This window comes from Echiichthys vipera (assembly GCF_963691815.1).
Source record: "Echiichthys vipera genome assembly, chromosome: 8".
NCBI classification, from domain to species: domain Eukaryota; kingdom Metazoa; phylum Chordata; class Actinopteri; order Perciformes; family Trachinidae; genus Echiichthys; species Echiichthys vipera.
The window spans coordinates 10,077,241-10,148,326 of record NC_139833.1 but is presented as its reverse complement, the minus strand read 5'-3'; the positions used below and the strand labels follow the sequence as shown (position 1 = coordinate 10,148,326).

General features: G+C 40.6%; 5 protein-coding genes across 8 annotated transcripts in view; 1 reads left to right on the top strand and 4 right to left on the bottom strand.

Moving 5' to 3' along the window:
• cadm4 (cell adhesion molecule 4) overlaps positions 1-11,035 on the bottom strand; it is a 151,980-nt gene extending 140,945 nt beyond the window's left edge. Inside the window, exon 1 of the mRNA XM_083918408.1 lies at positions 10,764-11,035. Within this exon, the coding sequence (XP_083774534.1) occupies positions 10,764-10,836 (73 nt within the window). The 5' untranslated portion in view covers positions 10,837-11,035. The remainder of the gene's footprint in view (positions 1-10,763) is intronic.
• A 3,213-nt stretch (positions 11,036-14,248) lies between these two features.
• Positions 14,249-24,980, bottom strand: LOC310951115 (uncharacterized protein). Its single transcript, XM_083919207.1, has 7 exons — positions 24,849-24,980; positions 24,030-24,151; positions 23,125-23,317; positions 21,841-21,986; positions 19,613-19,757; positions 16,449-16,593; positions 14,249-15,027 (listed from the first exon to the last, which is right to left on the bottom strand). Exons 1-7 carry the CDS (start codon positions 24,895-24,897, stop codon positions 14,940-14,942), a joined length of 888 nt encoding a protein of 295 aa, XP_083775333.1. The 5' UTR covers positions 24,898-24,980; the 3' UTR covers positions 14,249-14,939.
• A 3,551-nt stretch (positions 24,981-28,531) lies between these two features.
• taf12 (TAF12 RNA polymerase II, TATA box binding protein (TBP)-associated factor) lies at positions 28,532-33,315 on the top strand. Its single transcript, XM_083918734.1, has 6 exons — positions 28,532-28,667; positions 29,576-29,810; positions 31,046-31,123; positions 31,585-31,699; positions 32,532-32,620; positions 32,790-33,315. The coding sequence occupies exons 2-6, from the start codon at positions 29,733-29,735 to the stop codon at positions 32,823-32,825; spliced, it is 396 nt and encodes a 131-aa protein (XP_083774860.1). The 5' UTR covers positions 28,532-28,667; positions 29,576-29,732; the 3' UTR covers positions 32,826-33,315.
• Positions 33,316-33,427: 112 nt separating this feature from the next.
• Positions 33,428-40,292, bottom strand: rab42b (RAB42, member RAS oncogene family). 3 transcript variants are annotated; one of them, XM_083918733.1, is made up of 3 exons: positions 40,186-40,292; positions 36,272-36,494; positions 33,428-35,485 (listed from the first exon to the last, which is right to left on the bottom strand). In XM_083918733.1, the coding sequence occupies exons 2-3, from the start codon at positions 36,487-36,489 to the stop codon at positions 35,038-35,040; spliced, it is 666 nt and encodes a 221-aa protein (XP_083774859.1). In that variant the 5' UTR covers positions 36,490-36,494; positions 40,186-40,292; the 3' UTR covers positions 33,428-35,037. The 3 variants fall into 3 exon arrangements, with proteins under 3 accessions (XP_083774859.1, XP_083774857.1, XP_083774858.1); XM_083918731.1 differs by lacking the exon at positions 40,186-40,292 and adding an exon at positions 36,712-37,097; XM_083918732.1 differs by lacking the exon at positions 40,186-40,292 and adding an exon at positions 36,725-36,864.
• Positions 40,293-40,546: 254 nt separating this feature from the next.
• On the bottom strand, positions 40,547-52,736 carry LOC310950750 (CTP synthase 1-like). 2 transcript variants are annotated; one of them, XM_083918730.1, is made up of 18 exons: positions 52,640-52,736; positions 51,275-51,455; positions 50,845-51,015; positions 50,255-50,355; positions 49,252-49,368; positions 48,439-48,522; positions 48,115-48,195; positions 46,946-47,097; positions 46,582-46,714; positions 46,306-46,394; positions 45,344-45,438; positions 43,538-43,600; positions 43,360-43,403; positions 42,108-42,204; positions 41,972-42,027; positions 41,664-41,760; positions 41,186-41,330; positions 40,547-40,686 (listed from the first exon to the last, which is right to left on the bottom strand). In XM_083918730.1, exons 2-18 carry the CDS (start codon positions 51,438-51,440, stop codon positions 40,602-40,604), a joined length of 1,776 nt encoding a protein of 591 aa, XP_083774856.1. In that variant the 5' UTR covers positions 51,441-51,455; positions 52,640-52,736; the 3' UTR covers positions 40,547-40,601. The 2 variants fall into 2 exon arrangements, with proteins under 2 accessions (XP_083774856.1, XP_083774855.1); XM_083918729.1 differs by having other exon boundaries at positions 52,644-52,733.
• Positions 52,737-71,086: the final 18,350 nt, after the last annotated feature.

Sequence of the window (71,086 nt, the reverse complement as noted above, 5' to 3'; positions counted from 1 at the left end):
GAAGCAGTATAGTGATCAAGAGTTAAACCAGGTTTTGTTTGAGAACAAAGGGCAGTAAAGGGTGTTATATGGATAAAAGAAAGAAGTCTAAAAACAGTGTCTTTTGGCATTTGTGAATATGTGTGTGTACAATCACCAGGGCCCTGTACTACAAAGCAAGTTCGACATACCCAGGATGTCTTTTGGTATCTGGCTTCACTAACGCTAACAACCGCAGTGGTCACATAAAGGTGGTTATGAACTCAGTCAGTCAAACGGGGTTTCCAAATCTAGAGCTGAACACATTCACATGAAAGGAGCGGGGTTTGCAACATTTTATTGAATTCTGCAGACAAGCACACAACAAACAATATAACAGTTGTAGAGTGTGTCTGCTTTAAGGTCAAAAAACACACAGACAAAAACAAAAACCAAGCATGAACCCCTCTATCCCTCCCAACAACACATGCCAGAGACAGTCACAATAACCAACCAAGTACCTGAATGACATGTAACATAAGTAGATAGGTAAAGTAAAAACAAACAAAAAAAACTAATATCAAAAAAAGTAAATAAAGTAATTCAAGAAAGAAAAAAAAACAACCACACTAAAGGGGGGGGGGGGGGGTTCTCTCCTTCCAGGCACTAGGAAGTGTCCTCAGCATCATCAGGAGTAACAGTAAGACTATTACTAATAAATGCCAGCAGTGGGTCCCAAGTTTTATGGAATGCTGTCAAAGGAATGCCCTGTGTAAACTAACTAACTAACTAACTTCTCTAACCTTAGACATTGTTAAATTTCACATATCCAACTATTATGAGTCATTTAAGGAGAATGTTACGTCTGGCGAGCAGGGTGGTAAAGGCCATGACACGCTATGTGTTAAAGGGCAGATTTTAGACGGAGGGAGCCCAAAAAGAGCAGTCAGGGAATTTGGTTCGAAATTTGTGTTAAGAGCCTGTTCGAGGATTTGAAATATATCGCACCAAAATTCAGCAATCTTTGTGCACGTCCAGAACATGTGCGCATGGTCGGCTTGGGGCTGCTTACAGTGGTTACAAGAATCGCTGTGACTAGGGTATATCTTAGCCAATTTAGCACTGGCTCAAGCAGCTGACACATATCCCTACGACAACAATCTATACAATTAATCAATCTAATAAATATACACATATCTCTCTGCCCTCCTCTTTCATGATCAGTAGGTGGTGCTTTATACAGGTTGATTTATCTCCAACATGACCTGCTCCCGCTTCGCAGTACAGGCCTCTGGTGTGTCACTCTAATTGTCAACACTATCCTGGGGAAGCTCATATAAAAGGAGGCCAGAGAGGGTACATGGCATTTAAAAAAGGCACAGAGCATCAAGACCCAACTCTGCAGTAAATAAGTTTGGAGACTACAAAAGGTCTCTACAGTCTCCAGTGTACAATGTAATGTTTGCAACCATGCATATTCAATTTTGAGTGCATATATAGGTGTGTATATATATATATAAACATACATGTATGTGTGTGTGTGTTCGTGTGTGTGTGTGTGTGTGTGTGTGTGTGTGTGTGTGTGTGTGTGTGTGTGTGTGTGTGTGTGTGTGTGTGTGTGTGCGTGTGTGTGTCTGAGCCTGTAACACGGCCAGAGATTTATATACAAGTCATCATTTGGGATCAACCTTCTTTTTTAATTACCTATGGTTTATGTTTGTTTTTAATTTCCCTATAAGCTCATAAATCACTTTCCCCACAGCACCACTCAAATTCATCTTCATGGTAAATAAGCATCAGTTATAATTGCATATACAAGTAGTTGACACCCCCCACCCTAGCCAGATAAAATATGTATAAATAAGTGATGATAAATAAATAAATATATGATAACGTTTATTTATTATACTACACACTGCTAATCTAATCAGAATTTTAGCTTCGGGATTCTGAACCTAAAAGCCGTTGAGGCAGTTAAGGATGTGATTTGCTAATGTGTTACTTTCCTGACTCATAGCATCAAAGTTGACAGAATTAGCTGAAGTCATCTAGACCGAAACTGATTAAAATATATGGCACATTTATCATGATTTTTAATAAAGAATTGCATTCACAAGCATGACCTTTATTCAAGTTAACGATAAAATAATAATGAGAAAGTCAGCATTAAGTGTAATCGAGATACAATGTTGAAATTGGTCTTTTTATGCAGTTGGAAAACTATTTCTGAATATGTGATTAAACTTTCAATTATCCAGAGTAAAAAATATTCAGGAAAGTTGTGCAAAATGTCTAATTGTTCTTTGTGACACATTTGGCAGCGCTATCTAACCGGTGAAACATGAACCAGATATGGGCAACGTCTCTTCCGTTATCTCAGTTGATCAAATCCTGACATTGATAAATTAGCTTCTGGTCATTTCTGCAGACTCAAACTTCCTCATATAATCTTCCCTCAGATTGTTGAGCCTTCATCTTTGTTGGCAGCCTCAATTTCCTGCCTTACGAAGCATATATCAAGTTTCGCTTCATAGTGCTTTGACAAAACCTCCAACCTCATACCGGCTGCCCCTTTTAGACAAGCATCTAATAAAAAAAACATATATCGTTATTGTATTGTACGCTTTAATGACAAGAAAAGCCCATTCCAAAAAAAAGCAGAATCATGGGTCATTTTGGATCAGATATAGAGTAAACTGGAAGCTTGATGATTTAAAAATGAACAAAACTTCTCCGATCAATGGGGGGACAGATGGCAGCCATCTTGGCCCTTAGGAAGAGAAAAAAATAATCAAGAATGAAAGAACATCCCCCCACAGCTTTCTTTTATTAGTTTCTCAAGCAATAAAGTGTGTTACTGTATATGCGGTTAAGAGGCAACAGTGTCGTGCTGTGTGTACCGCACAGCTCTCAAAACTGTAGGATCTATATTAGAGACACAAAAACCCCTTGCTGCCCATGGCTACAGAGGCCACAAAAGCGAAAAATGACTTGGGTACTGACCACCGAACCCCACTGGCCTCTGCAAGTAGCTTCACAGCTCAGTTCACCAGCGGGTGACAGTTGCTATGAACCACCGTTTCTCCGCAACGGCACCCAATGCCCAAGGCTTGTGTCAAACTCATTCAGTATCACAGACTGTACGGGTGTTCCCATCCTCTACCGCAATGGCCAGGAAGAAGAGACACGGACCGTCTGCAGTCCATGATAACATTATTCAGCCAACAGATGGACACGGAGATAGGAACATGTCTGTAGACATGAGTCAAAGCACCGCTTCAGTCTGCTGGTGCTCTATTATGGGAGGGGGAGAAGGGGTGTACCTGTTAACGGCCATAAGGTGAATCAGCAGTCATGCACTTCATTGCCCCTTCAGCCGCACAGGAGAAAATGAATCCTGGGAGAGAATCAGCCAGAGCTTTCCTCAAGGTCGTTGGTGCTTGGCCACTTTTTAAGTGGCCTTGCCAACTGTAACAATCTCTGCAGAAACAATCGCAGCTCCAATCCAATTTGGCCCGGCTTCTTTTCTTCTCTCTTTACTTCAGTGCAGGCGACTGCATAGCTTCACTTTTGTTTTGCCCTGTTGAAAGCAGAGCATGAATTGATGACCTTATGAATCTCAAAAGAGCCCTGCGAATCATTGCGGTAAATCTCACCCCAGCACATTAAGCATGACCGCAGGCTTATTCCTCTCATTTTTCCCCTTTCTTTCTTCTTTCTTTGTCCATCCCTCTCTCTCTCTCGCTCACTTTTTTGCCTCCTACGGGCGCCTGGGGGTCTTTAAGAGCAGACAACGTCTCAAGGATTGTTTTCATGTGCTTCTAATTAATTACCTATAATTAATGGTTGTTTACGGTTTGCTAATGAAGTGGAACAAAGCTTACTTCTCCTGATGGTGAAGCGCTTGTCTCAGGCCTGAGAAAGAGATCAAGTTTAGCCAGGTAAAGTCAAGGGACAGCTAGCGTACAGGGGTGTCTGGGAAGTATCATGAAAGCTGCAGTAGGTTTTTTTTTTTTCCAACAAATCACAACAATCACTTGGCATTTGTCCAGAATGGAGTTGGGGGCAATCTGAGTTGGATCTATTGGCAGCTGCTGTTATCACTTGTCTTTCATTGAGTGACAGAAAGCGTTTTTAAAGAGCATACAGTGAAGCAGAATGAAAGGTTTTCTGTAAAATAATCTTGTGTTCTGTAACACAAGATAATGTGACAATCTTTTGCTTCTAAATACATTCTTTGTATGCAGTCTGCTTTTTTCTCCCAACTTGAAATATTCTTACAAACTGCTTTAAAGATCAATTCTAATGATCTAATCAGGTCTGATTAGAAAATAAAACAATTTACCCCCCAAAAAATATGCCCTTGCTGAGGTTTCTGCAAGTGACACTTCCACTCTACCATTGGCAGATGTGATTATAGCTCAAATGAATTCGCCACTCATGGGAGAGACATTTTGAGTATGCTAAGATAGAAAAACTCATCTGAAACCTCTTCAGCATTGTTGTGTCCGCCTTCGGAAAAACTATCTGATTTCCCAGTAGATAGTGCACTGCTTTGACTAGCAATTTTCAGCATCCTACAATCTCATCAAAGCCAACCTATTAATGGCGTTGATACGAAGAAGGATTCTAAATGGCAGACAAATGAATAGCCCTGTGCGTATGTGTGGGTGTTTAATTCTCTGAGTTGAAGCACCGCATAGCTTCTCTCAAGGTGGGAGGACTGGCCGTGAGCTGCTGTGAAACAATTTCAATACTTGTTTGCTGGTGTCTGTGCGTGCACGTGTGTGTGTGTGTGTGGGGGGGGGGGGCGTGAGGGTGTGTGTGCATAATACTGTGACCTCATCGATCAAGACACCTTGTCTCTCTGGTGTGGTCACCTACACAGTGCTTGCCCTCTCTCTGTCTTTATCTCTGTGTATCACCATCCATCTTTCTGTCTCCTCCTCCTCCTTCTCACCTGCATCCTCTTCTCACTTAAGCAACCTGTACTTTTCTGCTTTGGCCCCACCTTCTTAATCTCATCATTCCCTCCTTCCTCACTTTTTTTGGCCTTCTAAAACTGTCATTCGGCACAGCAGGAGTTTTCTCTTTCTGCCTCGGCTTGCGTGTGTGTGCGTGTATGTGTGTGTGTTTACACCCTCCCATTTCAGAGCTGGAATCCTGCAATCATTCGCTTGTTTGTTGGACTCCTCTCTGCCTGACTTTCTCCGCAACTCTGCTCCTCTCTGCTTCACTAGTCTATGACGCATGCCAGTGGAGCCCCCCTCCTCCTCCTCCTCCTCCTTCCTACACTGTGCAGCCAGCCATCTCTCCCCCTCTCTGTTTCACTCTACCTCTCTGACCCCATCAGTCCCTCTGTGCCCCAGCTAAGCCTGGTCACTCTTCATCAGCTAGCCTTCACTGGACACACAGACCTCCCAAGGGTAGAGGGAAATGGGGTCTTGTTGGCAACCTCCATGCCCAGCCTTGACAGTTTCACCTGTGTTTAAGTCTTTTACTGATCCTCCTTACCCCTGGACCGGCAACTTATTACCAGCCGTCCCCTCTTGTCTCCACACCAAGTCTTCCAGATGGGATGTGTATTAGCCTCCACACTGGCAGAGTACACAGTTTCACAGCTCTTCAATTTTAGGCATATGCCCTTTTCAGCTCAATCAGCCTCTCTCGTCCAATCACAGCTAGTAAGGGGCTCCGCCGCAGCGCCTGAGTGGGGATAATCACCTTGGTTACCGGCGCTACTGGAAGCCCCTGTCTGGCCAAGTTAGCGCTTGGCCCTGCGGGAGCTTCGGAGACAGGTGTCACCGCAACGGGTGTTAAACTAGCCCAGGGCCAAGCAGGAGGTATAAACGTTTACTCTTAGTCATGGAAACTGTGGCAACAATAGCAAGGAATGCTCACCCCATGCCGTTAGTGTTTTTTTTTTCAGTTTTAGGATCCCCTCTCTCTCTCCCCCCATCTCTGTTCCCTGGACCGCAATTCAACTTTGACTGGCTTAAAACATTAGTACACCATGTACCCCAGTAGGAAGAATACATAGCAACTGCCTTTGTGTGGAGTGCCAAGTAGCTGAGCGGAGGGGATCGCTGTTTACTGATTTCACACTCCCGTGGCAAAGACAAATATACAGCAAGAGGGGTCAGTGGCTGGAGAAAAAGCTGCTGGCTCAGGGGACATCAGGTCACAGTATGGGAAGCTGCACCCTCGGAGGGCGTTTCTCTGTAACACTGAGCCAATCAGATCAGATGAAGTTAACAGCCCTGGATTGATTGGCAGGCTTCTGATGCCAGCAAATGGATGAGATGTCCTTGGCATCCTGCTCAGCATTAAAAAACTTTAGCTTCAAAGTTGGTGAAACGCCAGTTGTTCTCAGAGAACGACACATAAGGACGACATAGATCACCATTATGATAATCACAAGCGGCACTGTCTGGGGAATAGTAATGGGAAGGAGATGAGGTGGCAGCCATAAAGAGTGTTTCTACATTAGCGCGGGCCTGATTAGATTGATAGAAAGTTTCACTAATGGACAATTAAACAAATGGTCAAATGAGATATAAGGCTTCAATTACCAATTGGTGTCTTCATGTGCCCCTTTCAATCATTATGCCTCGTGCAATCTGTTTATACATAAACCTCTTTGTGAGGACAAAACATAAACTGAAACAGTGCAGCAAACAGGAAGTGAAAAGGGATGTGTGACGGCCACGTCAAATAATGTGTCCTTGAAGTGGACGAGACTTCGAGTCGAGTTTCATTTCCCCTTTATTTCCCTTTCTAAGTCGAAGTTAAAATAACATAATTCCTGGACCTAGTCTATAATGCTGGAGGGGGTTATTGAGATGCAATCACTGTGTGAAACAACAGCAGCTCAAAACAGGGAGTTATGGATCGCACTGAAGACTGGAGGGTAGATTGGGAGATAATTACTGTAAAATACATCACCTGCACTAAACGGTGAGCCTAGGAACTTCTTCTGCTTCTGAGTAATGGACCTATAAAAGCCTAGGGAAGAATAAAACCAGTCCACACTAATCTCCGTAACTCTCTCAGTCATGACTTGCCCAAAAAGCGACACAGTCCAATTTGTTTATGGAGCTTATGTTGGAGCAGTTGCTCAGCTGAGATAGTGGGCCGCCCTGTCAGGACCCTTTACGACTGGATCGGGTGATCAAACAGTGCCTTGCACGACAGTAGTAGGCAGCAGTTTGTTTTTAAGGCTAATTTCAGCTTCTCTTGTGTTGACGGGCATGCCAGCACCGACTGCCAAGTTCAGCTCATCCAATTATTTAGACCTACAAAAGACAGGCAAACGCAGAAGAGAGAGAGAAAAAAAAGGATGGACGGAAATCTGATTGTGCGCTGAGCTCAAATACTGTATACACCGTGAACCAGCAGATGGCAGGGCAGAGAGCAAGGAAGGGAGGTCTCGCTCTTTTTAATTAAACTGTCGACAAGTTTATTTTATTTTGGGGGTGAATTATCCTCCAAGGTTTGGATCAAAGGATAAAACTTGGCTTATGCTGTGAAGACTTTTTCAGCGCATTAGAGAACAAAGCAAGATGCTGAAATAGCAATGTGGAAGAAAGTAAAAAGGTAATCTTAACTCTAGCATGATGCAAACGGCGTCTGACAAGCATCAAAAACTGCAATTGGGCTCAGACAAACTCTTGCATTAGCAGTCCTCTTCCTCTGTTCAAAAGAAACCAATGTACTGTGTGTGAGCTGTCTGTAGGCTAGGTGTACGTGTATGTGTACACCTGTGTTTCTGTACCTTTGTGTGTGCTCATGCGCGTCCATATTTTTTGTTTTTTGTCTGTACAGCATTTCCCTTGATGTTTGTGTTTACACGCCAGTCCTCGCTTCTGTGACTCACAGCGACACTGATTTATGCCTGGCCTCTGCGTGTGCGTGTGCGTGTGTGTGCGCGGGTGTGTGTGTGTGTGTGTGTGTGTGTGTGTGTGTGTGTGTGTGTGTGTGTGTGTGTGTGTGTGTGTGTGTGTGTGTGGTCTTGCACACATATACCAGCTATAATTGGTATTCAAATCTCTTCCCACAAGTACGTCCAACTGCTGCCGTTTTTCAACCTCCAGAGCCCCAGCCAAGGTCCAAACAGCATGATGGGGAACAAGCTCAAAACGGATGGCTCTCATTGCACACAATCAAATAAACAAATGGAGGTGATTTAATGCATTCAGTGATAAGGCAGATGGTAATGGAGGCATAGGAGAAGAATAGGGAGGAGGTGGAAGAATGGAAGAATGTCAGAGATGGAGGAGTGCGTGGAAGCGATTATGGGTGGGCAACCAGCAGAGGTGGAGTTAACAGCATTTGTTACTGTACGTGGGGTTTAAGTTTGGCCCACAGCTGTGAGGATCAGCCACCCCCACAAAGCCATGCACTCAGTGCACTAACACACAGTGCTGAATCTGTGTGTGAGCGATTGTGTATGTGTGTGTCCCTCAGGCCTGCCCGTCAGACACACTGTGAAGTCTTTCTGCCTTTCTTCTACTCTTTCTCTCTCCCTCGCTCTTTTCTGCCTTTCTTGGTCCCTCCATCTTTCCATCTCTCCATCTCTCCTTCATTCTTCAAAGGAGGGCCAAGTCTCCCAGCCCGGCCATCTTCACAGCACCCTCTAAATCTAATCGTCTGCTCATCCGTCTATCTGCCCAATCAATCTGTCCATCTCCATTCTGGCATAATAACAACCCCCATCGCCGCCCACCATTTCTCTCCTTTTCCCTTTCTGCTGGATTGGTTTTGCCATTTTTCTCTGTGGAAGGAAAAATGACCAAGACATGCCGATTTGTTATCAGAAATACATTTTTTAAACGCATGCATAATATATGTGCATCCGTACAGGGTGTTCAGAAACAGACCATCTCTATACTTCCTTCTCTCCCTTCTTCTTCCTCCTTCCATCCCCCTGCCTGTAACAACGCTCCACCCCCTGGGCCCCCTGTCTCTCCCGGCCCCTGTCAGTGGCTAGATTTATGACAGTGATCAGCGAGCAGCCCCCAGCTGAGGTTGCCTGCAGCTCAGGAAAAACCCGGCACTGTAAGCAGCAAACACACACACAGAGACATAAAACACACACACACACACACAGAGACATAACACACACACACACACACACACACACACACACACACACACACACACACACACACACACACACACACACACACACACACACACACACACACACACACACACACACACACACACACACACACACACACACACACACACACACACACACACACACACACACACACACACACACACACACACACACACACACACACACACACACACACACTTTAGCTAGACTGACATACAAACTCCAACACGCTTATGCATAAATCAACCCTCCACTGATATAGGAGCAGACATACAAATAGATCCATACAAAAACACACAAGAGAAGAAATCAATACACAGGCCAATGTGAGGTTGGCATCAGTGCAGCCAGTGCAATTGCTATGTGGAGCTATGTGGTGATCTCTAAGTAAAAAGAGACATCATCACAACAGCACAGCACAGGTCTGACAGTGACAATGTCCAACCCAGCACTTAACCCTTTCACTTTCTGAGGTCAATGTAAACAAAGGTGCCAGAGAGCACCACAACCACAGCACACAAACCAATGAGGAGACACCCATCCATGTGCACTTTCTTGTTGTCATTCCTGCTCAGTCAGAATCACTGAAGCTTTGGGTGGGATTTAATAAGGTTTGTTACGAGACAATATTTTAGCACATCCAAGCAGATGGCACTAAATACCATGAGGCTAAAGTCGCTCAGAGTCATGATTGAGCCAAATCCCTATTTTTGCAGCAGATGCACTTGTTACAGGGTAGTGACCATGAAATATATTGTGCCTATAAGGGAGCAACACAGGACTATCCCAGGCTGAAGGGTTCCAGTGGGGAGAGTTAAAGCAACAGAGGCACTGCAGGTGACATTACAAGGCTTTGCAATTGATTGTTAGATGTTATTGCATCTGATAAGAGGAGGGCTTAGAGGTCCTTTCACTACTGCAGAATAGCAAAGCAGCAACAAACACCACTGCTAGGTCTAGTGTGTGTGTGTGTGTGTGTGTGTGTGTGTGTGTGTGTGTGACACAAGCGTCTGGTCCACTGCGGGCATTTGTAAGAAGCTCTCATGTGGCTGTCATGATATTCAATCGGTGCTCTCTACGTGCTTGCCATGGCTGTATGCACATGTCTCCGAGTCCGAAGAGGTCCGGTCCGGTCTCTCACACAGCAGCTATGATTCAATAACTCCAAACAAATAAGGTCTGTCCAGAGAAAATCATTAAAAATGCCGTTAAGCACGGGTCAACAGTGCACGGGATGACTTCATAAAACAATCTTTGCGATGGCAAAAAAAAAGTGACAGCGAGCCTGCGCCTTTCACTTTTGTTTCATTATGGAGGTGTTTTGGAGTCTTTCCGTAATCGAGAAGTGGTCAACACATGACTCATACCCCAATTAGCTATAGGCTATGGCTGTAGCCTTGTGCAATGGGCTTCGAGTCCAATCACCCTGTGGTGAATACTAACAGTAGTCCGCAGTATGGTTGTAAACTGGTTAAGACTGCACGTGTTTGTCCCGCGTAGAGCGCCTCTTTCCATTTTCGCTGCCTGACAGGTCAGAATCAGCCCGGTGCTTTGTTAAGCGTTATTCACCTTCTTCTTAGAGGACTTGGGGCAAACTTACACGGGCAAGCCAACACACAAGGGCGGCTTGACACTCTTTTCATTCACATCACACTCATCCACTCGCTCCTTCGAGTCTTACCAGTGCGCACCAGGCAGGCGACGGTGATGATGGTGAGGGGGAAGCAGTAGTTCCACACGGTCCCGAAAGCCATCGTCGCTGATATTCCCCTCTCTGATCTGTTCCTCAGTATTCCTCTTCCTTGGAGAAATCAGAGTGACATGAACCCGCAGGTTCACTCTCCGACTGCGCCTTCAGCGTCTGTGTTGAGTGCGCGCGCGTGCGGACTGTGCGTGAACGAGTGTGTGTTTTGTCAAGCGCTCAGTGCGTAGTGACAGGTCTTTACATAGTAGGCTAACGCTCCCTCTCACAAAAACACACACACACACACTTTCTCTCTCTGAATGCCTGTTTATGGTGGCCTGGCCGGTTTTTCTTGATTACTTTACATTGTAAATATATTTAAAGCGTGCCGTTAGGGCGGGCACTGTGTGTGTTTGCGACCAATTGCAGAGAGCAGGAGCAGGTGGAGGGGGTGTGCGGATGAGAAAGAGGGGTTGGGCTTTTAAAAGAGAGGAGAGAAGGGGAGGGATGAAGGGACGCATCTTCCAATTAATTGAAATCAATTTGCTCTAAATGTGATTGATAACCAACATTAATTTCCCGACGCAAATAACCAATTTATTTCAAATTCAGACTTATGGACCTAAAAGGATGCGTGGCACAGTGATTAAGATGATGAAAATGAATCTAATTTGTATTGTTTGAAGAGACACTAGTGTTGCATTCATTTATTGTATTCAGAAGTCGAAATTATTAATCAGTACATAGGTTTGTATTAGGTCTTTATTATGTGTGCTGATGCATGTCAGCAGTTAGGCGGGCTCACCTCTCCCACATTTTAAGGCTGACACGTTGGCAAACAATGTCTTATTATTATTGTTATTATTGAAACTGGAGGAAAGGTAGGCTACATATTGACTCACTGCCAAATCAGAATATGTGCAGCAGTCTTTAGGAGACACTCTCTTGCAGAAGCTGCTTTGTCTTCAAAATGTGTATGTGACTCATCAAGGAGAGCAGAGAGCAGACCTGAGTGTATTCGGTTAAATCACCATTTACAATGACGGTAATGGCCCTGAACAAAAACTTAAGCCACTGTTCTGCTCATCTGTAGTCAGGGCCTATTAGGACCCGCTAAAGGGGCTCTTTAACTTTACCCTCATGCTGTGGCCACAGTTTGCCCATAATTGTGTTTTCCAGTCAGGCAGTGCTGCTCCATTATGAAAATTGTTTCTCTTTCCACATCTCTTCCCCCGCCCCCTCTAATCTAGTGTTGTATATTGGGTCTGGAGCATTCAGTCTATGGTTTGTAGCCTCCGAGTTTGAAGGCATCTTTTTTTAAACCATCTTTGGCGCCCCCCTCAGGTAGTTTTAGGGATAGCACTTCATGGTTCCCAAATCTGCGTCGGCCCCTTTCTCATCTGACAGGAATCCTGACACTTAGGTCAGTTTGGTTCCAGTCAAACAATCAGCCAAAAAATGTTCAGACAATAAAGCATCAAATAATTAATATTAATGTTTTTACTGTCTTGACCTCCATAAAGAAGCTTTGAACTCTCACCTCTGATCTGACCTCTTTTGCGTGGACCAATGTGCAATCTTAAAATCTCAGCTTCAGGCTCTCTTGGCTCCCTGGATTTCTTGTTCGACACAAGTGTTAACCTTGTTGTTTTGGCGAGGATAGTATCAGCCCAACTCATTCCCCAATTCCCATCCCATCCCATTTTTCCATGTCAGCCCCTCGCCGAGTGTTTGTTCCCCAGTTGGCAGGGAGTCTGTGGCAGCAGCTCCCCGCACCAGATGGGGCATTGTCAGAAAGTAATGAGGGGAAAACACCTGCTTCTCCGGCGAACTCCACTCCTTCATTTTCAGCCATTTGACACAACATATGCAGCATGCACATACAAAACCAAGTGACCGTGACGAGAACAGCAGTGGGCAACGGCACACGGTTACAAATGCCTGGCACTTCATTGCATTAGTCAATGAGGTGTCATGTTTGCTATAATTCCCCTTTACTTGTAGGTCAGTGTACTGAGGGGCGTTGGGACATTTTCCTATCTAACTAACTGACACTAGAGAGAGTTGCCAGACTTGAATGTCCTGTTAGGACCCTGCATGAACCAGACAAAATAACACGTCTGCTCTGTATTCTCTGAACAGCCCCTGCATCGCCCAAAGCTGTTGTCCGGTGGTTTAACCATGAGGTACTATCAAGGTCAAAATGTCACTGTAAACTACACTTCTCTCCCTCCCAACCAGAGCCTTGTACCTCTGGGACAGCTCCACTGTGTGAAATCCTTGATTCATAATCTTGTCTTTTCTGGCCAACCGTTTGAAGCCCCAGGACCAAAGCCCACCAGGGAGCACAGCTTTTCACTCATGACTGACTCAAAGGCCAAAACAAGATGGTGCTCACTGGCATTTCCCATGCAGGAGGGCATTTTAAATGTACAACATTGTTTTTTTTTCACTATCTGAAGAAAAGGAATACAATGTTGAAAATTGTGAAATGAAATGTCTTTGTCTTTTGGTTACCCCATCTGTTGTCTCTTTATTCCAGGGCTTGGCGTAGGACATAAAGTAGGCAGAAGTTTGTAGAGTTGGAAAAAGAAATACAAGGAGTCTGTAAAATGCAGAATGGCTGTAGCTGAGGCAAGTCGTACAGGGGCTTGAATAATCAGTTTAATAACATTATCCTGGCTGTGCTCTGTGGCGCATGCATCCGTTAATGGAGTGTCATTGTTAAACTGCCGCTTCGCCCATTATTAACGACGGCCTACGGTCAACCACACACCGATAATAAAACCACATAAAACCCAACATAACTTCAACAGACAAGCGTAATGAAATTCTCTGCATTATGAGCACGGTTGCGGTAATAAGCAATGGTGCTGTAGTATGGCGTTAAGGGTTACAAGGCAACAGAGGAGAAAATTAAAAAGATGAAGTTGTAGTCTATGATGGTTAATTTTGGGGATAATCAGAATGGACTAAATCTAGTTTATATTAAAGTAGAACTAGCAGTGGATTACCCGGCCTACTCTTATAATGGATAGGCAAAGTTTCAAGGTTACCTGGCTTTACTATTATTCTCACTGTGTGTGTGTGTGTGTGTGTGTGTGTGTGTGTGTGTGTGTGTGTGTGTGTGTGTGTGTGTGTGTGTGTGTGTGTGTGTGTGTGTGTGTGTGTGTGTGTGTGTGTGTGTCAAAGATTTTCAGTTCATGCATGTGTTTGTGAGCTGAACTGACTGCGAATGGGTTTGTGCCTGCAGGCAGATGGGGAGAAACACAAGCATCCACAGTACTTTGAGTAAAGGTCATTGCTTCAGAGTAAGGTCTTACAGACTGAAAGGGAAAGTTGGTAAACAAGCTGATGCAAGTCTGAGATGGCATTGGATGGAGAAGATGTGCGGCCGAGCAAGAATGCATGTCCATCTTTGGCCACGCTGTCAATACTCCCTACCTCTTTTGTATCTCAAAAATGAAACAAAATCAATGGGCCACAGGAGAACAGCAAATATATTTTTGAAAGACATTTAATATCAAAGAAATCAAACAGTAAATTAAATAGTAGAGTGCAATGTGCTTGAGAGCTGTCACAGTGAAGAGATTATAATAACATTCTCACAAATGCTTTGAGCGGGTTCTGCTTTAGAAAATAAAGGTTGAAAAACAAATCAGCAGAATAAAACCTTGTCCTATCACCCAAATGGTGCATTCATAATACACAGCTGAGTAACAGAAAGGAGAGACTTGCACGTGGAGTCTTTGCAGCTCTTACAGCACACAAGACTGATCTTCTATCATCTTACTAAGAATGTAGCTCACAATTTTCCACGCTGCAGAATAAATGAAGAGAAAATTGCCCACCTTTCTGTCCCAGATGCATAACTGCAGCCTACACACACAAGCAAAGCAGCTTCTGTGCCTCTAAAGCAATCATTTGCCCATCATTTTTTTCATTGTTACTGATTTTGATTTTTTTCTCTCCCTGTCCTGCAGTCTCCAAATATCCCTTTTTGCTTGACTCCCTTCCTCCCTCCTCCCCCAACGTGACCTTTCAGAACCCTTTACCGCCTCCTCCCTCTTTAAGTATCCCCTCCATGCCATCGCTCATTTTCTGGCCACCCACTCCATCTTCTTCGTCTCTCACTCCATCTTCCTCCCCACTCTCCTCACCCTTCCTGTGCAGTCAAACCAGAGGTTGTTTGTCTGCGCAGGTGGAGGGCAGGGACTCCACACTGGCTTTGTAGATGGGCTTTTTCTGAGACCGGTCATCACTGGAGAGAGAACGAAGAGAAGGAAAGACAGAGGAGCATTATTATCAGTATATCGACCTCCCAGTAGGCACTAGGAAAATATAAGTGAGGAAATTATGGACTCGAACCGAGAAATGGAGCCACGCCTGGCTGTTGATGTGAAAGTCCATTTTTCTCTCTTTAGCTCCTTGTCTCTGTTTTTATACACACATGCTCATATACACATGGTAGCAAATGCTCAGACACACTTGCAAGGATTGAACTTCATCTTCTATGCCACTACAGAGACATAGAAATCCTGTATAAAATGGGCTCTTTAGGAAACTATGGCTTTTAAAAATGCTTTTTCAGGCCCATATGAAAAATAAGTTAATGAGTGAAGCTGCATGGGGTCGTGGTGCACATTATCATGCTGTCAGCAATGTTTATAATGGGCTTTAGCTACTGCTCTTATCATTGCTGTAGCCTTTTTTATACTTTATATACTTTCACAGGCAGAAAGTGTGTGAAACACATGGGAGAGGAGGGAGCATGAAAGAGATCAAGGATGGGTTCAAGCAGGTCAGACCTGCTAAGATAGACTTTCATATTCAAGGTAGATAATGCCTTTAAAAACACATAAAAGCACACAGGCACTAGTCTGCACTTGTGTGGAAAGGTTTTCGGCGAGTACATAACATCGGCATACCTAACACACACACAACGTGAAGAGTACTCTAGGGTGCACACGTGCGGCAAAACCCACACACACCGTAGCTGAAATGGCCTTGGTTCTATCACACAAGACAGAATGAAATATTGCAGCAATAACCATATCCGTAATATAAAGTCAAACTGCAGGAGGAGAGACTGGGCCTGAGTTAGGGAAAATAGGAAGGTGAGTGTGGACAAAGTGCAGTAAAGAAGTAAAACAATCACACAGGCACACACACATTTCCTTCCGTTCAGCAAACAGTTCTCACTCCCAACTTGTTTGCTTGTTCAGTAGCCTTCAGCACCTGAAACCCTTAAACATCTGTAAGAGATGCACCGACGTCTCAGTTTTTCCACTGTGGTGCAGTGAGGTGACTTAGTATTAAAATCAACAACGTCCGCGTAGGGAGGACGTAAAATACTTACTTACATCATACTTAACTAATGTCACATTTGTAAGTTACGTACCAAACATATACTTATTTTAACCCAAACAACCATCTTTTCTCAAACCTAAGCAAATAGCTTTGTTGCCTAAAGCTACCCAACTATTTTTGTTTTTATAAAACCTAAGCAAATAGTTTTGTTACCTAAACCTAACTAAGTAAACACTACCTGAGTTGGTAGTGAAAACGTGTTGGCGGCATGTTATCGATCAGATTTTTAACAGGATTTTAAATAAAAAAAGAAAAGTGTTCACTTATTACGAAAGAGGAGGCGACACAAACACTCAAACAGTCGTTTCTTACATGGGCCCCTTGCTGGTCTTGGTCTGCTTGGCCCTGCGGCACAGGAATACACTCATGGAGAGGATGAACACCAGGAGAGAGACAGCCGCTGCCGAGGTCATCAACACAAGTCTGCCATTACTAGACTCATACCAGGGGGCATCCTCTGTTGGACAGATCAGTCAGATATGAAAGGAAACATGCATCACACAGACTCTGAAACCAGCAAAACTACGAGCTTCCCGCCTCCATGGCAAAGCTTCTAAAGGCAACCTGGTGTTTGTTTGTGGAAGAAAAGGGTGTCCGTGCAGAGTGCAGGTAGTCAAAATGTCATACACAGCACTGATCTTCAAGAAGTATGCCTTACAATTTCAGAAACTTCTTATCCCCTTCACATTTCACACTTATGAATGTATACTTATATATAACATTTGCAGTTTTCATGGACCTTATGATCTCAAACATTTCTTTAGAGGAGGAGTAAAGATTCAAGAATTATGGTTGTGAGGGTTTAAGGCACCCTATATGTTAATAGGTAACTTGTGTTCTTGGAATGTTTGCTTAAGGTTTGTATTGTTTTTGCAGCGCAACTTCAAAGAAACAGCAATGACATGAAACATTAGCTCACCATACCTTCAAGGATGAGCAAACATGATTCCAGCATCTAGACATTATTACCTTTTTAATTAGTACATGTGCTCCAGAGAAAATACTAGAGACACTTTGGAGTGCAGTGACCAGTGAGTTATTGCAGAAGTAATAAGACAACTGTACCATAATAAATAACATGCATCGGCTTAATTGGATTTTAGAGGTTGTATAATTTCAACAATTGGAATCACAAGGCTTATGAATCCTGCTGGGTGAGAGGATGGTGTTTAAAACTGTGGTGCATTAACACAGTGCAGTCATCTCACAGGTCACTGATAAAGATGATGAAGACAGATGAAGTACTGTAAATTGGATTAGCTATAATGTTGTAATGAAATTAGTTCTCCACTTGAATACAATCTCCACGTTTCATGAGAAATAAAACCATTTGTCAGTCATACAGACAAAGAAAAAAACGTTACTCTGGAGACACCCATATCCTCAAAGCAATTTCACTCAAAAGCAACTGGACCTGGTTATTTGTCTAGCAAGACGTTTCACCTCTCATCCAAGAGGCTTGGAGCACAAAGGGTTCCAGAGACATCATCGGCTTTGTGAGAGGTTAAATAACTGGATCTCCACACCAGTTAGTTGGACCAGTCCCAGCCTGGTCAGATGCGTACATGAACTTATGAAGCCTCTTGGATGAGAGGTGAAACGTCTTCCTAGACAAATAACCAAGTCCAGTTGCTTTTGACTGAAATTGCTTTAAGGATAATGACGACCTGGACAAATGAGAACATTCACAGTCCTGTAGACACCCACCAACATCGAACGACAAAAACAGACAACCAGACTTCTAATCAAAAAGGTTCTAAGGACTTTCACCTATTATTATCATCATAGGCGCACTGTACTGAATACCCTCTGGACCCTTACACTATGGGATTTTAGCTTTTGTTTAAAAAGCTAAACTACTAATAAAGCCATCGGTGAAATGTTTAGGAAGAAATCTTATATTTGATCTGTGTAAGGCCATGTATATAATCTATTTATGCAAATAATTTATCATTATTCATCAGGGTAACACAAATACATATGAGCATGGGCAGTTTCCCTGATTAATGGGTCAAACGATTAATAACATGCGGTCATTTCAGTCCAAAAAGTTGGAGCGCTCTAGGTGGCCACATACGTTCTCTCCTCATTGGGAAACGTGCAAGTAAAACACAACAGTTGCACTCCGAAAAGAAGACACTATATGGACACTCTAATAATAATCACCTAATAATACTACTAATGCTTAATATCACATATTTCTTTGTGAGCTATTTGTGACACCGAAGAACATAGATATACACATATACAGAAGTCAGAAACAGGAACTTTATTTCCCCACATGGGTCTTGATGATGGAGTGATGATGCAGGATGAGGATCATCAAAGATTTCTAACCACGAGTAACCAGTAAGTCTGGATCACTTAATGTTTGAAGAACTGGACCAGAATATAAAAAGCAACAATGTATACAGCGTATTTGTTCCTAACATCATTAGGAAAAAATAGAATTACCACCTTGTCATTGAATGCCTCCGCCAACAGGTCAGGTTTACATCCATGTCTGTGCAGGCTTTCCTAATATGTAGTAACGACTTTGAAGTTATTCAGTAAATGCTTCATTGTTTTATCCTTTTATGTAAAATATTGTCATAATTGTTTTGTGATGTCACCGTAGCCTTGACTTATGACCTCCAAAATCGAATCAGTTCATCCTTGGGTCCAGGGGGTCATTTGTGCCAAATTTGAAGAAAATCCCTCTAGTCGTTCCTGAGTCACGTACGGACTGATGGACGGACAGAGAGATGGACAGACGGACAGACAGACAGACAACCTGAAAACATAATGCCTCCCGTGCGGAGGCATAAAAACAAAAGCACGATCACCTGCTCGCAAATTTCAGTTTCTAATTGCTCGCGAGTGTTTCTTATTAAACTCTAAGTCTGTGTCTCATCACTGTGTGCTCTACAGTGCTTTTCTGAGACTTTCATCCTTCCATCCTTTTAAGTTGGTGCAGTTCTGCCATTTTCATACTGTATATTTATGCAATTAAGAATATATTTTTTTTGTCCTTTGGTATCATCTTGCCTATTTACATTTGACATTTTAATGGTAATTTCATTTTTCACACATTCTTTTATGTGAGGTGTTTTCATCAATGTCTTCATCTCTCTTTCAGCACACGGCCTTTCCCCTACTTGTCATTATCATTTTTGTGTGCAGATAAATTAAAACCTCAACCCTTTAATAGTTCTTTAGGAATGAAGGGCTGTAAAGGTTTCATAAATGAGACTTCTGCATATGCTCCTGATGACATAATTGCATAGAAACACTAGACCTTTTTGGTCACATTTAAGCAGCTGATTGAAAAGGAAGTAAAACACAATGGGTTTTTTTGCTTTTGCTTAGGGGATGTTGGCAGCTGAATTTCCCAACAGTTACAAAGAAAGTCCACAGTATTTTTTAGAAAGAGGAAGGAGGAAACAACCACAGTATAAAGGACAACAGGAACATCTACATAAAAAGTATTTTCTTACCAGTCAGCACGGTGATGCTGAAGCTGCGTTTCTTGTTGAGTGACGCCACCGAGGGATGCTCAGCCATGCACGTGTACTGTCCTTCATCCATGGCCCTTATCTTCCTCAGCGTCAGCGTAGAGGAAGGCAGAATCCAGTCGTCACCCTGACAGGGAAAGATGAGGACATAAAGGGGGGCGTAGGAAACAAACATAAAGCAGAACAGAACCAAATATTGTTGGCTGGATTGTTTGCAGCTCTAAGAAAATTGACAAATAAATCAAAGTTTTTTGCTGAGCTGGGAGCACAAGAAAGATGGAGAATAGATTATGCTAGTTGGTGAAAGAGAGACACAGACTGCCAGACATAGTGAGTGTAAAAAAATGAGAAAAAAATGAGAAAGAAAAGGGGCAGATTGTTATTTTTTGGGCTGATTTGCAGTATAAGTGAAAAAGGAAAGAAGGACAAAGAGGGAACGAAATAGAACGACAAAGCAAGAAACAGAGAGACTGTCAATGGCAGTGGGACATTGACAGAAAGACAAAAATATCTGCTGCTGCACGGCCCTCGGAGAACAGTCCCCAAAGTGCCAAATGAAGTGTATTTACCTGAGCAGTAATCCCAATGAATGAACACACATCGACACAAGTCAATAACCCAGATAACACCATCATCCGCAAAAAACGATGCCGCAACAACAGACTGTTAACACAACACATAATGAGATGGCGAGGGAGTGGGTTGAATTGTTGACACAAAAATAGCAGCACTATTATGAGATAGAGACCAACATGGGAGGAAACAAATAATAGGCCAAACACAAGGTTTGGAAAACAAACGAATGTGAAGGAGGGGGTAAAAAAAAAAAAGACATTAAACCATGCAAATGATTTGGCTCCTGGGAGCTGCAGTTCCTGCCAAGAAAGTCCATTTCAATTTGAATGGATCTGAATTAAGAGGATTTCCCATAAAGGCCAGGTCTGGCCAAAGCAGCATTTTGTATGCAAATCCACTGGCTCCCAAAGCAGTGGCCTGTTTCTGACTCTGTCCTGCTGTCATTACCGAGGGCCAAAGTCCCCACACCGACTGTCCGTCAAAGTGGGCCATTCTGATGGCACTTTCTGCCCCATATTCATTCCTGTCATACATACAGTAGGATAGATAGACTCGCCCACCAAACACTCATTCTCATCTTGTCATTTCCTTGTGTCATTCCGCTTCTCCAAAGGTTTTGAGACTTATGTAAATGGAGCATGAATAGATCATGACAGGTGAATCACTGGTGCTGGTGCGCTTAACGATTCCATCTCCATACAGTGACGGACCTGTCAGTGATGCTGACAGTAATTATTATTCTTCATCGTGACAGTGACAGCGCTGTATATTCAACAAATACTGACAAAAACCTCAAGCACTACGTATGATCATGCGGAGGACAAACAGTATTAGCTGTATAAAATGTCCGCTGAATTGGATTTGGACTTGTAAGCCTGGATTAGCAGTGACCCTTTAACAAGCATATTAACCCTGAGCCGACTTATCAAAAAGAATAACAAAAGGGCGAACTTGGCAATTATGTCTGCCTTTTCCCAAGATGTCTTCATGACTGCATAGCGCCATTACACCTGTGACTTGCTGCTGGCGGTAGTGGTATTTTTGACACCCCGAGAGTGTAATACCATTTTCTCACCACAAAGACACAGTGTACGTCCCAGCTCATCAGCTTCTTCTTGTTCTACATGCTTATTGTGACAACGGCATTTTACACAGAGATGTCTTCGTTTCCCTCGGGCGAGGGTTTCTTAACTCAGCAAAGAGCCCAGTTGAATAATTCAATACTGGTTAACCAAACACTAAAAAAATCATTAGAAATCTATCCACATAATTGTTTTCAGGTTGACTGGCTCTTGTCTAGACCTCATTAAACTATTAATCCTCTGTAAGTGGGCAAGCTGCAATCCCCAGCGAACGGAGAGGCCTAAGCCAACCGGTCACTTAAATACAGAGCTCTTCTTCAGAGGAGGGGATGGAAAGACGACAACGGCTGAGGGGAAACAAGTGGCTTGAGAAACTCACGGAGAGAAACAGTGTTGGAGAAGTAGAGAAAATGATTTGAATGCTGTGAGCAAAGCCAAGAGAGAAGGGTTCCTAAGGAGGCTGAAGTGGGACAAGAAATGGAGAGAATGTAGAGAGAGGGAAAATGTTCCCAAAAGCCACTGCAACTCTGCACAATCCTGAGGCTTCCTCACGTCTTTATTCCAGAAGTAGCTCGGCTCCTCTGATGAGTGGGTAGAGCACTTCACCACCACGTCATCGCCGACTCGTACCTTCAGCTCCTGTGGGACACCCAGGTAGCTGGTGTAGCCGTCCCGAGACAGTAACAATGCCTCCATATCTGAAACGCAGCGGGAATTAATCAGAAATGATAAATACAATAAATGTCATGTGTGCTGAAGCTACCGTTCCAAGAATTTGGATCGCGATTGAACACATGATTGCAGTGGTAACAGCCGCTAAACACTCCCATCTTTTAAAGTATATGCTCATGTATGAATACCTCCCAGTGGTACAAACTGTACCAAGCAATCAATAATAATGATAATAGGCTTCATCTTATCGAAGTCTTTAGAGAGGCGGTGTTGTGAATAATAGCTCATCTTCCATCTCAATAGATGGCCCACGTCCACCCAGCTCCTGGCTTCTCTCCCCCTCTGTCTCCTTCAGTCCTTTAGTCCGTTCTAATCTTTGCTTCTTATTGATTCCCCCCATGAGGCTGAGGAGCCTATCAAACAGCATTACGGTCGATTTGATGGCCACTGAGAAGATAGAGGACACTGATAATCTGACTAGCTACGCCATGGATGCCGTTTCATGCAATTGTGTATCCTACACTGATAGCTTCAAACTTGAGCCCCACGGGGAGAATGTCTCTTTGTTTGCTCGGAGTGCAGGGGGGGGGGGGGGGGGGGGGGGGGGGGGGGGATGACCGTAGTCAACCTTTCATAGCAACACAGTGTTTTCACTTCTGTACTTTTTGCAGTTCTTTTTTTGTGCAGCTGCATTGCATAGACACGTCCTGTCTTATTAACTATTAATGTGTTTTTTCCGTACCTCACTGTGAAGAAAGCTGTGTCCAAAGTGTTTGAAAAATAGTATTTACCTCCTGCTGGTTGGAAATATGACAGAAACTGGAGGGTTTCATTCTCTCTGTTCTGTCTTCTCACCTAGACTGTTTGCCAATGTACAGTCAGGTGCTTGTTATGCTTCCTTGTTTGTCACTAATGTCAGCACTATTCTCAGCTATGCTACACATTCCCCTATTGGAAAGTGAAGCTCTGTGTATTTCGTATTTGAAAGTTATATTTTATGACCTAGCGTATTCTCAGATTTCTGCAGAAATCTCTTTGACCTCTGCAGGACACAGACAACATGAACAATCCAAGGTTGCTTTGTTTACCAAAACAGTGTCACAAAGTCATTGTTCCACAAACTTTCAGCAGGCAGCTCCTACCAATATCAACCCAGCAACTCACATTGCACTCTGACGGTCAGTGGCTGGGAGGAGTTGTCAGGGGCAGTCACATTTTCGGCGTTGGATACACAGCGGTAGGTCCTCTGATCGAACCTTTGTACACTGTGGATATTCACGACGGGTGAAGCCTTATCCACCCAGTAATCAGCGAGGCATCCAAATCTCCGCGCATATGGATGCCAGATCTGCCTGTACTGTTGAAGGCGAAGAAACAAACAAACAAAAACTTGTATTAATCTTGAAGTTTTCAATTTACTTAATAACAATATCAAATCACAGTTGTTGAATTAAAACTTGCTCAGTATTGTGGATGAAAATGATGACAGTTCTCTATTTAAATGCATATTATTTATATAGAACATGGGCGCTCAACAGATTCAAGAGTAATCGATTAAATATCAACATTAAATATCTTGTCTTCATATTATTCAATTAAATTTACGGTAAGTTCCAATGGCTTTGCAAATCATTGTATTTTGTTTTTATTAACGTTTTACACAACGTCCTAACTTCATTGGAATTGGAGTTTGTAAAATAACTGTAAAATGAATTTAGTAATAACACAATTGATCATATTAGATTGTTTTTTATATACTGGCTGATTCTGTAGGATAAAATTAGAAAAGAGTGCTCACTGAACACGTCATAACATTTATAACCTGAACTAATTTGCAATGGCTGTCTCCACTGTATATATATATAGTCAACTGTTCTATGTAAATGTCACATTGAGCATTGTAAATGGGGTTGTACAATAACTCGGTTAATAGCAATACAACACTAACAACACCGCACTGTAAGCGAACACAAATAATAGGGGGAGGCGGGCTCTGAACTTTTGAAATAAACCCCTTCTTTCCTCTATTTCCTCTCATACTCACAGACCCATTTGTTCCTGTGGCTCACCTCAGAGAAGACCTCAACATAGGCCTGGCTCGTGTTGAGTTCAGAGTCTGAGTACAGACACTCCAGTGTGATGCTGTCTCCCACCAGAACCGGTTGCGTTGGCCCTTTAATGAGCAAAGTGGCTGCATGTGGACAGAGATTACAGGTTATTGATCACAAAAGGAGTAGGCAGGGGGCTCACTGGGAGAACTAGCCGCTGTTCTGTCCAACACTTTCAAAACAACCGCTCCCTTTTCCTGATATTTGTTTCAGGTTCCTGTGGGAAAACTGCCAACACTTTCAAAGTCATCTCATGGCCACATGACCAGCAACAGGTTCTTCCACTTTACTAACAACAGTGGCATCTGTATTTCACTTCAGGCTAGATGCATTGCATAACACAAACCGTTTACATTAGATTTCCACAGTTAAGCTGTGCGTTTTATGTAAAAACAAGCCTCTGTATACGGTACGTTAGGCTATAAATTAAATATATATATATTTAATTGTTCTTCTTGTCAGTCCCCTGATAATTCCACCAACATTTCTTGTTTGAGTCTGAGTCTTATAACCACCAGGGGAAACCCACCAGTGTGACGGAAGAGAAAATAAAGCGTTTTCTCCAGAGACAGAGCAGATAAACAGGAAGGAACACACACACACACACACACACACACACACACACACACACAGACACACACACACACACAAACACAAAACATTAACTGTAATAATTATGTGACAAAAAGACCAGAACCACGGTTGAAGATTAAACGCATAATAATAATCAAATGAAATGTTTTGAGATTGTATAACAGTAGAAAATAAAAACATATTTACCATAACAGCCATGAATCAGGACGACTGCTGCGACTAGAAGTACTTTCATGACTGTGGGGGAAAAACGTTTCAATATTACCACAATTGTGTGTGCTCTACTGTACTGTGACGCTTCTAATCTGAAATGAAAGTTTGCTCAGTATTTATTGATACCAAGATGTGGGTGGGGTTTGTGTTTTCAGGAAGTAGGCTGAAAGTAGTTCTGAAAGCACAAAGAAACTAACCATCCAAATCGTTATATTACCAACAAATAAATTGCTCAGTAAGAAGTTTTTATTTATGTCTCTGGTTGTTTCCCTTTTTCTCAGCAGCATTTACACTTGAATATTATGGGATCTATAAATGAAGGAGCTGCTGTTGCTCCAATGATCAAATCTACTCCCAGTGCGTCATTGGTCTCTGGGGTGACTCGGGTTGTTTACCTTGTTGTTGAGGTGTGTTTTTTTTCTGACGAATTTCAACAGACTATGAAATGAGTCTTGACAGGTTTCCGCAGAGCTTCGCTATTTCCCGGTCTTGACGTGTACAGTAATGCCGAACAAGCAAGCGTTTGACGCTTCATTTGCTGTGACCTTTGTTTGATAAGCTGTTAAAATAGAACTGAAACGGAGGATTCGGTTTGTTTAAGCGTCTCATGGATCGTTTGCTGTATGCGCAGCCTTAAAATGCTTACATGATCATAATCATCTTTTGACTGACAACGGTAGATCGTAGATGTAACCCGTGTCTTGCTGCATCCACCCAGGTCCGCATACCTACATTATTGGTAAAAGGGATAATAAATGAAAAAATAAAATAAAAAATAATAATGCTTCAAAAATCCTAGAAAATAGAGCAAAGACATTTTAAACAGCATTCAGTCATCTTCAGCCGCTTGTCCCTGTCGTGGTCACAGGGGGGCTGGACCCGATCCGAGCTGATACCCTGGACAGGACGCCAGTGTATCACAGGGCACATAGAGACGCACAGAGACAGACAACCATTCACACCTACGGGCAGTTTTTAGCGTCATCAATTCACCTAACACGTGCATGTCTTTGGACTCATTCATTCATCTTCAACCGCTTATCCCGGGGTCGGGGTCGCGGGGGGTGCTGGAGCCGATCCCAGCTGACATCGGGCGTGAGGCGGGGTACACCCTGGACAGGACACCAGTCTATCACAGGGCACATAGAGACGTACAGAGACAGACAACCATTCACACCTACGGGCAATTTTAGAGACATCAATTAACCTAAGAGGTGCATGTCTTTGGATTGTGGGAGGAAACCGGAGCACCCGGAGAAAACCCACGCAGACACGGGGAGAACATGCAAACTCCACACAGAAGGGCCCAAGCCGGGATTCGAACCTGTGCTAACCACCACACCACAAATATGTATCTCTAAACAAGACGCATGCCGCTCTCTATACTCTCCCACTGTGTCTGGACTGTATTATCTCCTCGTGACCATCATATAGAAATAAGTACTTTATTTCTGAAAGATTAACTTGAACCCACATGATAGCCCATGTAAGATGGTTTGCAGGTTCAACCAGTCGCAATGTAAACTGGCTCGAAATGTCTAAATGAGCAGGACTTTTTCTCAATGCATGCCATTTCAAATAATAATTTCATAAACTATTGGTAGTCTTTCTTGCGAAAATAAAATGCAATCACTTCTATGATTTGTCTTTATTTGAACAGCACTGATCACTTAAAAAAAATACTTTCTTTCCATTCTCATCAGTGCCTTTTACATTTTTCATATTTAGTCATATTTAGTCTGCACTCTTTGTCCTTTACAGTGCACATTTGCATTTTCTGTATATTGCGAGCAGTATTCCCTTTATAGTGCAGATTTTCGATCTCTTTCATTTTCTGTACGGTTTGGTTTTGCCTTACTGTTGCACATTTTTTTTAGTATACATTACCAATCTCTGTCTTTTCTTTCCTTTGTAGGCTACATATGCATCTGACTTCATCCCCCAAAGTGTGTGAAGGAGCGTTATCGCAGGTCTTTCCTCACTGCAGCTGTCAGACTCCACAACCAGCACTATTCCCAGTAGACCACACACACCAAAACTGACAATAACTGCACTGTAATCAGAATTAGAATCAGAAATACTTCAATAATCTTTATTTATTATTTAATGCACACCAACTGGGTTCACTTCTCAGTGTGAAATACTTAGCTCATGTGATCTCAATGTGCAATACAAATTTTCTCCTCTGTGCCTTGGTGGTGTAAATTTAAAACATTTAAAAAATATATATTGTACATATTGTTCCTGTTATTCTTGTATTTTATATTTCCCTGTTTAGATTGTTCATATTTTTCTACAAATTATTGCTGCTTTTTCTATGTTTGCAATCCACTTTGCTGCTGTAATGAGGAAATGTCCCATTTGAGGGACTATTTAAGGAATATCTCATCTTATTGCACCGTGGGTCGGAGAGAAACTTTTGACTTTTGCACATATTGCAGAATTGACACTACAGTTGACTTTGATCAAGCTTTAGTGCCATTATTATTATTATTATTATTATTATTATTATTATTATTATTATTATTATTATTATTATTATTATTATTAGTAGTAGTAGTAGTAGTAGTAGTAGTAGTAGTAGTAGTAGTAGTAGTAGTAGTGGTAGTGGTAGTGGTAGTGGTAGTGGTAGTGGTAGTAGTGGTAGTAGTAGTAGTATCAGTAGTGGTAGTGGTAGTGGTAGTAGTAGTAGTAGTAGTAGTAATGGTAGTAGTAGTAGTAGTAGTAGTAGTAATGGTAGTGGTAGTAGTAGTAGTGGTAGTAGTGGTGGTAGTAGTGGTAGTAGTAGTAGTAGTAGTAGTAGTAGTGGTAGTAGTAGTAGTATCAGTAGTGGTAGTGGTAGTAGTAGTAGTAGTAGTAGTAGTAATGGTAGTGGTAGTAGTAGTAGTAGTAGTAGTAATGGTAGTGGTAGTAGTAGTGGTAGTAGTAGTAGTGGTAGTAGTAGTAATGGTAGTGGTAGTAGTAGTAGTAGTAGTAGTAGTAGTAGTAGTAGTAGTAGTAATGGTAGTGGTAGTAGTAGTAGTAGTAGTAGTAGTAGTAGTAGTAATGGTAGTGGTAGTAGTAGTAGTAGTAATGGTAGTGGTAGTGGTAGTGGTAGTAGTAGTAGTAGTAGTAGTAGTAGTAGTAGTAGTGGTAGTGGTAGTAGTAGTAGTAGTAGTAATGGTAGTGGTAGTAGTAGTAGTAGTAGTAGTAGTAGTAGTAATGGTAGTGGTAGTAGTAGTAGTAGTAGTAGTAGTAGTAGTAGTAGTAGTAGTGGTAGTGGTAGTAGTAGTAGTAATGGTAGTGGTAGTAGTAGTAGTAGTAGTAGTAATGGTAGTGGTAGTAGTAGTAGTAGTAATGGTAGTGGTAGTAGTAGTAGTAGTAGTAGTAGTAGTAGTAGTAGTAGTAGTAGTAATGGTAGTGGTAGTAGTAGTAGTAGTAGTAATGGTAGTGGTAGTAGTAGTAGTAGTAGTAGTAGTAGTAGTAGTAGTAGTAGTAGTAGTAGTAGTAGTGGTGGTAGTGGTAGTAGCAGTAGTAGTAGTAGTATTAATGGAATAGACCTCTGTGTACTGAATTCATAATATTCTAGAATCAGTGTTGAATCCTGATTACCATACATCTCCAGTAGGTGGCACTGTAGAGGCGCTACTAGTCCACCGGAAATACACATAAATAAAGCGGAAGTAGTGGAAGATAACCTCGCTCATTTTTCTAGCTGTGTTGAGGCAGTTTTAGCCAGTCTTTCTGTATCAATCTCACTCATCGCCGTCGCATCGACGCCGAAACATGGACAGATAGTGTTTCATTTATTGGGTAAGTTGTCAATTAAACGCGCATGTTTAGGACCAACCGCTGCATAAAGTCGCGCCGCTCTATTAGCTAACCATGTTAGCCTGCTCGGCTAAATTCAAAGCTTCTTAGCTGCTATTGTTTTTAGCACACGACGTTATGTTAGCGTCGGTGTTTTACTCGTTTGCTTTATTTGTTGAAGCTGCATAGACACTCAATGGTTACCTGTGCGGTGTTCATTTTTTGTGTGGTCATATTCATATTTAGGAGTCGATCCTACAGCGTAGTGTCACGGCTAAGTTTCTGAGGTGTCTTGTAGCCAATGATAATGATAGTCCACTATTTACACAGCACCGTTCAAAGTTACTGAGTGTTTTACATGGAGGGAAAATATTAAAACTACAGCATCGTAATTTAATAAAATAGTTTTAATAATATTGAAGTCGAGTTTAATGGTAAGGCTAAAACAAATGCATAAAATAAATAAATGCACCACAGGAACAAAATCAGTAGAAAATAGTCAAATGTCTTGTGTTTACACGTACTTGGCCATTAAAGCTAATTATGACATTAACATAAACAAACGAATCGAGCAGATAATACATGTTAAAACTGGAAAAATAAAATGTAGGACTAACATTCATAATTTATTTTATTGTATAGATTCTGCAGGCAGGTTTAAGCATGTGTATCATTCGTTTAAAATGGCTTTTGTTTTATGTTTTTATGTCTTTGTAATTTTATTTCCATTGGTATATATATTTAGTTTTTTGCTTGTATTTTTTGTTTGTATCTTATTTGAACAATTTTATCATGTGAAGCACTTTGTGACTGTCTAAGGTGCTATATCAAATAAACTTTAAAAACTTTTTATTATTAAAATGATCAACCCTTTCCTTCTGTGATGCCAACTTGTGACTGTTTTTACCCAGAATTACGGAGGTGGTCCCTGGAAGCGATAATCCATCACATCTGTGCCCATCTTGGACTGTCACTGAGGACTCTGACACATACCAGCATTTAAATAACCATCCGTTCAGCCTCCTATAAAAAATTCAGACTCCCTCCACTTTTCCTGTGGCCACCAGCATGGCTAACAGCACCGCAACAGCAGTTAAGGTTGGGACCCCTGGCCCTGCTGGCAGAACTAGTCCAGAGGGATCTCAGGTCAGTCAATGTTTTATTGACTAAAGACACTGCCAGGCAGGGTTGCTGCACCAGCATCTACATAGTGTCCAAATGCTTTGCTGTCTGGATAACTGTACGCATATACACTGGATATCAAAAAAATTATATTGTGAAAAAACAGTGAGCAAAATTAGAGAACAGTAACCACTCTGTCAGAAGACAAGATTTAAACAATGTTTTCTTAGGGCTATAGGTTTAAAAAAATGAAAAGGAAGTTTAGAGACCGTTGCTATGAATGACTTCAGCGCATCCGCGCCCACAGGACATCACTAGTTTCTCACACTGCTCTGGTCCATTCTTCTTGCAGTCTTTTCCACTGTTCGGTAAATGCAGTGGGTTTCTTAGCTATTGCTTTGTTGCTGTGGATTTTCCAGAGATTCTCCACAGGGTTGAGAAACTAGTAATGTCCTGTGGGCGCAGATGTGCTGTACTGCAAAGCAAGGGCCTCTATATTTACTATTCATTTTTAAATCCTATAACAGTAAAGAAACATTGTTTAAAAATGATCTTCTGACACAGTGGTTACTGTTCTCTAAATTTGCGCACTGTTTTTTTTTAACAAAATAATGGTTTTTGTTGAAGTGCCTTGGTTATTTAAAAAAAAAAGTCACAGCGGATATTCTGAACAATGAAAAATAACAGTAATTCAGATTAAATCAAGCATTAATAATTTGGTCTCCAATTTTGATCTCTAGTGTATACATCTTATGGATCAAAATATGAGTTTCAAGTTTCTTAATGTGCATGTTGATATTTTTTATACTTTTGATCATAATCCAGGTTGTGCAGTTTTTTTACCAGCCAGTTTCCTAATTAAAGTTATTATGGCATTCACTATCAATTCTTTGGTATGAAAAACAATGCAAGTTGCTTTATTAAGTTCCCCGTTCGATACAAATGATATGTTGTAGTTGATCTTTTTGGATCTGTATTATATGTTGCATGAAGATTTTTATTTTTTTGCATGCGTTGTATCAATTTGCATTGTGACATCTATAAATATCATCAAACTAGTATGTACTATTACTTGTCAGCCCCATGGCTCTTTTAGTGGCTCTTGGCTTTATATGTAAGAAAAAAAGCCTCATTGGTGCCCTGTTTTCATTTTTGCATTTAGAGCCACCATAAAACTACTATAGAGAGCAGACCACAGAGGCACACCTGGCTGCACTCTTTTATAACTGAGTGAATGGATACATCTGCTTTGTCTCTAGGTGCTCAGTAAGAAGAAGCTGCAGGACCTGGTGAGAGAGATCGATCCGAATGAGCAGCTGGATGAGGATGTTGAGGAGGTCTGTAATTGGTTTTAATTGCAGCTTCAAATCAACTCCATTCTCGCGTCTTTCTATAAACTCGTTTTCTATGTACTGAGTCCCGGGTGCTTGAGTGGGTCCCGGGATATTTTTTTTCACCATCCTTCACCAACTGTCTGAAATACAATCTAAGCTGTCCTGGAATTTAAAATCTCAGTTTTTCCACACTGTTGTTTTAAATCAAAGTGTTACCTTTTTAAAAAAAATCTAAATTCATCTTAAAATATTAGATTTTTGTAGCTTCCCTAACAAAAATCTAAATTCATCTTAAAATATTAGATTTTTGTAGCTTCCCTAACCTACTGCCACATCCATCATTTGGTTGCATGAAAAATGGGGTGAGCAGCTGAAAATACACGGGATTTCCATGGCTGTTGTGGAATGTTCCTTTCTTTTACTGAGCATGACTGATGGTTTTGTAAATCCCTATCTCTTCTCAGATGCTGCTACAAATTGCAGATGACTTTATAGAGAGTGTCGTGACAGCAGCCTGTCAACTAGCTCGCCATCGCAAGTCCAACACCTTGGAGGTGAAGGATGTTCAATTACATCTTGGTAAGTTGCTGGAGCCTTTTTTTTTGAATGGTTGTAACACAGTTAATGTATCTCTACTGGTCACACAAAAACATTATTTCAGGTATACATGATATGATGATCGGCCTGTAATTACTGGAGGATAATTGCTTTTGAAAATGATTCTCTTCACTTGTTTTAAAATCACGTCTCAAATTGTGTCATTTTGATGTGTGAATGATTGATTCATTCCTTAACCCAAAGTGTTATCTCATTAATTTTAGCCATAGTTAGTTATGTTCATTTGACAGTTACTTACATTTGTGATAATTAAACAGGGCAGATTTGTTTAATTTGTACAAAAACGGCAAACAGTTGGCATCCTAGTGGAAAGCCTTAGTGGATCCATGTGCTGTAGAGAAAATACAAAAAGAAACATCTTTGAAAATGTTAGGGCAAAAATTGCATTCTACCCTTGAGTGAAAGTAATTTGTGATTTTCTGCTCAAGTGACTGCAAACATTCAGTCAGATAAGAGTTCCCCGATAAATTCATAGAGCGTTTTGGGGTAACATAGCAACCAACTCACTGACAGCTAAATTGTCATCTCTGCTTTGCTGTGTTCAGTTTAAAGTACACTCATAATGTCACCGTGTGAGGATAGCAAAGGCAGTCTCAGAAGTTGAATTTTTTTGCTCTGACAACGTTCTCATTTTTTAGTTTTTGAAATGAGATGGAAGTTAGATCTCAGCGTCACACTATGCTGATAGACTTGCAGGGAAATGGTGCGCCTGATGGCAAATGTCCTCATTGTAATTAAATCGTAAAGTGGAGGTTCTGAGTAGTCCATTTATATTACACGTTGCTTTTCTCAGAGCGCCAGTGGAACATGTGGATTCCTGGTTATGGCTCAGACGAGATCCGGCCGTTCAAGAAGGCTTGTACCACAGAGGCTCACAAACAGGTGAGCAATAGAAAGCTTTGTTTCTGTTGGGTTCTGTTGGGCATATTAGAATATAACCTGTAATGGTACATATAGAGAAACATGATAACGGTTGATTAATAATCTTGTATTTTCAGCATTATTGGACACACATAGTGGTCCTAACTGTTTCATTTTGTTGTCATTTCAGAGAATGGCGCTGATCCGCAAGACAACCAAAAAGTAGCAAGACTGTACACAAATATGTTGTACCCACGTTGCGCAATGTCTTTTCTTTTTGTTTTTCTTTTTAGTTGGGATTATTTTTTTTGACTTAATGTGGAAGAAAGAGATGGGTTGGGTGTTTTTTATTTTTTTGCCCATTTAACATTAGATAGTTTCATGTCCTCCCCTCCTTTTCAGTGTTTTGCCAGCACCATCACACGATGTAGTTCTTGTCTCATGGTTCTGTTTTGTTGCCATTAAGCTAAGCCTGGCAGAAGTCTATTCATTGCATTTTTGTCGATAAAACATTTACTGGAATACTTCATTTGGACAATGACCGCTGCCGCATCTGGTTTGCCTTTTGATACTCTAGAGAGATGTTTGGTGTTATGTTGCCAATAATAGATCATCATAACCGTTGAGTATGTAAGAGATTCTAGCTCCCTTGTTTACCCACTCACAATGTTGATTTGGTTTTTGTCTTTAACAAATACAAATGATTTTCCTCTGTATGTGCTATTGTGTATTGTTACTGAATGTATTAGGTTTTATTACATTCACACATTTATTTTAACCATCAGAATAATTATAAAATAAATGGTAACCAGACGTAGACTTTTCACAATGTAAGATTATAATATAAATAAATGACTGATCTGTTGTCAAAATGAGACAATTTGGAGTATGGCATCTATTGCCAGACTGACTTTAGAAACATTGAGCCTTGGTTTTTTACATACATAGGAAAGGGTTATATTTGAGTTTAGGTTACAGCTTTTACCGTGAAACTAAGCAGCAAATGAAATGGTTGCAGAAATACAGGAGCTTGTTCATCAGCCAGATGAATAGTAATTGCTATGGAAACCTCTCAAAAGAACAGTATCCAAAAGGCACCCTAGAGTTGTTCCATTTAATTAATATCAACAGCACCTGAAAACAATTGCTCACACTCAGCATGCTGTGCAGTTATTAGTGATTCAGTAAAACCTTTTAGTCTCAGGCTGAAAATACACACAGTCATAGGGGGAATGTTTCTAATCTCAACCAGGGCACCCAATACCTTGACTGACTGCTGCTAATCATCGACATAGCGAGTACCAGACAACCACATTTGTGTCCAGAAATCCCTCAAAATAACACAATGCCTATTTGTAACCCCTCGTCACAAGTTATGACTTTAGTGTGGACAGTGAAGATTGAAGATCAATTGTTGGCTCTGCAAAAGAAGAGAATGCCAAGTATTTTTCAAGTAAAGAAAAAAAAAAAAAGGCCTGAAATAAATTGTATCCCAACTACAAATTTTCATCAGGTCCCCAAAGTTGTCAACCAATCAATAGAGAAGATGTGTACGTATCCATATCTCATCCCTGTACATTGAATGCAATGGTGACACACTGTCATCTTGTATCAGTGGCTGTGGCTTAATGAAATCATTACAACCCTTGCCCTTCTGATCTGAGGTTATCAATGACCTCATCAGCCCATGTTAGTGTGATCGGTTGGGGGCCTAACATCTCACATAAGACAGCATGGACCTCTGTCACTTTTGAAGACTTCTATAAATAGAAAAGGCTTTAGATTGTCTTAATTGTCCACCTCAGTGTAAATGTGGCTTCTCCCAAGTACAGCGAAGGTACGTAGAATACACAAACAGGTAATATTTACTATGTTCTCAGTCTTAGCATGACATTTGTTAATTTGCACAAAACAGCGGCTACAGCTGTGGCAGATGGTTGTCATTAATTTTCATAACTGGGCGAATGCAAATTTTGACCCGATTATGGCGCTAGAATAAAAGTGAAGGGACCTTGAACATTTCACAGCCATCCAAGCCATTTCACCAAAAACCAAACATGAAACATCAGGGATCCCCAAAGGAAATAATCCCCAGAGGACCATGAATGTCTGTCTAAAATGTCATGGCAATCCATCCAATAGTTTTTAGGTATTTCAGTCACTGGACCAAAGTGGCGGACCAACTGACATTGTCATGCTGCCACCACAGCTAAATATATTAGTTACACAAACCTTTATTTTAAACCTTTATTTCTAAAGTTAAATCTTAACCCTTTTCAAGGCTGTCAAAGTCCCTAAATGTTTTCTCAAATCGGTCTGTGACATCCTTAAATGGTTAAGATTGTATCTTCACAAAAAAAGTGCAGAAATCCAACTTAGGGGCCAGTTTTGGTTCAACAATAACATGAGTGCATGTGGCTGACCACCACCAGTCCAGTTTATGCACAACACTTCTTGTTCTTGGAGGCTTTGCTTGCCTGAGCCAGGTTGGCTCTCTGTAACTGCAGTGCCTGTGGTGCAGCGCATTTGACTCCATCCCAGCCCTCTTGCAGCTCTACCTCTCCACTCAGCAGACCCTGGTAGACCCTTCGAGTGAGTAGCTCAAAGGCCTCCTTCACATTCTGACCCGTCTTGGCAGAGGCCTCCACATAGGGCACCCCTAGCTGCCCAGCCAGTTTCTCAGCCTCTTCCCGACTCACCACCCTCTCCCCCTCAGAATCTCGGTCACACTTTTGTCCCACCAGGGCGAAAAGAACCTTATGCGGCTGCACTCGCTCACACACCTCAGCGTGCCACTCCTTGATATTGTCAAAGGAGGCTTGGTTGGTCATGTCAAACACCAGCAGGCCTCCTACTGAGTTTCGGTAATAGGAACGGGTCACTGATCTGAGGAGAGAAGAGAGACACGGGAGGTTTGTTTGAATTTCAACACATGAAAGCCTCACAAAGCCCTCACTTGGTTGTCTAGAGTTCAGACTTTGCTAACAACTTCCTGTTCTAGTGAGTAAATAGTCAGCTGATCTTTGCACTGTTAAAGTAGATTTCTTTTTAGATAAGAAGATAGACAAAGAGTCTGTTTCTTTGAAAGAAATTGAACACCATTGTTTTTTTCTCTCACCCTAATCATTAAACTGTCAAGTAGCTCCCCAATGAGTCACTGAGGAAAGGCTTGGTAAACGATCCTTCCAGCAGCCAGTTGGTAAAAACATACTTCTTCATTACTACTTTATGAAAACAGACCTGATTTTGCTAAATTTTAGCTGACGCTTGGGACTAGCAGGCTACAGATACCATGGAAAGAGGAGATAAACACAGACAGTTTGCAATTTGCTACGGTTCATTCAACTGGAGAACCGATGATGAATTTAGAGACAGAATGAAACATGCTACTGCTTAGTTTTTCATTAAATATGCTGAGCATGAAGAATAATGCCTTTTCCACTTTAAGCATTTATTGCATCTCTGTGCACATTGCACACTGATATTGTGATGGCAGGGTGGATACAGGCATAGCTGAAAGCAAACACTGATGAACAGATCCGTGTGAATGGAATTACCCATAGTAATGTATTTGGATAGTATATTTGCATGCACATGAGTCATTTCTTGAATATTCATAAGTACTGTCTTATGCAAAGAGGCATAGTGCTACAAGGCCTGGTGCATCCTCACCTGAACCTCTCCTGTCCAGCTGTGTCCCAGAACTGCAGCTTGACCCGGACCCCCGGCTCCACTTCCAGGAAGTGAACATAGAAGTCTACACCCACTGTCTGGTTGATGGACTCCAGGAACAAGTCTTCAGTGTAGCGCTTCAACAAAGAGGACTTGCCCACTGTTGAGTCCCCCAGCATGATGATCCTGAACTGGTATTGCCACAAAGTCAGGTCCATTGTTGCTGGTAGTGAAAAAGAAGGATGTCAGTGAATAGTCCGTGGGGATACAGAGGTGTATAAAAATTGTAGGAAAGAGAAACACACTGCAGGAATTATGAAAGAGATAAGTTGAGGAATAGTTAAGGAGGAATATATTGAACAGCCGAGATGGTACCAAGGGGATAGGAGAATAAGAGAGAAAAGAAAGAAATGAAACCTGTAACAGACTAGCAATCCCACATTGGCTTCCCACCAGTTGGTTCCCTTTCTTTGAAGCTCCAAATGTTGAGAAACAACCACACCAGCCACTCCTTATTAATCTCACAATCAGCAGCCTGTGTTGATAGTCATCGCAAACTCCCATGTAGTTGATGGCTGCGCCATCAAAACCTCTAAAAAAACAGGTTATGTGGAGAAATTTGTCCCACAAAGTAGATCGCTGCACAGCTGTAGTTCTCAGCCGAGTTGCTGATCTTAACTGCTACTGTAAACATGTCCATGAGTGTGCTGTGCAGGGGTGTGGACTTCCACAGTCTGCCAGTTGATACTTGACAAAAGGCGGGGCAGCACAAGGACGTGGGGAGGGCTGTTGTGGAATGGGAGGGCCAGATGTGGGAGGAAAGTGAGAGGATTATAAGGAAGTAGTAGTTGAATTTAACACCATATCAAGGCGAACCAGCTCCTAACTGTCATTAACAGTTACACACTCATCCTCACTGTGGGCAACTGTTTGACCTTACAATTCACAGCACTTCTTATCACTTTATGGTCGTGTCTGTAGAGTGAACACTGCTACTTAAAAAAGGGAAGTTGATAACAATACAGCTTTGCATTCCCTGGGGAAACACTAGGAAAGGCTCAGGATATATATATAATTAATTTTCAACAATAGGTTTGTTGGAGGTTTTATGTTATTTTTAGTGATGATTGCATGTCTGCTAACTTTAATCTAGTCAGTTATTTTACTGTAGTATAAAACATAAGCTAGGTGTCATACAAAGGCATAATCTGTGGTCCAAATATAAACATTAGAGAACAAAAAAAAAGTATCTTCCAAATTGATGGAGCTTTTTAAACATTATAAGACAGCAACTGCATCTAAGGAGTTGTGTTATGGTTCTGATAAGGTTTGTTAAAACTTCCAGCTGCTGCTTTTTCATATTGTGGGCTATAATGAATAGGACAGCCTCTAGGGACTGCTAGAGCACTTGTTTTGTATATAAATAAAAACACCAGTCGTTTTAAGTTCTCCCAGTGCCAAACAACTATTCAGAAAATTAATCTACTCTAACAGTTATTTTCTTTGTAAAGATATAGCGGAGTAATGGCTTTCTGAGCAGAGGATGAAGTCACTCTTTCTGTGTGTGTGTGTGTGTGTGTGTGTTTTGTGTTTCTCTGCTGTTTGGCCACACACCCCTGTTAGTGCATGTTGGTATTTTACTCACCGTTTGTTTCAGTACAGATCCTTTAAGATGTGACAGATGCATGTCCTTTTTACAGTCAGTCATTAAAACTAGTGTCTCATCAGGGTTCCATCATATTCTTAAAACCTCAAATTCAATGACTTTTCAAGGTTTGTCAAATGCGTATTAGTCTGAAACCTCTCAGTTCAATTTCGATTTCCAACGGTGCAGACCTAAATCGTCAGGACATAATTAGATCTACGACCAATCAGAGGAACAAAACCATGTAGCACTGAGAGACACATTGTTTGCACAGAGCTAGGTCCGTCTTAAGCTTACTTAAACATTTTAGGTGAGAAAAGGGCACTACAGTAATAGTATCCTGATTAACTTTATTAGCCCCAGTTCCAGCTGGCAAGTACATTCTAGTATGACGGTGATGATGTCCTGTCAGTCATCTTCTTAACCCCCCCCCCCCCCACATGAGATAAACAGTTGTGATTGGCCTAATAGACCTCAAGTCGCTGGAAATCTGTCTGAATGGGAGAGGGGCCAGACATATGAGTATATCTTTCCAGGCCCAATTCCATCAAATTCAATGACCCAGCATGGCATAGTCTGAGACACAGATCGAGATAAAGTACTGTTACAACACAGAGATTTTATAATAAACTAGCAGGATGTACAGAAGCTCACAGAAAATAAAAATAAAAAAAGAGCCTTGAAGGCGTTTGCCTTCTTCAACAACAAAACAAATATGTCGAGCAACAAAGTCAAATGTAGCCTATTTACTAATGTTGAGAAAAAAGAACCCAAAAGTAAAAAGCAGAACCTGCTAGGATTCTCAGCTGCACTGGAATAAAGGCCCGATTTTCAAGAGGAATAAAAAAATATTTATTCAGAATTAACACACTCATATTGAGGCACAAATGCATCTTTACTTCATATATATATATAAAAATATGGCATGTTTTTTCACACATCGGGTTCACCAACAGATAAATGAAGGTCCATTAACTGTGACAAAACTCCAGGCGAAAATGTAACATGAAAGCTTGGTGCTTATTATCTACAGTTGGCTGCAACTGAATGTTTTGAGATCAGGGGCCGTATTTATCAAGCGTCTTAAGAGTTTCATTTTACACATTAGTCCTGAGAATTTGCGAAATTTAGTCCTACTCTCAAACTTAATTATAAAAGCTATGTATAAACTCTCTTAAGTCTAAGAATCACTCGTACTCTCCAAGATATTTAAGAGACCTCCAGAGGTGTCCTAAGTGGTTAGGAGTTGCCAGCAGGGGATGGCACTGAGGCGAGAGAGACGTGCGCGAACGCGTTCAGGGAGCGGAAGGATGTCCTGGCTTTGTTTGATGACGAGCAGCTGATCAACGGTATCGTTTAGACAGAGCGGGTATTATTTTTGTCACAGATTTAATAAGGGGCGTCATCTCATCAGCAACATCACGCAGCAGAACTAGTATATATAGAGCCACCCACACCAGTTTCAAATTAGTTGCCTAATTAATGAATTGGAAAGAAAAGGAAACATTTATTTTTGATTCATTGCCAATATTGTTTGTATTATTTTGTAGATTGTCAAAATATACACTCCCATTGTCCACTTAAATTTTTCTAAGATATTTCTTGATTCTTAGACGAGGGATTCCCTTCTGTGATTGGTCATTTCTATGGACACAGAAATGACGTCACCTTAAATTCCGTACACATAGTAATGTTGTAACTCTGCTCTGAGAGTGACACTTAAGATTCAGTCCTACACTTCGCTGAAAGTGTGAGTAAGACGCTTGATAACTAACTGCAGCTTTCAGCAAAGAATTTCTTTACTCAGTCAACTCTTAGCTGAGTTCTTAGGAGTAATTCTAAGAAGCTTGATAAATACGGCCCCAAATCTTTAGGTTTTTCTTTCAGTTTTAAAGCATCACTTTTCATAGGCAAAGCTTTCTTCTTCAGTTCATACGGTTGATTCAGGGGCCGCTTTAAGTTGGCTGGATTGTCTACTGACATCAGTAGATTTCATTTTAGGAAGTTCTGGGCCAGATATGGCAATAAAAGGCAATGGAGTTTGAAACGTGTATTGTTGATGTCAGCAGGTAAAGGTCACAAAGATAAGTCATGCAAGCAAAACTATTGTGTTCCGGTTTTAGGGGTAAAAAAAACTTTAAACAATTCACCTTAAAATGACAAGTAAAATTTATATATACACCCCACAGTCACCAAATCACAACTGTGGTTCAGTTTAATCTCATACTCTCCTTTAATACAGTGCAAGATTATTTTGTTGCTTACTCACTTTTGTGTAGTAACCCTGAATGAGAGTTATATGTAAGCTGGTATTACGCCTGTAAGGAGAAATACATTAACACATAGAATATAATTGTAGGACAGACAATAGCAAAGATTTAAACATTTAGATGCATGTGCAGGACAGTTGCAAAGTTTCAGTACTTTACTGCAAAATACACAAATGTATTTTCTTACAATGTCCCGGCTTCTGCTTATTGCAGTGACTCTAAAACCTCACCGTTAATATCAAGACTTTATAAATCCCTTAACCTTCATGCCGTCAGTGAAGACTTAGTATATTTAAAGTATTACATTACGGTAAACACATATTTTACCCATCAGAATTGAAAAACAGTATTGCAGCATCAGTTAAGAGAAAACCAGCCAATTTTTTTGGACACACAAACACAACAAGTACATGCTTTAGTCTGAGGAAAAAGAGGGAAACTTCAGCTCAGAGATGTCCACTTCAGGAGAGCTGCTGCTGCTGCGGTCACTGTAAGTGTCCCTGCAATGGAAGATGAATACATAAGCTGAGTATTATAGCAGTAAGGCCTGACAGGGTCTGCATGTGCAACAATGACATAGTGTCACTGTAAACCCAACTGTAAGAGTAGATTATGACACTTAATAAAATATGTTTTCAAATTTCCATTCAGGCTGACAAGTCAGCTTCATTTGTGTAAATTCAATGATACATAAAAATGCCATCAATGTATAGTACAAACGGTTAACCCATCAGAATTAATGTCAGCGAACAGATTACACATGAAACAATATATTCCACGTGTTTAAATGTGATTTGATGCCAGTCCAAAAAAGACCACTTTTAAATTGAATTGGCCTGTGCAGAGAGAAGATGGATATAAAATATAAAAATGATACTTTAAGTTTAATGTATTACACAATTGTGTTAAAATCAAATCACCCAGAGAAAGATCCAACCTATGAACTACTGGCGCATCAGATAGTAATTGTATTTTACACTTTGCGGTGTCACAATTTACCGTGGAGAGAGACGACATCCTTTGGACAGGAAGCTCTGCAGTTTTCCTGCAGCTGCCAGAAGGAGACCAAAATATGGAGGCGATGGTTTGATGGGCCTCGAGGTGAACTCAGGATGGTACTGCACTCCAACAAAGTAACAATGATCTGAAACAACACAGACCGATGATGTATACAGACATATTTACCTCCTACACTGCATTTTGCTACATATATCACAATTTGCATGTGACTTCATAAAACACATGGTCAAATATAAGACAGCATTATTTTAATTTCAAGAAATGTTTAAAAAGGGGCTGTTTTCATGGTGTTCCAGTACTATTTCCCTAAAATTCAAGCACTTCAAGCACCTTGTGCAAACCATGGTAAGAGCAAACCCCATAGATCAGCCAGGTGAAAGCTTTTAGATGATATGTTGCATTCAATAGAAACAGCACCTGCATGCACTTTAATGCTTTTAAAACCCTTTACACTCACCATTCAGTTCAATGACCTCCATTCTCTCTCCCTCGACATCCTGGCCGACAAACTGAAGACCTTTTTTTTCAAAGTGGTGCTTCAGGTCAGGGTTCACCTAAAACGAGCAATGGTTGAAGAATTCAGAAACATGGTCAAGGGGTCATCTTATAATACTTCAACACTAGATCTGGACACAAAAATGAAAAACAGAAAATATTAAAACGGTGGCGCTCTGCAGGCGGTACAAGCAGAATTGCATTACTGTAGACTATGCATTTGTTTTGCACTGTCACACAAAAAAGTTTTTAAAAAAAACATTGTTTTACCTCAAATCTGTGTCTGTGCCTCTCCTCAACAAAGTCCACATCTCCGTACAGTTTTCCTAGGACAAAGAAATGTCAGTCATCAGAAACACAAACTGGAAATACCAGAAAATCCAACCGTCCATGCAAGAATACATACTCAGTACACTGGTGCTGGATTTGAAAAGAGTCCGCCTCTTCCCCAACCTCATAGTCCCACCCAACTGCCCTGGGTTGTGCTCTGGCATTTCAATCACCTGCCGAGATCAAATGGGATGTTAAACGCAATCTGCTAAAGAAAAATCAATCAATCTCAGTGCACCATCTTGAAGGATGACTCGATTTCTAAAATGCAACTCAAGGTGACAGGAGGCTTGCCGGAGTAGCCATGAGCAACGATGTGCAAGTATATCCATCGTGGAAGTCTTTTGACATCTGTGACGTATAAAAGAGATTTGACAGCAGGAATATAAAAACCATGGCAGCTGTGCCACACATTATAATTAGCTGATGTTGCTTTAAAATGACGGCTCTGATGCACAGATGTAATTTTGCCTCCAAGCCTCTCTAGGGTTGGAGGACTGGACAGATATATCGACGATGGCCGAGTACATTGCTGTTTTGTAGGTTACTGTAATTTCATTTTTCAAATTGAATGGCCTGAACGAGCCCTTGGACAGCTGCTCATCAGACAGCAGGAAAGGAGCCAGCATGTTTTCACGGCTTTTGTCTGTGAATGAAGGATTTATTCGGACCAAACCAGAATTGGTGATTGCTGGAACAGTGGAAAACACTAACAAAGAAAGTTTTCATGAGTTTTATTTTGTTTCTGTCCAGTTTGATTGAAATGTGTTTTTATGATGATTCACAAGATAATAGGTTTTTTTTTCTGCCTGGTGGCTTTGCTGTTTCTTTTCACATCTAACTCTGTGAATTAAGGATTTAATTTGACCAAACCAGGGTAACCAGAGTAACTGAGTTTTATTTTGTTTCTGTCCAGTTTGATTGAAGTGTGTTTTGATGAGTTAATGAGGTAATTAAGGTAATGTCTTAGGTGTGTGAAAAATAGAAACTTGAATTAAGGTGTATGGTTAAATTTTTCTGTTCAATAGGGAAAATAAATGTAAGAGCACGTCTTCCCTTGACAGTTTGACAGATTATTTAGTTATTTTTTAGCGTAGCAAACAACTTTTTCGCCGCTGCACACACCTCAGTGAATATATCAACAATTTCCAGTTGCTGGGCTGACCGTGGCCAGTTGAAAATGTTTAACATGTCACCCAAACCCTACTCCTCTCTCTTTGTGTCTCTTCCTTGCCTCCTCCGTTCACATCTCATGTGGGAGGGACTGAGACACAAGGGGAAGAATGGAGGAAGTACAAACTGTGAAATGAGAAGAGGGGATGACCTACCACTGGGTGACTGGAATCTGGATCAAATTCTGTGGAGTTGGCATCTGTAAAAGATAAGCGAAACTTATCTCAACTTAAATCAACTTGCCCTAATTGTTCTTATCATTAAATTACAAAACCATCACAATCAAAGGCTTTTTTTTCCCCAACAGGGGCCCAGGCTCAATTAATTACTCACCTTCCCATCCAAGAACATTGCGGGCGAACTCACACACTGCCAGCTGCATGCCCAAACATACTCCTGCACAAAACAAGACCAGCAGGATTCTTGCATAATGAGAGCTATTGTAAGGACTCATAAATAAAGAAAGACTGAACAAGATTCCCGCTGTGTAAACCACTTACTTTACTAAAATTACCCTATTTGGATGTGTTTATACAGTGCCTATAAAAACTATTCACCTCTCTTTGGACTTTTTCATAATTCATTAATTCACAAGTTTGAATGTTTAAGTGAATGCAATTAGGATGTATTTTCTGATTCACAAGAAAAAAATTGATGTCAAAGTGAGAACAAATGTCTACAAATGGATCTTAATTATGTCCAAATATAACAAAGCAACTGATTGCACAAGCATCCATGCACTTCAGGTCTATCATTTTCACGTAGAAGCAATTTTAGCTATGAATTATGGATAGAGTGGGTCTATAACAACAATATTACACCGGAACACATTTCTTTCCTCATTTGTCTTTCCATAATTGTTCAAACAATGCTGCACGGTGATCATAATAGAACTGTAATTTTCAAGTTTTGCCACACTCTCCAATTGGTTTAAGTTCTGGACATGTTTTACATTTATTTCTGTTTAACTTTGGCTTTTGTATCAGTTAGATGTTTTGCAGGAAAATACATTTTGTCCAAAGTAGGGATATCGAGATTACCCGATTTTGCCATAACCACAGCTACATCACACCTTGCTTGAATAAATAAAGGAATTGTAGATGCTACAATATCTAGTGTCCTGGTTCCTGCATTGTTGCCCTTTGAAAACAAATCTCGAAAGTCACGTTATTTGTGCATGCTGAGTGATTTCAAATGTGCTGCACGCTGGTTTGTTTTGTTACTGAAACGTTAGGAGGAAGAACTCTAAAAATTTCAGACTGAACTGACACTCCAACCTTATAACCGCCAAAAAAAGCACCTAATACAACAATGTGGGAGCATTTTGGATGATGACACAATGACCAGAGAGTTGTTATTGAAGATGGATTTCCAGTTTGCAAAGTGTGCCGTCAAAAAGTGACTGCAAAGAATCCAACACTCTTGAAAATGTTCTAACATATTCAAGATAATTCTCCACCCCTTTATGCTCAAGTCATCTTCCGGGGATCTGTAGCAGTTTTACAAGTACGTGCAGATCCCTTCGTTCCCAATATAAAGTAGGCAAGGTTTACATGTTTTATGTGGACCAACAGGACCTAAAGAATGCTTAGGTCTTTTTTCTCTCTGGTTTTTGAATAATAACTATAATAAATCCTGATTAAGAATTCTTAAAAACCATAAAATTGAAAAAGGTAAGTGGATTTATAGAGCACATTTCAAGAACTTCCTGAGATTGTTGCACAGAAGCATCCACACAGCATGAGGCCGCCATACAGGTGGTGGGCACTGAACCTAACATGCAACGTCCCAATTCTCTGTGCTGCACCAGTTAGAATTTACATGAGTCAAGCAAAGTGGTGGAATACTAATTATATTTTGGTTTATATGCATACTTTCAGTCTTGTGAAACAATCAAACATGAGTTCAAAGCAGCAAATAACTTCCTAAAGACACTGTAGTTACTCATTTTTTGTTTTATGCAGAGTAATGCAAGTATGAAGCTACATACCAAAAATTCTTAACACATCTTTGTTAAGCCAACTAAGTACATAGGAGTCTTAGTCTTCATCAGGTTTGCTTAGAGTCTGACATCTTACAGTGTGATAAAATAAAGGAGAAATTATGAGTCAAGACAGAGTAGTCTTGAATCTCTCTTACCCAGGAAGGGCTTATTCTGTTGCCTCGCCCAGCTAATAGCGAGCATCTTGCCTTCTGTCCCTCTCACACCAAAACCTCCAGGTACCAACACACCGCTGTGGGGAGGGAGGACGGCTTAGTTCATTTAATAAATGATCTTTGAGACAGACATTACACAATATAAACACCTGTATAAAAGAGACACATTACTAATAACAGTGTTATGACTAAAAAACTAACGACATCCTGAGAGGTAGGGTTGGGTGATAATTCAATATAATAATTTATCATCTTCCACTGGAATCGTATTGTGATAAAATCATATACTGAGATATTGAGATATACAAGGGTATTGTCTAAAAAATGATAATTTATTAATAATCCAATAAGTAGCAATTTAACTCAAACTTTTCTTAATGTGAGAAAATGGTTAGTACGCCTAATTTATCCAGTATTTAATTCACAGTAGTATACAAAAATAAGATGGATTATGCATGTACTAATTAGGAGACTTAAAGTTTTATTTAATACATCTTGGGAGAAATTTCCATGTGGTACAAACTACTTTCTGCTGATCTCTGTATTCAAATTATCTCTCTCTCTTTTATATATATATATATATATATATATATATATATATGCAGGTATAGGCTTAATTTGACTCAACACGGGAAACCTTACCGAGCCCGGACAGGATTGACAGATTGATAGCTCTTCCTTTCTACTGAGGAAGTCTAGGGGCTAAATGCTGGACAGCAATTGAAATAACCATCAGTCTTAAATAAATTGCAGGCGTAATCTCTACATAAAGATGCAATAAAACATTTTGAATTTCTGCAAAGCACAGATGTCATTGACCATTTTATGAAGCTGCATAGACCAAGGACCGTGACAGCGCTCTGCTGCCATCATGTGGCCCACATAAATGACCCTGACCAGAATCTAAAACTTCATATTCATATATAAATAGTTGATCTACTCACTGTGAACTGCAGAGCTTTTGCCAGGCCTCATGATATTTCACAGGCTCACTTTTCAGAGTGGTATTCTCCAGGTCGGCAGAGTCTATGTACTGTAACAATAACAAACAGCATAATTTGGAAGGACATCAGTCAACATCATGGCCAACAGGCTGTTTAAATATGTGAAAACGTTAGGCATGATACCAGGTAAAAAGTGTTCTGTGACAACACAAACTGCCAAGCAGTGTTGCAAAATCCAGAAATCCACATACAAAACATAAAAATGTGTTTCCATACCTTGACTTCTAGCTTGTGATTAATGGCGAGGGCAGAATGCTCTAGGGCTTTGATAACAGAGGTGTAGGAGTCAGATAACTTTGTGTATTTCCCCACCAGGGCAATGGAGACCGTCTCCAAGAAACGAGCAGATCTGAGAAGAGACGGACATGATTAATGTAACTGCCTGGAGCATCAGTTACTCATACCTTTACAGCTAGCCAAAGAACAATGTTCAACGGTCAGTGTAACCTTCTTCTTCGGTTTGTAACAATTCCCACGTGCTGGAGTGATTAAACCGATTCTTGGTTCCAAAATCGCAAGGGAAATGAGTGGTCTGTTTCATTACAACTGTTGAAAAAACAGCTAAGACAAACTAACTCACCTGTCAGCCATCTCCTTCCACTTTGCAAGCATCCTCCTGGGCCTCATTGCGATGGGAAGGCTCAGCCGCTGACAGAAGTAGTCCACAACACCCTGGTCCTCCAGCAACAGGGGCACTCTGTAGATGGAGGAGACGTCATGGACACAGATCACCTGCAAAGAATTACAAAGCATGTATTTTGAAATGGGATGCAATGTTAACATTTTTATATTAACATTAACTAAATTAAATATAATGATCCCCTGAAATTGTATATTATATACACGGGTATATAAATACATACACACACTTGAAAATTACACTTACCAAAAATTATCATTGTACATATGATTCATGTGGCTTTGTAATATATATTGATTTTAATTTCTAATGATTTTGCAACATTTGAGGCCACAAGTTCACAAATTACATCCTGGAGCCAGTGACACACATTTCATTTGATGGTGTTTTTCACATATTGGAGGAAGAGAGAGAAAATAGTAAAGGGTGAGTTGAAGAGACAGGTCAGAGAAAAAGACAGTGTCAAAAGTTTGGGATGATTTCAAACTGAAAACAAAACGAAAACTCTGTACAGTGTATCTGTTGTAAATCCAAACTAGTTTACCATCAGAGCACAATGTCAATGCTTCAGCCTCTCAGCAGAAAGCATCCAGTCCACAGAGCTCCGACACAGCAGACTTTTATATGCTACTTGTATATTGCTTGAATAAGGCACTTAAATGCACTAACTGGGTTTAGTTTTTTTTGACAGAAATTACTGTATGCAATTTAAGCAAGCCAAATGTTGATTTTTCTAAAAAAGGAAAACAATTAGTTGCTCATTTTAAGAGACCTTTCTTATTTCGCTTTTGTATATTTAAAATTGCTCTTTAATAAATCAAAAGTATTCCTTATCTGATAGACAGAATACTGGATTACCAAAATAATGGATAATTGTAGCACTAGTTCACACACAATCAGATTGAATCAACCCTAATTGATACTAGCATACAGTGATTAGCAGTTATCATCTTATATGTACTGTATACCTCTTATATTATCAGATACAAGATGCAGCAGATGTAGGGGTGACAACATGCATGGGACTAGTTCATAACTAATGTGAGCAACATTCTCTTCACATAGAGCGTGAAGTGAAGTTGTCTGTAGTAGATGAAACACTACTTCACCTGTGTGGGCTCCACATGACAGAACATGGAGATCTTCTCCTTGACACCCGTTTCTAAGGGCGATGCACAGCGGCACATAATCTGAAAAAAGAAAAAAGTTGACATTATTCAAACACACACACGCACACACCATTTTACGTAGATTCCATGTTAGATTAAATTCAGCTGTGTACACCATGAGATGAATATTTAGCCCAGAATTAATGAATATGCATTTCTACACATTAAATTAGCAACAATTGAAGTAGAGGCATGACCTGTTTAAATATGGGGTACAGGAGAGAATGCGAGAAAGATTTAAGAGCAAATTTAAATCTGACTCACCAGATCTGGAGACAAGCCCAGCCCTCTGAGCTCTCGGACACTGTTCTGGGTTGGTTTGGTTTTCTGCTCTCCTGTAGTACTGGGCTGAGGACACAAAAACAAATTCACCTCATGTTGTAGCATAACTGTATGTGACAAATTAACCTTTTGTTCCTTCAATTAAAAAACAAACAAACAATACAACCAAAACTTTAAATATCAATGTGTTTTTCTTTTTGTTACCCCTAAAAATGTCTTGACTTCGCTATATTGACTTGTATCTGTCAAACGTTTGTCACTAGAGAGGGGTTTTCAAAATCCCTACTGAAGGGGGAGATATCTGCACACTTTTCTAAAATATAAGTTTCAAATGCACCCTGGCAAGCGATAGTTGGTACACCCAGATTTGAAAGCTAATCGCTGTGTAATATGCAAATGTCGAAGAAAAAAAACAAAACAGAAACCTCAAGCGCAGTGCATACTTGTCAGTAAAGAGAGCAGAACACACTGCGTCATGCACAGTCAGTTACAGGCTTACAAAGAAACAAAAGATGCTCTGTTAATTAAGGGGACAGGGCTTTGAGGCTCTTCTGTCTACTGTCTGAACCCGGCTAAAACACACATTGCTGAAACTTTCTCTTAATGTTTCCAGCCATCTTGATGCACACAGCTCTTTCACAAGCTGTGATTTTTACATTTTTTATGTAGGAAAACTGTGCTAAACTAATCATAGCAGAGTATTTTTACATACTTTAGAAATTTGTAAGGAGGGGGAATTTAAGGTAATAATTAAAAAAAACAATAATGCAAATGTAGTGACACTTCGAACCATACCTGTGGTATCAAGCTGACGTGGATGTTGCAGAAGTTCTCCTTCTTCACCTTGAACTGGAACTGTCTGAAGGCCTCGATGAAGGGCATGCTCTCAATGTCCCCCACTGTACCGCCCAGCTGTGACACAAAACACCTGCTTAGACCACAGAACTGCATGCATGAACACACGGGTCGGTTCTCCCCATATAACTGACACACCCTAAGAAAGTACAAAATGTCATTAGGTGCACTGAGCAATAATACTGTTAGAGCTGGATGCATTCCATAAGAAAGTGACGGCGGGAGGAATGGTAAAAATTTAACCTTGTTTAAGAGGATTTGACTCATTTCAGCTGCAAATGTACTGAAGATCAAATACTTTTGCACTACATATTGCCAAACAATCTTTTTTTTTTAAATGAAACACTTTGTTTTACTGTTTTGTACACCGTTTCCCATGGAGAGTCGGGCTTACAGAGGAGTATAGTTTCACAGACTACTAAACAAATCCCTTTTTAAATCTCGTTTTTTTTCAGTTTTTTTAAAAATAAGGTTTGTGTTTTGTCTGTCTCATTGCTGAAAGGTGCAGTTATTTTCTATTGCTTAGGGCAACATGCTTTTTTACATTTTTGAATGAAGGCCTACTTTTTCTAAAAAGTTGTTGAAAAATTGACACTTTTTACTTGACAAAGAAAAATGGAATGCAAAATCTAATCTTTGAGACTTTCCCCCATTCTGATCACTTTTAAAACTAGACTGAAAACTTTTATGTTCACCATAGCTTTCTGCTAAATCTTTGCATTTTTAATGTCCTCACTGTTTTTATTGTTGTCTGTGTTTTTATTCTCTTTGTCTTTCTGTAATGCATTTTTATTCATGACATGTTGTGCTGTGAAGCACTTTGAGTCTGCCTTGTGTATGAAAAGTGCTATACAAATAAAGTTGCCTTGCCTTGCCTAGTTTTCCAAGTACGTAAATTCCAGCTTGAAGAGAACATAGACCAGTAACTAAAAGAACAACTTACCTCTATGACACAAACTTGAGGCTCCACACCATCACTATCTACTGAGACCTTCGCCTGCTTCATCACCCACTCCTGGATGGCATCTGTGATATGTGGTACCACTGAAAACAGATTTATAGAATCAAAGTTATAAACGGTAAATCAAAAATCAACACTGCTCATTGGACATACTTATACTTATATTACATACTTAATATCGCTCTTGCCAAATCCTCTGTTGTACAGACAGTGGAAAACACAAATAAGTATACTGTGTGCCACATGTACTGGCATCAAACCTTTATCCAAAGGTTTATTTCATTAGAAAACTTTATTAACTTGTAAAAAATATGGGGGCAGCCGGTGGCACAGTGGTTAGAGCAGTCGGTCCATGTAAAGAGGCTGTAGGTCCTCGAGGCAGCGAGGCATTGCCGCATGTCTCTCCCTCTCCCTCACACCCCATTTCCTGCCTTTGCTATCTAATAAAAGGCTTGAAAACTGCCAAAAAATAAAACAATCTTAAAATAAATTAAAAAACATGAAGAAGCTTCCAGTTTAGAAAACTGAATTTTAACAGTCTCCCATGTTCTGGAGTAGGTGCGCTCACTCACCCTGTACAGTCTTGCCCAGGTAGTCTCCCCGCCTCTCCTTGTTGATGACCGACTGGTAGATCCTTCCGGTGGTGAGGTTGTTGTCTTTGGTAAGACGGATGTCCAGGAAACGCTCATAGTTCCCCAAGTCCAGATCTACCTCACCACCATCATCGAGAACAAAAACTTCACCTGCACAACACAGACATTATATCCATTTATAAAGGGTTATGGACACGGCAGATACAAAGCTGGCAGAAATTCAGTGCTTTGCTCACTGACATTACTGCCTGGTGTATGGCAACAGCTCGACCCCCACTGAGGGTGATCTGTCCAACCACTGGGGCACATGCTGCCACAGCACATCTTCAATATCAACTGCAGGATTGAATCACACAAACAAACAACAGATGATACATGAAAGACAACATAAAGAAACTCAATTACTCACCATGTTCATATGGTGAAAAAGTGCCAGCATCAATATTGATATAAGGATCGATTTTGATGGCTGTGACATGAAGGCCGCAGGACTTGAGGATTGTTCCCACGCTGCTGGCAATGATGCCCTTACCAATACCAGATATGACACCACCGGTAACCAGGATGTACTTCATAGTGGCAAGTGAAGGCTTAAAAACAACAACAACAAAAAAACGACTTTGTAGTACACTTTCAAGCTTTTTAACCACAATGCACTAATTGTACGACGCTTTGCAAGCGTCAGATAAACGAATGTAACGTTATGTAAGATTAGGAGCTGATGCGATATACTGGGATTTTTTTTTTAGTCTAATCAGTACACACACACACACACACACACACACACACACACACACACACACACACACACACACACACACACACACACACACACACACACACACACACACACACACACACACACACACACACACACACACACACACACACACACACACACACACACACACACACACACACACACACACACACACACACACACACTCTTTGTCTTGTGTTGGGCCCCAGGAGGAATAGTGGAATGGGAATCCTTAATAAACATTATAGATATTGAGGAGGTTTCCAGCTGAAACGTGTGGTCTGTTTACTTTTTATTCCTGTGAATTCAGATTTGTTAGCAAACGTAACATTGCATGTGTTGCATCAGCATAAGAAAACATCAAAACCGGTCAATCTGGCGAGGTGAGAGGTGGCATTAACGTGCATGGACATTTAAGGGTGGTGCGACTCCCCATTTGTTTACACCGGATCGCGGTACTGCAATCACGTCATCCCGAAACACAAAACGTATGGTGACATTAGTCCTACCAAATAAATGTAAGTGTGTTTCTAAAGCGGACCATACATTCAAATTATGGCAGTTTTATGTCCAACCTCATGATACGAAATGGCGGGAAATACCAGCAACACGGAAGTAAAAAAGGAGACTCCTGTGAGCTGTTTGAGGAGCCAGAATCCATTAATCTTTATCGTTATGACAACGACTTTTAATTGATAAAGAAAAAACGTTTAATTGTCATTAGAAAAAGCTGTTAATCTAGACCGACTGGGGACGTTTGACCTAGATTTGCTATGTATTTCTTTAAAGTAAGCTGAATGTCAACTATGCGTTGTGTTTTTAAACCTCAATGTCGAGTAACATTTGGTTTAATGGCTGAGGTAAAGTTAATTTAAACAGCCTGCGTCACTTACACAGCTAACACACATTTAAGCTAACTTAGCTACAATAAAGACTAACTTGGCAGCTTTTTTACGCCGCGTACTGACTCTCTTGCACACCGTGGGTGTCTTTAATAAACCCGCATACACTTACCTACCTGCTAAAGACAAAAACGTTCAGTCTTAGTAACTGTCAGCCTCCACGCTTCAGCTGCAGCACAGACACGTGTGGGTGAGCCATCTGTCCCGGTACAGCTTGTTTCTTTTTCCGTTTCAATGTTACATGAGTAACAATATGCCCTCCTCCCAGCCTCTCAGGAAGACCATTAGGCTTCCGCCCACAGGATCGACCAATCAGGTGGACGCATTGAGTGAGCTAGTGCTCCTATGAGGCTAAACTCTGGGCGACAATATCCCAAAGTCTGTTAGTGTTTTCACCGTGTGATGCCATATGTATTGGAGTGAATGAAGTATCTCAAGGTCAATGCAGGATCTAGACCCGTCCCTTTTTGTTAATGCAATAAATATTAAAAGTCATAAATGTTCTTATAAACATATAAGGAACTGCTTTTACAGCAAAAGGAAAATCACTCCAAGGGGGAACTTTGTTTGAATTCTTATTTTGTTTAATATTCAGTGGGAAAAAACACGGCTTCTTCCTTATACATTTGTTATCCCCCAATAAATTGAAAGAATTATATTATAAAATCTTGCACAATATTTACCCCACCAATACATTTGTTTCAAGGTTTGCAGATTTGGACAACAAATGTGAATTTTGTAAGATTGAAGAAGAAACTATAATGCATTTATTCTGGGAGTGTCAGTAAACTTTGGCGTTCTGGAAAAAAAAGTTGAAAGCTTTCTTAGCATTCAGCACAAACATTTAATTAAATTGGAAGCAAAAGATGTTGGTACTTGTTTTGAAAACCAAGACAAAACAATACAGTGGATTGTCAATTTACTAGTTCTTCAATCTAGTAGAGAAGCATCATATCCATAAAGCTAAATTCTCCAAATCTCCACCAGACTTTAATCCCTTCAGATTAGAATTTCATAACTATTTTGAGTCTGTCCAGATTATCAATAATAAGAAATGTAATTATACCACGGATAAGTTACATGACGTTTTTAAAAGATTTATAACAGTATAGCTCACGTCTTAATTTAAGTTCTTTACATGTATCTATTCTCACTTTATTTATTGTCTTTTTTCTCTCTATGCCTTTTATATCTTATTAAGTTTGCATATGTAATGTCATTATAATTTAATGTGTATTGTTTTTTGAAAGGAGAACTAATTGTCTTTACACACATATATTGTTGTCAAGTATGATGCCATACTGTTGTTTGCATTATATTTGTTCAAATTGCAAATAAAGAATTAAAAAAAAATAAGACAAGGACAAGAAATGTAACACTAAACATATTACAACAAACTTTCAAGATAAAAAGAGGTTTTTCTCCACAAGGAAAGTTATACTGGCACTCATTCAGAAGATATAGACTGGGGAAAAAACATGGATTTTTACTTCACAAATTCTATAAAAATGTAAAAGAAACTCAAAATTCTTCACACAATATATCCGGTTAACTCCCTCATTCATCTGTGGATGTGAACAGTTCTTGTGTTTTTTGTGGGCGTGCTAATGAAACTTTAAACCATGTCTTCAGTATTTAGTTAATTTTTCATTTTATTTGGTAGATATTTTATTCACAAGCAAACAATATCAGCCTCCAAACCAATATTTTCAACATTCAACACAATCACTTAACCAAATTGGAAGCAAAAGATGTAATTCTCTACTATGAAACAAAAACAAAACTATACATTGGATTGTAAACCTATTAATTCTACAAGGAAAATGTCACATCCATAAAGCTACATTTTCAAAATCTCGGCCAAATTTTATTCCTTTCAAAATTGAATTCCAGATTTATGTTTAGTCGATCCAAATGATTAATAATAAGAAATGTATTTTACAGCCGATATACTGCAATATTTCTTTTTAGGAAATATGAATACATAGCCTACCTATCAGTTCAGTGTTTTTGTACTTATTTATTAATTTTGTATCTATTTTGAAATTTTAGATTATTTTTTATTGTGTACTGTGTATTTAAGTACTCTTGCTTCTTTAGGGTACTTATCTTTTGTCATCATATTGTAAGATTGTAATGTTCATTGAAAGGAAAAATGAATGCCGAACCTTTATACCTTAATTGTTCATGTTTGTGAGAATATGCAAATAAAGTTGTGGGGGGGAAAATTCAAGGTCAGTGCAAGTGCAACTTAATGTAATAGATGGACATCATCATAAACAATCATTTATGTATCATCCATGTTCTCTCTTACACTGTCTATACTTTAGATCTTATACTGTACACACATATCTTAATGCAACCCCACCTAGACTGATCACTATCATTAAACTGTTTATATTTTTCATGATCTACTGTTTAATCAGATTTTGGCATCACATTTATTGCAGTCTATACAGTATATTTGGGATTACCTTATTTTCCCCCTATTGTTATTGTTATCTTATCTTTTATATCTGTATTCGTTATATTTGCAATCTTCCCACTTTGTATTGCAACTTCTGCACTGCAATGTCCTTTAGGATAATTAAAGTTTTAGCTAATTTTATCTCATAAAAACTGAGCCTTATTGAAATATAATGAGTTATTGAATTAGCTGACATGTTTGCCATGACTTTTTGATATTGATTGATATTGATATCAATTCATATATGTTCATATGTTTGTTTTGGTTACTTTTTTGGGGCGGCTGTGGCTTGGTGGCAGAGTGGGTCGTCCTCTGTTTGAGAGATTGGTGGTTCGACCCCCATCTCCCCGGACATGTCGAAGTGTCCTTGGGCAAGACACTGAACTCCCAATTGCTCCCCGTGCTGCGCATGGGTGTGTAAATGTGGTGTGAATGGTTAGATCAGATTAGATGGTATGTAGATGTCCACTGCCATCTGTGTGAATGGGTGAATGTGACAGACACTGTGAAGCGCCTTGAGTAGTCAGATGACTAGAAAGGCGCTATATAGGTACAAGTCCATTTACCATTTACCATTTTTTACCAATAGATTCTGAGTACCTCGATTAATTTTCATCGTACATTTCTGTCACCTAGTATTCTTTTATTTGTTCTCTCAGACATCAGTTTCACCACTAGATGGCATATAAATTCTATATTGCATTATTCAGCAAATATTTGGGCTAAATTGAGCATTTAACATGCATGGGGTTATTCACACATATTGGACCCAGATTGTTTATGGAGAGAAATACGGCATCAGACACAGCAACAAAGATATTAATGCTGGTGTAAGCATAGATTCCCTTATAAATTCTGGTTTGATCAAGTGTGGCACAAAATAGAGCAACGGCCCCTCAAAACCCCATTTATACAGTAACACTATCTGTGAGATATTAAAGTTTTCCTTCATGTATTCGCTGTCGCGCTGCTCCACTTTTGCAGTGGGTAATGAGAGTGCTGATTCTAATTCATTTCTGTCCATGATCTTGATCTAATTAAAGACCTCATCCCTGCCACCTCATTTTCATAAGCTGTTCCCTTCAATTACATCTGACAAGCGAGCACCGACACACATTAACCTCCTGCATGAAGAGGTACTGTGCTTCTCTCATCTCTATGCAATCTTAAAATAACAGAGATGGCAATTCAAAGGTAGTTTCAACACCTTGGATACACCTTTCTTGGGGATGGAAACATATCCTCGGATGGCAGTGCACAGTATCACCCATGCACCTACAATATGATCACATTTTCGAAAACAGGTGACAAGACAGTGTCATGCAATGCCATGTTTTGCAATGTGTTTTGGTCATTATCTGACTGTGGTCAAAGTCAGCTGTGACAGCTCATTCTTGTTTGTCAATGATTGTCTATAATGTGTTTCACCTTCCACAAAGAGCAAGAGAAACCACTGAGCCTGGAGAGGTTGGAATACTAAATGAAACGTCTCTCAAAATAACTACAAATCTAGCAAGATGACCTGACCTCATTTGTCCAACTAAATCATTTTAGAGCTCATACAAAATAGATTGACTTTGCAACTATTAAAATGGACATACCATCATATATAGTACTACAGACTTGTAACATTTACAGCTTTTGTCAGGGATTGCAAAGTGAAAGTACAATAATGACATATCTATGGACTCTTATTTCAGTTTGGTTGGAAATTTTCTTTCTGAGGGTAACTAAGAAGATTAATACCATGGGCTAGAGCCAGGACGCCACTGCAACTGGCCGCTGTTTGCCATGAAATATTTCATGCATGTTACTCCCTGTAAAACCACAACAAATTTCTGTTTGTGTGGGGATTGAATGAAAATTATATGCATACATTTTGGAGATTTATTGATGTTGCTAGGTGTATTTTTGAACTTTGGACAGAACTGTTTGCTCTAACTCCGGCCTTTATGCTAAGCTAAGCTTAGTGCCTCCTGTTGTTAATGTGGTATCAATTTTCTAATCTAACCCTATAGTGAAAAAGCTAACTTCCCTATAGGTGGAACTACTTCTTTAACATTAGTCAAAGTTAAAACACTTGAAATTTATTTGTTTTGCCTTTAAAATGCAAATTGCATTTTATGTTTCCATGGTCTCTAATATTTGACTGTGGTGCAGATAAAAGAAAAGGGCTGTTGCCTAATATTTCATGGAGCAATTTCCAAGGAGTTCTGAAATATCGTGGCCTTTTCCACTCACATTTAAATGTATCATCCTACTTTTCTCACCTAACTAATTATCTTTTCAGGAATATTGACTGAATACCTATACAACTCAAATAAATAAAACCATAAATTGCATGTAATGTGGTGGTATAGGAATAAACTGGTTCATAACAAATGTAAAGTAAAATGTCCAAATGCTAAAGGGAGGATAGAGACATCCTACCAAAGTGAAATATCAGTTTGTGCTGGCCGCCACCCTGTGACGTGAGATAGCACTATAGGGTCAGATGTCATGAGCTGCTTCACTCTCCCAGACCTCCAGTGGGCTGGAGAGGTCCAACTCCCTGTTCAAATAGACACACAAAAGAAACAGTAGCCAACATCCCCCGCACCCCATACACATTATTTATGAATGGGAGTGGTGCCTTCGCCTGTCCTTTTGTAGTTTTGGAATGTGCAAAATAGATCGATTTAAGACGTGAACACAGATGGCTCTTAAAGCACAAAGCAGTACACGACCACTCACAGGAAAAGTGAGCTCTTGGGCAATTAGTGTCATTATGGCTGCTCATGTGCTTGGTGGGCTGGATAAACAGTGGCTGTGGCAGCAAATGGTTAGGCATGTGGGTAGCATGGCTAATGATGATCAGTGCAGTACTGCAGCAGAGCACAAACACACACTAAACACTCTTAACCAGGTGACAGGCAGAATACAAGGGTTTGTTGATGAGGCTAATCATAAGAAACAGGGAGTCCTTGATGTTTTATAGGGCTGAAAAACAATCATTGATCTCCATTTTTTTAATCACTCTACCTTTGTTAATTAATCAAGTAATTGTTTAGTCTATAAAATGTCAAAAAATGATCAAAATGATTGTCACAAACCCGTCCAAGGTGCTTAATTATCTGACCAACAGTCGGAAACCCAAGAGTATCCAATTTAAAATGATATAAAAGAAAGAAAAGACTAACTTAGTAAGCATCATAGAAACATTACAGCCAGTGAATTTGTTTGATAATTACTTTAATGATCGACTAATTATTCGACTACTATTCAAAGTTGTTGTCCATTCCATTTCTGTTGATCAAATAATCAAAACAGGCAACTGCGAGGAAGGATCTACTTTTATTCATAATTTTGCAATGTTTAGACTATATGTGAGATTAGAGATATTAGTGAAAATATCCAAGTTCTTATACACACACACACACACACACACACACACACACACACACACACACACACACACACACTCCCATTTGAACTTCCTGCCAGCTACCAAGTGACACACATGTGACAACAAGGTCAGGTGCGGTCGTAAACAGGAGTGAGACAATGTTCTCACTGAGAAATCCAGCTCATAGACCTCTGGGGAAATCCACACTCTGAGTTTGTTGTTGTCATTGTCTTAAACCTAGTTAATACTCTGTTTACGCTACACGCATTCATGCGTGTGCGTGCTCTGTGCACACGCCCGTGCAGGAGTGTGACATCTACCATTCTCTTCTCATTGCCTAAGCCACAAGTTATTGAGAAAACAAATGTCAGTTGAAGGGCGTTGTCTGTTTTGCGTCTGCACTGAGAGTTAGTCTTTCCTCCCGCTACTTGGAGCAAATCTAATTTGATTATAAGCGCCAGTGAAGAAAGGCATTGAGGGATAGTTTATTGGATAACATGGGACCAAGGATGACAATAGAGAGATGAGAGGGAGTGAAATGGAGAGAAAATAGGAATTGAGTGATTTTGTGAGAGCAGGAGAGAAGAGAGGGAGAGAGATACACTAAGATAGAGTGAAAGAGAGACTCTTCCCATCGGGGATGAGGCTCTGGATCAGTGCCCGGTATGCCACTGCACTGTCATCTGCGAGCTGCCTTTGTACACGTATGGAGGCCAGCATATCCCATGATCCTCAGCTATTATCATAACCCTACTCCTAGCATGTGGCCTCCTGCTCTCTCCTGCCTACTCCTTATTTCCCTGCTTCCCTTGACCTCCCTCCTCCTGCACCTTCCCCCTCTTCTATCCTTCCTCTCTCCTCTACCCCCCTACTCCTCCACACCCTTTCACCCTTCCTTTCCATCTCTACCTCTTCTTTCTCCTACCCAAAGCACAGCTAGAGGCTGGGCCTCTGCCACCTCCATGCAAACAGATGACAGGGTTTTGTTTTTTCCCTCCCTTACTGCCGCAGACCCCCCTCCAGGAGAGGTCTGTCTGTTTAGGAGGAGAAGGGGAAATGAGGAGGACTGATTAATTTAAAACGCATGCTCTCCTCTTTTTTCTCCACTGAGCCCCCCTTCAGGAGGACATGCCTGCTCAATGAGAGATTGAGAGGAAGATCATGGGAGCTCATTCATCAAGCCGTGTATCCTATTATAAATAATGTGTGTAATGTGCAAACAAGCCCCCAGTATAAGGGTTGTGGCCTTTGACCGGGACTGCTATTATATGTTCTGTGAAGTGTTTTTCTTTTTGACGGTGGAATGGTGACGAAATTGATACGTCAATAGCAGGCTAAAACGAGAGGGAACCTTTTGTTGTTTTTACAATGAAAACACAGCTCCATATTTTATTTTAATTAGAAAGCAGATCAATGGGAGAACAGATCATTCCAAAGATAGGAGAGATTCACCCTGATGCCTTGTGACCACGTGCACTAGCACTTCTAGACCACATGTCATTCTCAAGTCAGATGCTAGGTCGGGGTAAACAAGCAGTCCTTTTATCACCAACTCAGTTATTCAATCATTTTAACCTCTTCATGTGTTGAACACTGTTCAGCTTGCTTACACCACTTAGCTGTGGCAGAATCCTTTACATGAGAGGTGGGACTAGCTGCTGATACTTCAGTTGCCATCAAGTTGAAAACAGTTCATAGTTCATGACCATTAAGTTTGGTGCCTAGGTTTATGTCCTTCCTCATATTGCCTTATATCCTGAAGTTATTATAAGATGTTCTCCCCGCTGCAAATACTTCTTACATCTCACATATTTTTTTTAACAAATGTATTTTAACCCTTTTATTTATGGTCACTAAGGGCAGTGAAACAAGTTGTTAACGCAACACTGACATAGCCTATCTTCATAAAGTTGGCACGCATTCAACAGACAATAAGCTACATTAGTATTCATTTGAACTGGAGTCTCTAGAGTCCAACATTCACTCTCCATTTAGCTCTTTTTTTTGTCTCCACCGACTCCTGAGTTTTTAGCTGCTAAATAGTAGTTCTCACTTGTTGCTAACATTCTCTGTGCACTGGTTGATGCTGAGCAGGTAGAGTAGAGTGGATATATGTGAGTTTTTTCAAAGAAATCATCCTGGTGTACCTGGAAATGGGGTTGATGAGAGCGGGACTGAACCTGTAAACAGTAAAGTTGCAGGCCATAAAACCAAACAAATCAAAAAAATAAGCTCAAAGACACTAAACACTTCACAGATCTGAGGATAACTACAAAGTTATGTGATAATTGTTTAAAGTCCCAATTCCCATTACACACAGTTGTTTGACCCACTGTTATTATAAAATACTGATTAGTGAAAGTCTAAGCATTCATTTCCAAATTAAATGTCTGTATATTTTCATACAACACTCTTCCACTGTTTTCATGTTTACCCTGCAGGAAAGCATTTCATAAGTAACTGTGCAATGTTCCCAATTCCACATACATAGCTGTCTCCATTTCTGTCCTATACCTCATGAGCACTTGCCATTGTATTATGTCCACAAACGAGGTACAGTATTATAAAACAAACTGCTCTACTTTGGTCACCTAATCAATGGAGGATCTGTCTCCGTCAGTGTCTCAGCCCCTTGTGTTTCGTCTGTGAAAAGTCTTCATGAAGGATTGCAAAGACAATGAACAACTTGATTAGAGGATGTATCACTTTGGATCACATGTATGCAAGAATGCAGGAACATGACCCGGCCATAACCAATGCGGTTTGTGAACTGTTTGGTAACAAGCCTGAATGTACTGTAACGCTGGTTCATCAACGTCCTGTGCTTCAAAGACTTTTATGGGTCATTCAAGGCAAAGGACTGAATGTGTCAATTGTTGTCCATAGTGCATGAAGCATCAGAAACAAAAAGCTATTGATGGTAATTACTGTCCCTCTGTTGTTTCTCTGGGGCATATCCCCTTTCATGCCTTCGGCTACATCACACTACTACGTTCTCTTTCTAAAACGGCGTGACCATTCACGTACACTGGGCAATCTGATGGTGTAAACAGGAAGCAGATCGTCTAATATTACTCTGCGGTTGAAATCAAGAAAGTATACGCCGAAAATACCGAAAATACATGATTAGGAAGAATAACAATGGCAAAAAGTAAGAGATGTATTTACTTGGACTGACGACAAGGTCTAACTGTTACTGTACGATGAGTATGGCGGTAAATGTGGCAGGAAATTTAGATTAGATGAGTGTGATTGTTGCAAAGAAAATACAGCCGTATATTAAAGCCGTACTGGGAACATTATCCATTGCCAAGAAGCCATGGCAATGGGAAAGTAGAACACACACAAGAAGGATGAAATCACAAAAGCTATGTCAGCCTACCTAACTGATAAGACTGACTGATGTGGTTGTCTGCGTCACTGTTCCCATAGGTTTCAGTTTCTGTCTGTCCAGATAAACACGCAACCCCAGAGTTTTCAAGCTAAAACAGGGTCAGCACCATTTTCAAACATCTCTTTTTTAGGGGCTTGGAAACGCTCTAAAGTAGTGCGGACGGCATGCATAAGTACAGCAAAATATATGCATTTTTAAACAAAACATAGTAGTGTGGATGTAGCCATAGCATTTTATGTGATGCTTGGATGTTCTTCCAGCCTATATATAGCATATATAACGTGTGCAATATATACAATACTAGTTTAGGTTATTTTAATCTCTTGCATCCAATATATGCTGGACTTGATTCCAGCCCCCCTGTGTCTCTGCAAAGGGTAAACAGGATCTTAACTGCACACACAGCCTCCTTATCTCTTGGTCAATGTTTATCAAGGAATCCTCAGTACTCATGCTGAGGCGGGGGTTAAATCTGCAAAGAAATAATCCACTTAAGATTGTTGACTCTAAGGCATCATGGTAGCTCAGCAGGTGCTCCTGAGTCTGAATCTGACTCATGACTTTCGCAGCATACCCCCCCCCCCCCCCTTCCTGTTTTCACTCTGTCTTCATTGCAAGCCATCTAGTGAAGCATGGCTGCCATAAAAATAATCATTAAGGAAAGATTATCTTCCTCTCACCTCTCTCTCAATTTCTCTACATCTCTCATTGAGTTTGGAATGCACCAGTGCAATCTCCCCCACTGAGAATAACACTCATGTTGGGTAATTTTGTCTTACATAAGGGAGAGTATTGCACACAACAAGACATGTAAAAACAACATCAGGCAAGGCCAGAGGGAGAGAATGCAATCCTCAGCTATTTGTAATGGAGAACAGGGGAGGGGTAGAGGGGTGGAAGATGGATGTGATTTCACATTAATTGTGTGGGTTCACAGGAGTGTGCGTGCATGTGTGTGTGTTTGTGTGTGTGTGTGTGTGTGTGTGTGTGTGTGTGTGTGTGTGTGTGTGTGTGTGTGTGTGTGTGTGTGTGTGTGTGTGTGTGTGTGTGTGTGTGTGTGTGTGTGTGTGTGTGTGTGTGTGTGTGTGTGTGTGTGTACATGTGCATCCACATGGGGTGGGAGGTGTTAGTGGAATTTCTGAGAGCTATGCTGATTTTACAAGCACAGCAGGGATTGTGTGAGAGTTTGTGTGTGTGCATAAGTAAGTCTGCATGAATGCATGTGTGAGTATGTGCCCGCATGTGTATTGAGGAACATGTGATTTTGTGGCTACGTGTGTGTGTGTGTGTGTGTGTGTGTGTGTGTGTGTGTGTGTTGTGGGCCTCCACACTTGGACAGGGGTAGCGTGTGGAATCTTCAGAGTGTGATGTTAAATTTGTAGAGTCTGTAGAGCCAGTAACAGGCTGGTGAATCTTCACAAGTCAGTTGCTGTACAACAATGTTTTTGTTGCTACCAGCAAAAACAAGCCACACAGGGAGGTAAATTAGCTTTGTTAGCAAAGTGAAAGTGGTAACAGACCCACAGAGAATTACCAACCAACTGTGCAGCTGATTTAGCCTCTTTGAGCTCATGTTTTAGTTTTACTGCATGCTATCTGCTCAGCACGAAGAAAGCAGACAGACAGTAACACTAGCTGGTGAAGAAAAAGTATACTGAACATATACACTCAGATATTTTTCTTTAGAGTAAAAACAGAACTAGAGAGTAAATGTTGGACCTTTTGAAAGTGTAGCAAGAAAAACAACCTCAAAGTCATGCTCTTTTCTGTTATACATGTCAAGGATGAAATGTCTCTATTTACCTCTGTCTAGTGAAGCCAGCTGAAGTTGAATAGGCCTTTTACATTAAAGTTGTCTCCAACTGCTGCTACATAGAATCCTTTACAAATATTTGTGACAGAGAATATGAGCACATCTACACAGGAAATGCAAAGACATATGTAACAGGTGAGTCCTGCTGAATGTATTGAATAATTTAATAATACACAACAACTCAACAATGGCAAATAGAACTGCAAAGGTATAGGCGTGATTTCAGGCGTACCTGGATCTCGAAATAAAAGTCCTATTTTCCGAAAGACTTACGTGACTCACAGTTGGAGGTCTTGCTTCCTTCTGTTTTCATCTTGTTTCGTTTCTATGCTACCTTATTTGTTGCCTTCTTTTTCCCTCCTTTCATATGTTTTGTTTATGAAATTATTTTATTAATTCAGAGCCTGTGTCCATAACTTCAAGGGTGAAGATAACTACGACTCCTAAGGTGCATTTCAACAAGAATCATGCAATACATACAGCATACAGCCTTGAGTTCAGGCAGCGCAAACTGCTGCAACGGGTTTCCCAGCAGGGTGGAGGCCAGCAGTGAGTTTCTGTGCTTAATACATGTATAACAATTTGAAACAAATCAGTTAACCTGAATTTAAATGACACTAACACATCCGCAATGAGATAATTAAAATGATAATAATCTTTAAATTAGATTTATGGTTTTGACATGGATAGAAGTCCGCCGGAGACTGACGTTTATGTGTAACATTACTGCTATCAAGAGCCCTGTGGGAGGTTATACTATCTTAAATATAACTGTTGAGGAATAATATTGTTAACTTATAAATAAGATAATACTAGAATTTACTCACTGAAAAAACTGGAGCAACTTCTTTTTGAATAGTCCTTTAGTCCTATTAAATGCAAAGCAAGCCCTATAATTATATGGCATTTGCAATATGTGGCTTGTGAAAAAAATGGGTTCAAAATTGACTTCAGTGACTATAATCTGTGTTTATGTTTACTTCTCCCATGCAATCAGTGCCCTCAGGACCTGATGCTAGTCTCCTAAAGAGGCGGGGCAGTGGCAAAACACATGTGACACTGATACAGGAAATGACTATGAGTGGCACAGTCTCGTTTCTAAAATGTCTCCGGTGAAGCCTAGCAGAGCAGAGCAGACAGCAGATAACGTTTCTTGTAAAATCCAGTGGTTTCTAGTTGTTTCTTTTAGTTGAGAGAAGATTTTGAAATCCTCACAGTCAAATGTAGAGCTGCCACCTAGATACAATGCATCAGCTGGTTCAAAGATAAACTGAAAGAAACAATCAGTGCCACTAAGAAAAGTCAGTTAGAGTCAGTGTTTCCATAACCTAAAACTGTTTATCCAATGCAGATTATGTAATAAGGTTGTTTGACATATGGTTAATAAACCCGGCTAGATAATAGATGTTTATTGTTTCCGACCTTTGTGACATATGAGCCTTTTCTCAGAGGTGGGCTTGTTAGAAAGTCCAGTTTAAGCCACCTGCCTGCCCTCTGCAGAGACAGCAGTGTTAATGGCATCGAGATGAGGGGGCACAATATAAAGACATAGAACTCTATGGGAAGTTTAATTTTCACTTATCCACCTACATTAGAATGAGAGGAAGACACGGCTCTTTAAATGCCAGGTAAGCTTTTATTGTATTATATGTGGGTTGTAACTCTATTAAGTAAAGATTTATGTCAACGCTTTCTCAAATGTGTGTGTGGTAAACGCTGACACTTCAAGCTGGATCAGACACAACACAAAATTCAGTACACCCAGGTTGACCTAAATCGTTTTTGACCCAATAAACACTAATTGTTGACACATTTTTGGACTTTGACGCCTCTGACAATGGCCTGTGATATTTTCTGTTCCTCTAACACCCATAAAAGGGCTATTCTGGTCTCTAAACAGTTCTGCTTAACCGAACTACAGGAAACATGGAGTCATTCATGGAATTACAATTTATAAACTAAGCTTGCCTGGTATTTTAGAAAATTGAAATGAACCCATTAAAGCTTGGCCTGTTTAAGCTAACAATTAGTGTTCTTTGAGTTGGGTTTAACTTCGGTACTGCTGCACATGCCAGATCCCAGCTTTACTTTCTTGATTTCAAAAGGCTGTCTTGCTGTTTTGGATCACATTCATCCAACTGAGCATAGTGTGTAATATTCCAGACCTGGCATAGTCTGTCAGCACTCTTTTAAATCTAACCAGCTGTCTTAAGAAATGATTGCAACAAAGTTTCAGCCCTGCTCCCTGAGATATTATGAAAGCCAATTACAATTGATCATGTTTTCATTTTGCTGCTGCTCTCTCATGCTCTACGTCTCTCTGTTTATCCACCTTTCACTCAGTTGCCTTTTCTCACCCAAGTGTTTTTTCTCTGTCCAAACCAGAGGTGGATCAAAATGCCCAGCCAGCATGTATAATCCACAACACTGACCTGAATTCCCCTATTTTTCCCTTGCTTCCCCCGCTTCGCTGTTCCTGTCACCACTGCCCCACCCCTTAATTTCCTCTCTCTCTCTCTCTCTCTCTCTCTCTCTCTCTCTCTCTCTCTCTCTCTCTCTCTCTCTCTCTCTCTCTCTCTCTCTCTCTCTCTCTCTCTCTCTCTCTCTCTCTCTCTCTCTCTCTCTCTCTCTCTCTCTCTCTCTCTCTCTCTCTCTCTCTCTCTCTCCTTCTGTCCTCCCTCCAGCTGTCCTTCTTCTCAAAGTGAACCAAACACATAAGGTGGTTTTGTTACTTTTTTGTGCTGCTTTGCGTGTAATCACCACATTCCAAGCTCTTCACCTGTTTCTCAGGATCTCACTTTGTGAAAACACTTGTATGCGGGCTGGGTGTTTCCAAGGTTACCGCAGAGGCACTAAATAACTGTGACAGCTGTGGCTGGGGACTCTAGTCAAGCAAAACGATATTGCCATAGATACAGAGTACTAGTAAACAACAACATTTATTCCCCATGCTCTAAAGAGAAACAAATTAATATTGTGAACTCAAACAGACATAAACATGATCTTGATCCTTTTAACAGGTGGAAGCTTGTGTCAGGTGTATGAGCAGTGTACCAGGAGGGTATTACTGTAAATAAACTGCTCTGTGGCAAGAAATGCCAGCCAGTTTCCACCAATGCCAGCACTTTAGGAAGAGACCCAAAACATATTCACGGTTAACGGCGCTACAAAGCTGTCATTATACTACATCCACTTTACTGTGAGGTTAGAGGCAGAGGAGAATGCCTGGATTGTAATCTCCACAGTAGTGTGTCTCTGGCCATCTGTGCCGCAGTGTTAGTGTGTGTGTGTCTAGTGGTCTGCGTGACGTCTTTTCTGTGCCCATGCGGCTGGTGCTGCATTCATCTTTCAGTCACCCAAAAGCAGATGTCACCAGGACGATGGGGAGCGGCAGATTGCCGTGGAGACCGACCGGTGGCAGGTTGAAGGTGTCTCCGCCCCACAGTGCCCAGCAGATGGAAGCTGAGGTCATTATCAACTGCTCTGTTCATCTCCTTACCCCCCACACCCCCATGCCCCCTCACTCTCTCTCTCTCTTACTGCATCACTGTAATGTAAAGACGTATCAGATCAGTTACTGTGAGATTGGCATGAAATGTAAACAAATTATTAAGTGTTTTACATCAAGGAAACACATAAAGCAACTTAAACTATTTGCTTGCTTTCAATTAATAGTCATTATCACAGTCTTCTCTGTCAGTGTGGTGAATGTTTCCTTGTGTGCAGAACCCTGATACCGATGATGGAAAATGGAGGCACAGCAGTAGCCCTAAGTGTTCTCTGCCCCCAATTGTGGAGCCAAAAGTAAGGAAAGAAAAAACAGTGATTAGTGGCCATTCAGAACAAATAAACCAAGTCAACAACTACAAGCAGAAAGTAGGGCAGCCTGGAAAAAAGCACTCTGTCACAGCAGGCAGCAATTCCTGGTTTATTATGTTGCCAGAATCCTTCTATAATAAGCTGTGCAGGCAGTATAGAGGACATGGGTAAATCTATGTTTACATGCTTCATGTCATGTCCTTTCTGTGTGCCGTGCTTCAGACAGCTGTCAGTAACAGAGGGTTTCCCTGACCACTGCAGCATGGAATGGCTACTAAGCTAGGAGTGTCAGCAATTATCCCTCAAACTGCCGCAGGCTACAGTATATTGAGCAAATTTCACTTCCTGTGAGCCTACTGCGCCTGCTGCTCAGTGGCTCTCTGCTGTTGGTTTTCTCCTCTCTTACAAATATGAGACACACGCTCCAGATGTGCGATGTGCTGCATTATTGAGGCCATCGAGTATTTTGTTTGTGTAAGCGCAATGATGTTTGCAGCTCTGGCGGCTGCTCAAATGTGCAGAGTTATTCTTGTTTGTTTGCTCTCTTGGCTAAAGCAGCATTGTAGCCATTCAACGACATATGGAAAGCTTTTCTCCTGTGAGTGAGCAAGTGAGAAGTGTTGGTTGTTTTACAGCCGTGCACACATGTGGCACACAGACGTGCCGAACACCAGCTCACTGGGGCGTTGCTGTCTGGCCATAAGCTTCATTTTATAGAGCTACTGAAATGATCAAGGGTTAGACTTGTATAAGATAGCTTTTCATGCAGTTCATTTCCCACTTCTTTTTGTGTGTTAAGCTTACCTGTGCGTTAACTGTTGTAATTCATATACTTTAAAGTAAAGCTGAAATATATGTTTTTAATTCAACATATCATTATATCATTATGAAAACATTAAAGGGCTCATTTGTTTGATTCACTCTTATTTTGCATGCTGTACATACAATAGTGTCAAACTTAATCACTTTGGTTAAATGTATAAACATTAACTTCAACCACATAGATGATAATATTTTTTCCCAAACCAACAGTGAGGTGAAACACTTCTAGCTACAAACTTTGCCGTAGAAGTGTGGATCACTACAAACTCAAGTCAAATACACATTGTGGTGAAAAGTTCAACCAGTAGTCTCCTGTTATGTTTTCTCAAGATTTTTATATCTTCAAGTTTATAAGTAGGACTTATTGTGTTTGGTTTTGTATGACTAACAAAATAATAAAATGCAATAAAAAAATAAAATGCTGTTTTGGTTTGAACTGTCACCATGCATATTGAGGTTCATGAGCTCTTTAAAGCAACATCATGTCGTATTAGTATTTTTTACACCCCTACAGATACAGAGGGTAATACACTTATACTGCACACAGCTATTGTAAATAAATACAGCTGTACACATGCATCTGTTATGATTAAATTATGTTATGATTAACGTCCACAACTTTGCTAACACAGCCTAACACCAAGCGCAACAAGACAAGACATAGTGTTACAAACCAGTTTTGTCTAGGGGTTTATAGTTATGGCTCTTTTCACTACCCTAACCTGCAGTGAGCTGAAGAGGTTGAAAACAAGTAGGTTGAGGTGGGTTGGCCAACTAGTTAGCAGGCCCATCGCTGGATTATCGGTTCGCTCGTCACTCCAATGCAGCCACGCCCGTGTTGGTCTCGACTCTTGTGAGTGGGGAGCTCTGTCGTTTTAATTCATTCCCATGGGCTGTAACGGTGTGACTGTGCTGTAGTCTGCATGGCCTCTTCAACAGCAAGCCTCTATGATGTGTTAACTTTCCTTGTACCAGTCGCTTCTTAAACAGCTACCTCAGCAGTGAAGCGCCTTTTGTCACCACTCATCAAGCTCAATCACATTCCCAAATATCTCTAAGTATGAAAACAGGCAACTCCTGTTAGCAGCAGTTAGCTGTTAGTCACTTTAGCAACACGTTAAGCTCTGTCCGCCGAAACGCTGTAAATCACATAGTCGAGGCAAAGCAGCTGGAGGATATCAGTGGGAAAACCAAAAACATTTTCTCCATAAAATATGATCCAGTTTACCCAAAATCTGTGGAGTAACCATTGTTTCTACAAGTCAGTGTATCAAAATGATTTTGAAGCTGTTATTTTACGATAAAATTAGTAACATAACGTTGCTTTTATTAACACAAACCTTTGTAATCATATTTTCATATTAACTACACCCGGATTTACATAATTCTGTAAAATATAAAGTTGTAATCAATTTTTGATCATGATATGCTTACAAATATGGAATGCATTACCACTTGAATTAAAAACCTTAACGTTTTAGTGAAACATGACAAAGATAGGACCACTGAATATGTTTTCCACCTGTGAGTCAGTGCATATACGGTCATGTACAATATACATATTGTCACATGCATACATGCATACATGCATGTCTGTTTTGTTGTTTTCAAATTTAAATTAATACAAAACTAATTCAAACACCAAATGGGTAACAGGGACTGCAAACTAGTTAGTAAAATCTGTTGTACTTATTTTTTCTGTGGCACTTATTATAAGTATTGCCCTGTTAAATCAGGTAACAGATCAACAAAAAATTACATTTATTTATTGTATAACCCAATATCACATACAGTGACCCTAAAGGCTTTACAGTGTTTGCATGCCTTGTGTGGCTGCCCACATAGTGGCTGCCCATATCATCCTTAAATAATTCTATTAGGGTGGAGAGTGTTTGGTGTCCAGACGGAAGCTTAATCATTAACATAATTCCAGACTGTGAGGCACACTTCAGTCTGCGGTGAGGCTGTGTGTGTGTGTTTCCTCCCCCCCAGCGGTGCATCTCAGGGAACAGTTTTTGGCCCCTGTAGCATTTTAGTGGGTAATCGTGGGGCTTTGGAGCTCTCAGTCATCAATTTACATGTCAAAACCTCCCCAGGCTCTGGGTGTAAGGGACCCAATTTGGAATGACAAAGCTCGGCCAGAGACAGCTGATCCACAAAAGAGGCCTGGTTAAGTTCTTCCTCCCAGTCACCAGCTGCTCCACTGACCCATAGTACCTCTATTCAGCAAACGCACACAGGAGAGAGAGGGGAATGCTGCCACGCGTACTCGCGTGTAGCTGTGAAGAAACTGAGACTGGTCCTTTATTCTTATAAATCACATGCTGCTGAAACACTGTAGTTATGATTCAGCCCCCAAATGAAACTAGGAGAACACCTGTTCTCCATGTAAATAAAATGTTGCTTTTCCTTGTAGGTTGATTTTAAACCTTTTACACTTTAATCTCTACACGGTTGTTTAGAATCCTTGCAGACTAAAGTGATTTTACAACAAAAAGCAGGTCACACACCAGATCCTTCCAAGCTGGTGTCTTTAGGGTTTTGGTGATATTACTGCTTATTGACGAATTCCAGCGCATGCAACCTTTTTGTTTCAACTGCTTTGTTTGTTTAATTTATTTTTTTTAGCCAAATAAAGTGTAGATTAGAACATGACAGGTGAACTGCCACTGATTTTAAACACAGCACTGCGTGTGCAGCATCTGTCACATGGAGCACCACTCTATTTGTGTCTGCATCTGACACAAAGTGGCTTAGGGATTTGTCACCTCCCTCCCTGCATTTTGCTCTGGAATGACAGGATACTGGCTGGAACTTGTAGGTCGCACCCAGCATGTTGTTCTTGGATTGGTGCTCCAC

Excerpts from the sequence above, each read along its gene's own strand:
- LOC310950750 (XM_083918730.1), bottom strand. The coding sequence starts at position 51,440 with ATGAAGTACATCCTGGTTACCGGTGGTGTCATATCTGGTATTGGTAAG. Across the intron at positions 48,523-49,251 it reads ACGTCAGCTTGATACCACAG|CCCAGTACTACAGGAGAGCA; the intron begins GTATGGTTCGAA and ends TTGTGTCCTCAG. Across the intron at positions 40,687-41,185 it reads GGATGTCGTCTCTCTCCACG|GGACACTTACAGTGACCGCA; the intron begins GTAAATTGTGAC and ends CTTCCATTGCAG.
- rab42b (XM_083918731.1), bottom strand. The coding sequence starts at position 36,835 with ATGGGAGTTTGCGATGACTATCAACACAGGCTGCTGATTGTGAGATTA. Across the intron at positions 36,495-36,711 it reads CCAACTGGTGGGAAGCCAAT|CAACAATGGACCTGACTTTG; the intron begins GTGGGATTGCTA and ends TTTCACTACCAG. Across the intron at positions 35,486-36,271 it reads GCTGGACAGGAGAGGTTCAG|ATCAGTGACCCGTTCCTATT; the intron begins GTGAGGATGCAC and ends TTCTCTCCTCAG.
- taf12 (XM_083918734.1), top strand. The coding sequence starts at position 29,733 with ATGGCTAACAGCACCGCAACAGCAGTTAAGGTTGGGACCCCTGGCCCT. Across the intron at positions 31,124-31,584 it reads TGGATGAGGATGTTGAGGAG|ATGCTGCTACAAATTGCAGA; the intron begins GTCTGTAATTGG and ends ATCTCTTCTCAG. Across the intron at positions 31,700-32,531 it reads GGATGTTCAATTACATCTTG|AGCGCCAGTGGAACATGTGG; the intron begins GTAAGTTGCTGG and ends TGCTTTTCTCAG.
- LOC310951115 (XM_083919207.1), bottom strand. The coding sequence starts at position 24,897 with ATGAAAGTACTTCTAGTCGCAGCAGTCGTCCTGATTCATGGCTGTTAT. Across the intron at positions 23,318-24,029 it reads ATGTTGAGGTCTTCTCTGAG|TACAGGCAGATCTGGCATCC; the intron begins GTGAGCCACAGG and ends CGCCTTCAACAG. Across the intron at positions 15,028-16,448 it reads AAGACCAGCAAGGGGCCCAT|TGATGACCGGTCTCAGAAAA; the intron begins GTAAGAAACGAC and ends TTCTCTCTCCAG.